Source organism: Salvelinus fontinalis, chromosome 32 (assembly GCF_029448725.1).
Source record: "Salvelinus fontinalis isolate EN_2023a chromosome 32, ASM2944872v1, whole genome shotgun sequence".
NCBI classification, from domain to species: domain Eukaryota; kingdom Metazoa; phylum Chordata; class Actinopteri; order Salmoniformes; family Salmonidae; genus Salvelinus; species Salvelinus fontinalis.
Genome location: NC_074696.1, coordinates 39248798 through 39311266, shown reverse-complemented (window position 1 = coordinate 39311266; position 62469 = coordinate 39248798). Strand labels below are relative to the sequence as shown.

The 62469-nt window shown below is 44.1% G+C and overlaps 4 protein-coding genes and 1 non-coding gene across 8 annotated transcripts; 3 read left to right on the top strand and 2 right to left on the bottom strand.

Moving 5' to 3' along the window:
* Positions 1-1736: 1736 nt before the first annotated feature.
* LOC129831307 (zinc finger MYM-type protein 4-like) lies at positions 1737-29808 on the top strand. 4 transcript variants are annotated; one of them, XM_055894597.1, is made up of 28 exons: positions 1737-2379; positions 2704-4810; positions 5065-5211; positions 5427-5488; positions 5738-5890; positions 6058-6109; positions 8895-9165; positions 9435-9612; positions 9857-10060; positions 10306-10456; positions 10565-10680; positions 10907-11083; positions 11264-11414; positions 11529-11701; positions 15237-15387; positions 18657-18788; positions 19081-19118; positions 19879-20014; positions 21251-21363; positions 21595-21793; positions 23091-23300; positions 24466-24590; positions 24807-24984; positions 25169-25320; positions 25418-25532; positions 25794-26051; positions 28262-28391; positions 28575-29808. In XM_055894597.1, the coding sequence occupies exons 1-28, from the start codon at positions 2347-2349 to the stop codon at positions 28807-28809; spliced, it is 6147 nt and encodes a 2048-aa protein (XP_055750572.1). In that variant the 5' UTR covers positions 1737-2346; the 3' UTR covers positions 28810-29808. The 4 variants fall into 4 exon arrangements, with proteins under 4 accessions (XP_055750572.1, XP_055750573.1, XP_055750574.1 ...); XM_055894598.1 differs by having other exon boundaries at positions 1738-2379; positions 2707-4810; positions 28259-28391; XM_055894596.1 differs by having other exon boundaries at positions 1739-2379; positions 28259-28391.
* An 8078-nt stretch (positions 29809-37886) lies between these two features.
* trnav-uac (transfer RNA valine (anticodon UAC)) lies at positions 37887-37963 on the bottom strand. Its single transcript has one exon. It is a non-coding gene; the product is annotated as a tRNA-Val (tRNA).
* Positions 37964-40593: 2630 nt separating this feature from the next.
* Positions 40594-47565, top strand: LOC129830605 (uncharacterized). Its single transcript, XM_055893160.1, has 15 exons — positions 40594-41149; positions 41361-41467; positions 41551-41622; positions 41714-41797; positions 41922-42068; positions 42158-42238; positions 42364-42513; positions 42639-42688; positions 42809-42878; positions 42982-43068; positions 43167-43265; positions 43375-43455; positions 43544-43648; positions 44075-44134; positions 47545-47565. Exons 1-15 carry the CDS (start codon positions 40984-40986, stop codon positions 47563-47565), a joined length of 1380 nt encoding a protein of 459 aa, XP_055749135.1. The 5' UTR covers positions 40594-40983.
* A 598-nt stretch (positions 47566-48163) lies between these two features.
* On the bottom strand, positions 48164-61390 carry LOC129831311 (bone morphogenetic protein 8B-like). The gene is made up of 7 exons (XM_055894604.1): positions 59833-61390; positions 56425-56617; positions 55872-56020; positions 55438-55617; positions 55160-55239; positions 54860-54970; positions 48164-50245 (listed from the first exon to the last, which is right to left on the bottom strand). The coding sequence occupies exons 1-7, from the start codon at positions 60401-60403 to the stop codon at positions 50096-50098; spliced, it is 1434 nt and encodes a 477-aa protein (XP_055750579.1). The 5' UTR covers positions 60404-61390; the 3' UTR covers positions 48164-50095.
* LOC129831310 (uncharacterized) lies at positions 50508-54140 on the top strand. Its single transcript, XM_055894603.1, has 14 exons — positions 50508-51058; positions 51270-51376; positions 51460-51531; positions 51625-51708; positions 51833-51979; positions 52069-52149; positions 52275-52424; positions 52550-52599; positions 52720-52789; positions 52893-52979; positions 53078-53176; positions 53286-53366; positions 53455-53559; positions 53994-54140. The coding sequence occupies exons 1-14, from the start codon at positions 50893-50895 to the stop codon at positions 54126-54128; spliced, it is 1434 nt and encodes a 477-aa protein (XP_055750578.1). The 5' UTR covers positions 50508-50892; the 3' UTR covers positions 54129-54140.
* Positions 61391-62469: the final 1079 nt, after the last annotated feature.

Below are 62469 nucleotides of genomic sequence, written 5' to 3'. Positions count from 1 at the left end.
GACACCAATAAAAAGAAGAGACTTGGTTGGGCCATGAAACACGAGCAATGGACATTAGACCGATGGAAATCTGTCCTTTAGTTGAATGAGTCCAAATTTGAGATGTTTGGTTCCAACCTCCATGTCTTTGTGAGACGCAGTGCAGGGTAGTACAGAGCTCAAGTTGGTCTCTACGTGCCTCTGGAGGCTCTGCAATTGCGTCACACCATCCATATGGCGCCTCCGACCACATTTTCAGATTAAGCATAAATTGGCTTTAAGCCTTATGTTCACCAGATGTATCAAACTCTTTACGTTCTGGTGGAAGTCATTCATTGTCAATGGAGCAGTACGCAACGCTAGTTGGGGATGCCGCAGTCACGCCATATGTCCACCAGGTGCACGTGCGTTTTGCCATATGTTGTTTTTCAAGTTTCAAGTTTTAATGTCACATGCACAAGTACAATGAAATGCCTTTCTTGCAAACTCAAAACCCAACAATGCAATAATCAATAACAATGTAATACTAGAAAAAAAATAACAAGAAATAAGAAGAAATGTGAAGAACACCATAAGTAAGTAAGCATACTATAAACAGGGTCAGTTCCAATACCATATTTATAATGTGCAGGGATACTGGAGGTATTTATGTATAGGGGTAAGTGACTAGGCATCAGGATATAAGATAAACAGAGTAGCAGCAGCTTGTATGTGAGTGGGTGTGTAAAGTAAATATAAATGTATGCATGTTATGTATGAGTGAGCAGATAATGGTGTGTGTGTGTGTAGTGACATAAATAAACATTAACAGGTAAATGAGGATACAAGGTTAACTCACTGTTTGCCGGATATCTAGCCCGCATTTTCCAAACTTGATGCACATCTGCATCACAAGGCTGCAGAACGGTTTGCAGCCTGGTTCGACCAAAGCTAATAATTAGACTAGATTCAAGTTATTATCCTATGACCTACTCGTTTCATAGGCTGTACACAAGGGCGCATTACAACAATTAATCTAGTTTGATTATATTCTTCTGTCACATTCATCTCGAGCAACATGTTCTCATTTAGCAGGGATCACAACTAGATTCAGCCGCTGTATGGCCAATATGAAATGACTACTGGATTTTAAGTTTATGTGCCACTCTATAAGGGCAGCCAAATGAGCAGTGACGCTCATCTGGGTGTTAACTCTGTGGATTTGGAAACTACAAGTGCTCATGAGTACCCCTTTTACTGCGACACAATGTACAGATAATGTTGTTAAATGATAGGAGTACACACACAAAAAAAGCATTGTTGACCATTTAGGCTTTTAAAAAAAATACAATATCTTATAGAAATACTTTTAATTATTCTTTGTATGATAATTAGTATAGAATATCGATCATTGTGCCAAAAATTAACAAAGTGTACAGGATTGGACTTTTATTCTGAAGAATTTCAAAAATCCGTGACCCAGAAGTAGTTATTTATTCTTGACCGCTTAGCACATCTGTGAAGCAGGCAATAATAACTAAGTACTTCTGGGTCACGGATTTTGGAATCTTTCAGAATAAAAGTCACGTTCAGACATTGGATTGACCATGTACAGTCTTTTAAAGGTTACAAATTGTTAATCCGATAAATACAGCATTTACTGTGATATGACCTCTGCAGAAGTCAGGTATTTCATACTTCTTGAGCTTCACATAGCGAAGCTGTTGTCAAGGAAGTAAGTTTGTGTTTATACGACCTCCCGTCCCCACCTAGCATCATGCCATTGCGGAGCTTTACAGGCATGTACAGAGCCCTTTACATTGTTACAACATTTAGGAGGCGCACAGAGATGTGGTGTGGAGCTTGATTTTGAAGCCTCCCGAGGCTTCGCAATTATGCCACACCCTCCGGAATCGCATTGCCAGATCAAGCATAAATTTGCTTTCATTATTCTTGTTGGCGGAACTGAGGTGTAGCAATGTGGATGTGAATCAGGAAATGACATAGCCAGGTCTTCCATGTTTACGCAGATGTATGTTTCGCTAGTTTCTTCGAGGAGCTGTGCAGAGTGAAAATGCAAAGGACTTGACTTCTGTAAAGTTATAACTCACCGGCATTGATAAATCCGAAGTTAACGTCATATGCACGGCAAAGCTTAAGAACCTTATTCGATAATTCAAATTAAGACTCGTTTTAGCTGGCTACATATCGTTGCTACTAGCTGGCTAACGTTACCTAGCTAGCTTTCCCCACAACAAGGAGGCGGCAGAAGTAGTTAATGCATGTTGGCTAGCAAGCCTCTGTTCCTTTTTTAGTATATTTTGGTGGACCTATATTGTGAGTGAGTGACAATAAGAGCTAGTCGTCTTTTGCCGTTGGAAGCAAGTCATGGCTGCATCCCAGAAAGCGGACCAGTCAGAGGTAATTGACGTTTTTGAATTCATGCTAGCTAGTTAGTTATGTCTTCTGCAAGCGAGGTAGTTAATTATATCGACCCTCCCCTTCATTTCCCGCGCAAGAAAATCAACAAACTTAAACACTGCACTCTCAAACTTGGTTCTATTTGGTTCTCACTGCGTTGGTATTTGATTGTAAGCATGAGTTCGAGATTAGCCTTAGTAGCCATGACACTTGATCTGTCTGTTAACTGTGTTCTTGACTTTGTCCTGGTCAGGTCACGTGGTAATGAAAAACTCAGGACCCTACTTATAGGACCATTATTAATAGAATATTGTCTTAACTCAGCAGACAGGTGAGCCAAACAAGGAGATGGAGCAGCCATCTCAGGCTGGAACATCAGTGGATTCTGTGGACCCAGGAGCATCACGCAGCAATGCACCAACAGCCTCGGCAGATGGAAACAGTGGGGATGATGCTACCAATGCAGTCAGTGCAAGTACCTCAACTATAGACGGGGCAGGGGATGCTGGTAATTCAGAAACTGTGAAGGAATCCTATGCAGAGAATTCAAAGACAGTGGAAGAAATGATAACAGATGCCTTGCTGACTGTGGGAGAAATGGCCAGTGAAGAGGATTCACAGATGGAAAGAGAAACAGCCAGTGTCGATGCTTCACAGACGGAAGGAGAAACAGACAGTGTGGAAGCTTCACAGATGGAAGGAGAAACGGCCAATGTGTATGCTTCACAGACGGAAGGAGAAACGGCCAGTGTGGATGCTTCACAGACGGAAAGAGAAGCTGCCAGCGTGGAGGCTTCACAGACGGAAGGAGAAGCGGCCAGCGTGGATGCTTCACAGACGGAAAGAGAAGCGGCCAGTGTGGATGCTTCACCGACGGAAAGAGAAGCGGCTAGCGTGGATGCTTCACCGACGGAAAGAGAAGCGGCCAGCGTGGATGCTTCACCGACGGAAAGAGAAGCGGCCAGCGTGGATGCTTCACCGACGGAAAGAGGAGAGGCCAGCGTGGATGCTTCACCGACGGAAAGAGGAGAGGCCAGCGTGGATGCTTCACCGACGGAAAGAGGAGAGGCCAGCGTGGATGCTTCACCGACGGAAAGAGGAGAGGCCAGCGTGGATGCTTCACCGACGGAAAGAGAAGCGGCCAGCGTGGATGCTTCACCGACGGAAAGAGAAGCGGCCAGCGTGGATGCTTCACCGACGGAAAGAGAAGCGGCCAGCGTGGATGCTTCACCGACGAAAAGAGAAGCGGCCAGCGTGGATGCTTCACCGACGGAAAGAGAAGCGGCCAGCGTGGATGCTTCACCGACGGAAAGAGAAGCGGCCAGCGTGGATGCTTCACAGACGGAAAGAGAAGCGGCCAGCGTGGATGCTTCACAGACGGAAAGAGAAGCGGCCAGCGTGGATGCTTCACAGACGGAAAGAGAAGCGGCCAGCGAGGATGCTTCACAGACGGAAAGAGAAGCGGCCAGCGTGGATGCTTCACAGACGGAAAGAGAAGCGGCCAGCGTGGATGCTTCACAGACGGAAAGAGAAGCGGCCAGCGTGGATGCTTCACAGACGGAAAGAGAAGCGGCCAGCGTGGATGCTTCACAGACGGAAAGAGAAGCGGCCAGCGTGGATGCTTCACAGACGGAAAGAGAAGCGGCCAGCGTGGATGCTTCACAGACGGAAAGAGAAGCGGCCAGCGTGGATGCTTCACCGACGGAAAGAGAAGCGGCCAGCGTGGATGCTTCACAGACGGAAAGAGAAGCGGCCAGCGTGGATGCTTCACAGACGGAAAGAGAAGCGGCCAGCGTGGATGCTTCACAGACGGAAAGAGAAGCGGCCAGCGTGGATGCTTCACAGACGGAAAGAGAAGCGGCCAGCGTGGATGCTTCACAGACGGAAAGAGAAGCGGCCAGCGTGGATGCTTCACAGACGGAAAGAGAAGCGGCCAGCGTGGATGCTTCACCGACGGAAAGAGAAGCGGCCAGCGTGGATGCTTCAGACACAGCCAGTGCAGATGGTTCCCAGACGGAAAGAGAAACGGCCAGTGCAGACGCTTCACAGACGGAAAGAGAAACAGTTGGTACAGATGCACCCCAGACTGTGGAAGAAACAGGCAATACAAATGCTTCACAGACTAATGGTGAAACAGACAGCACAGACATACCTCTGGACATGGGAGTAGTGGATGCTGATGATGAGATGGAGGTCAATGCTATCAAAGTGGAGGATGAACAGATGCAGGAGGAACACAACTTGGAGGGGATGCCCGTGATAACTGCTGTGGAAGAGGGAAGCAACATGGACGCTTTTAGCAGTAACTCCCTGGATCATGGGGATGAAGTGGAGAAGATGGACACCGGGAGAGATGGACTGACAGAGAAGCAAATAGAGAAGACCGGGCAAGTGGACAACACTGATTCCATGCCTTCTATTGTGGATACAGGTAATAAGACTCCTGTCTGCAGCTTTTTGTTGGCTTTTCAAGTTTAGGATCAGGATTATCAATTGTTTCCGTAGTTTGCTTAATTCATTTCTTCAGGTTGTTTGTTTTTACGGGTGGGATGCTACCCTAAACCCTTTGCTATCTTGCTTGACACTCAATTGCTGCTGGAATGCCCAAGTGTCGAAAGTCCTCAGACATCAATCATATCACCTTACTCACACTATCCTATCTCTCAAACATTGTCTCCACGACAGAGGACACAGAGCAACCTGCTGAGCAGACCAGCTTTGAGGAGGCTAGCGGCTCGTCTCCACCTATGGAGGAGGACAATTCTGAAGATGTCAAACCATTTCACCCCAGTCCCACCTCTAGCGAAGCTATTCTCCCACAGAACAGTAAAGGTGAGAGGCCACAAGAGTCCGTCTTTGGAATATACAGTCTTTGGCTGCATGGTGTTCAGACATGACCCGAATACTTGAATGTTAGTGTGGTCCCTCACAATATTCAGATGCTAATGAGTTCACTTCTGTTTCTCAGTAATGGTTTTACTGTTACATTTTTTAAATAATAATAATTCATTCTCAAGCCGAATGACCGGTTGCTTGTTTTTCTGCAGGCTCTGACAGTCCTGCAGGGCTGGAGAATGGAGTGACAGGACAGCCAGTCAAAGTTGTGGATGTGAGTATCCTCTCTCCGTCACAACCGATAGAATAGAGTGAATTAATTTCCGCCCAAGTGACTACACAAGCTTAAGTTTGGCAGAAATGTGGCCACTGCTTATGTGTGTTAAAGATTTCGAGGTGTGTTGCGAAGGCTTTGTCAGAATACCCGTGTAATAGATGGCCTGTAACCATTCACATTAACTTGCATGATTCCATCTACAATTCTTGCTGAATGTTGCATGCTGCTGTTGAATGTTCTCTGCAGTCTGCCCAGCCGACAACAGAGCCTGTGTCCACCAGCGTTGACACCCTCTCCATGGTGAATGTGAAGGATGAGCCAGTAGATGAGGAGTATGATCAGGCCCTGGCTCCAGTAGTCCTCACAGAGGGCGTCAAGGATGAACCAGACGCAGCGGAGGTACGACATCTCTAAACTCGCTGGCCTAGTTTTAACTGGGCATTTCTGTTGTCTGTTACTTGAAGGTTTGTCTATTGACATCAATGCATATAGTTCAAGCTGTGTGTGTGTTTTATCCCAAGTTCTGTGTGCGTGTTAAATGTATATCACCTTTTTGTTATTTACAGGAGTTGAAAATCAGTAACGTCTTCTCTGTGGGCGGCGCCCCTACCCCAATCGGTGAGCAGGGCACTTTGATATTTGTACACATCAGGACACGTTAGTGGTCGCTCAACGGTCAAAGCCCTGAGGCAGTGTTTCACAATCATGGTCCTGGGGACCCAAATGAATGCATATTTTTGTGGTTGTTGCCCTAGCACTACACGCCTAATTCCACTAATCAAATCATCAGCAAACCTGATTGGTGGAATTGGTGTAGTGCTCGGGCAAAAAGAAAAATGTGTCCCCAGGATTAAGAAAAACTGCCTTAATGTCTAAACCTGGTTGCAGGTTTTTTTCTGGATCAAATAGGGCCTTAGTGGGTGGCAGGGGGCATGCCGTCGAATTTTACAGAGAACTTTAACGGCCCTTATTTTGCCGGGGTTAGAGATGGTGTTACATTTTTAAGCCATTTTCCTGCAATTCTAAAATGTTCTAGATAGAGCTGAGATGCATTTGTGCAGTTTTAATGCAAGTTTCCTTTGATTATACATATTCTGCCATGGAGCTGATTGAAACTTTTGCGGTTTTAAAGCTAATTTCCTGTAATTCTATGCATTTTTCCATGGCTTATGCTGGGTTCTTTTGCTCAAACATACTAACAAAATGAATACTGCTAAATTAATTGTTTTGAGAATTTTCAAATCTCACTGAATGTCTAGCTTTTTTTTGGTGATTTGATAGTTCTCAAAGATTGTGTTATTAAAAAAATATACAGTGCCTTCGGAAGTATTCAGACCCCTTGCCTTTTTCCACATTTTGTTATGTTACAGCCTTATTCTAAAATGTATCAAATTGTTTTTTTTCCGTCAACAATCTACACACAATACCCCATAATGCCCAAAAACTGTTTTTTAGACTTTTTACTTTTTTTTTTTAAAGAAATCACGTTTATATAAGTTTTCAGACCCTTTACTCAATACTTTGAAGCACCTTTGGCAGCAATTACAGCCTCGGGTCTTCTTGGGTATGATGCTTCAAGCTTGGCACACCTGTGTTTGGGGAGTTTCTCCCATTCTTCTATGCAGATCCTCTCAAACTCTGTCAGGAGGGATGGGGAGTGTTGCTGCTCAGCTATTTTCAGGTCTCTCCAGAGATGTTCGATCGGGTTCTAATCTGGGCTCTGGCTGGGCCACTCAGGGACATTCAGAGACTTGTCCCAAAGCCACTCCTGCGTTGTCTTAGCTGTGTGCTTAGGGTCGTTGTCCTGTTGGAAGGTGAACCTTCGTGCCCATCTGAGGTCTTGAGCGCTCTGGAGCAGGTTTTCATCAAGGATCTCCCTGTACTTTGCTCCGTTCATCTTTGCCTCGATTCTGACTAGTCTCCAAGTCCCTGCCGCTGGAAAAACATCCCAACAGTATGATGCTGCCACCACCATGCTTCACTGTAGGGATAGTGCCAGTTTTCCTCCAGACGTGAAGCTTAATATACAGGCCAACGAGTTCAATCTTGGTTTCATCAGATCAGAGAATCTTGTTTCTCGTGGTCAGAGTCCTTTAGGTGCTTTTTGTCAAACTCCAAGCAGGCTGCCATGTGCCTTTTACTGAGTGGTTTCCGTCTGGCCACTCTACCATAAAGGCCTGATTGGTGGAGTGCTGCAGAGATGATTGTCCGTCTGGAAAGTTTGCCTATCTCCACAGAGGAGCTCTGGAGCTCTGTCAGAGTGACCATCGGGTTCTTGGTCACCTCCCTGACCAAGGCCCTTCTCCCCCGATTGCTCAGTTTGGCCGGGCGGCCAGCTCTAGCAAGAGTCTTGGTAGTTCCAAACTTCTTCCATTTAAGAATGATGGAGGCCACTGTGTTCTTGGGGACCTTCAATGCGGCAGATGTTTTTTGGTACCCTTCCTCAGATCGGTGCCTTTTTGCTCTGACATGCACTGTCAACTGTGGGACCTTATATAGATAGGTGTGCCTTTCCAAATCATGTCCAATCAGTTGAATGTACCACAGGTCGACTCCAATCAAGTTGAAGAAACATCTCCAGGATTATCAATGGAAACAGGATGGGGGTCTGAATACTTATGTAAATTAGGTATTTTCTGTTAAGTATTTTTAATAAATTTGCAAAAATTTCAAAGCACCTGTTTTCACTTTGTCATTATGGGGTATTGTGTGTAAGTTGCTGAGGATTTTGAGTATTTTTTAAATCAATTTTTGAATAAGGCTGTAACGTAACAAAACGTGGGAAAGGTCAAGGGGTCTGAATGCTTTCCGAAGGCGCTGTAGGTACATTATCTTTTCTACCTACTTTATATCTGGTTTTAGGTGTTAAAGTTTACACGGAAAGCCTTTTAATTAAAAAAAAAAGTGTGCTTTTTCTCCCCAATTTCATATTGGTAGTTAGTTTTGTCCCATCGCTGCTACTCCCGTACGGACTCGGGAGAGTCGAAGGTCGAGAACCATGCATCCTCCGAAACACGACCCTGCCAGGAGTCGCTAGATCGCGATGGGACAAGGACTTCCCGGCTGGCCAAACCCTCCCCTAACACAGATGACTTTGGGCAATTTGTGCGCTGCCTCATGGGTCTCCCGGTTGCGGCCGCCCGGGATCGAACATGGATCTGTAGTGACGCCTCTAGCACTGCAATGTGCTTTAGACCGCAGCGCCACTCGGGAGGCCATAACGTTTTTTTTTACATCCCAAAAAGATATATATTTTCATGGCAGAAACATCCCTGGGCTGTGGAGTGGATCTTTATAGTCTACCGCAGGCTCTGTAGGAGCAAAAAGTGACTGCTTACCACCTTACAGATGATATATTTCTCTCTTCCCTCAACCTCCATCCCTCTCTCTCTATTATTCACAGCCGCATCCACGCCGGTGACCGCCCTCTCCAAGACTGTGATGCCTCCCTTGACCCCGGCCGCCTCCTCCATCCCTCCGCTGATGCCCATGGCTATGCGGGTGGCCTGCTCGGCCTGTAACAAGGTGTTGCTGAAGGGCCAAACGGCCTACCAGAGGAAGGGCTCCTCGGACCTCTTCTGCTCCACGTCCTGCCTCACCACCTACAGCCCCCCGTCCGCCGTCAAGACGACTGCCCCCTGCCCGGCCAAGAAACCCTGCCACTACTGCCTCAAGTGAGTCCTGCTGTTGTCATGCCAATGGAGTAGCTATGTAGATAATTATTTATGGAAGATAAAGGAATGGACCAAACTCCCAAGGTGACGACCATTAAAAATAATTTGATTTACCTTTTGTACTTATGAGCCTTACACTATGATTCACATTTGACTTCCACTGTGCTACATTTTTCCACGTGCATTTTAATGTAAAGCACTGTGAGCTAACTGAATGTAAGCGAAAATACGTTCATAGATCAATTATGAACTTATCACCCCCCCCTCAGGGAGATTGCGAACCCCAAGGACGTGATCACAGCTCCTGTGGACACCATGGGCACGGTGAAGGACTTCTGCAGCCAGACCTGCCTCTCCTCCTTCAACTTCAAGAGGAACTCTGCCGTCTCCACCCTCTCCACCATGACCGGGGCCGTCAAGTGCAGCATGTGCAAAAAGGCCTGCATTGTAAGGGACTTATCGTCTCTGAGCGTGTCAGTGTGGTCGTTGCTAGGAGTAACAAAATTGCCAATATAAAAGTGGTAATGTCAGAGTTGACAGGGAAGTGAACAATTTTGGATTGACAGACTTTTTCTATAGTAGGTTTTTAGTGGGTTAAAGTATAAAACTGGACTCCTTTTGCCTTAAATATTTATTCCTGCCCTGCCATTGTCTCGTCTCAACATCAGCTCCTTGTTCTCTTCCCCCACAGAGTAAACATGAGGTGATCTTCCAGGGCAGCATGCACAGACTGTGCAGCGAGGTGTGCTTTACGCGCTTCCGCTCCACCAACAAGCTGTCCATGAACAGCTGCCAGAGCTGCAACAACTACTGCTACGGCAAGGTCACCGTGCTGGTCGTGCAGGGGGTCAACAAGACCTTCTGCAGCGCCGGCTGTGTCACCACCTTCAAACAGGTAAGAATCTCATCCCTGAGATGCAGGTCACGCAGTCAGAAGAAGCTGGTGGACTGTAAACTAAGGCTGTTTCTAAAAATGTTACGATTTGTCAAATCCTTGCTTCCGCCACCCTTGTTTTCTCAGTTCCTCTCAAAGCTCTTCGGAGGTGGATCGCCTCCAGTACATAAAAACCATCTACCTGTAAGTTAAATCAAGCAAAAGCACTCACTCGCTCTTCCTTTGTGGTCGGTCTGGTTTTTCAGAAAGCTAAGAAGACTGTGGCATGTACTATGTGCCGCAAATTCCGCGCACCGGTGGAGATGGTCGACAGCGCCGACTCTGACGGCAAGCTGGAGATGTTCTGCTCTACTGGCTGTGTTACAGCCCACAAAGTACAGACCGTCAGCTCCTCAGGTATAGCTAGGCTAACCACCTCAGCAACATATACACCTTCCTCTCGCTCACTCGCTCATATGCATATACATTCATAACACTCCCTCTCCTCCTTTCGTGTCAACCTAGGTGCTCAGGTAGAGTGCAACACCTGTGGTCAGAAGACGGTGCCCTCCTTCCACCTGGCCATGTCGGACGGCTCCATCCGGAACTTCTGCACCATGAACTGTGTCGTCACCTTTCAGGTAGCGCCTCCTCTGGGTTAATGAAGTAGCTCAGTTGAAACGTTAATTCGAGTAGAACTATTTAAAGGGCGGCAACTTAATGACCTTCAATGATATTAATCGAGGCTCTAATAATGCTTGCTTTTGATATTTTACGCTTTGTTTATTAAAACATGTACGCTGTACAAAGTTCTGTTTGCTGTCCTGCACTGACACTACAATGTTATAATATTTCTGTGGCCTGTAGGATCAGTTCAATAAGAGCAACTCCCAGAGCCAGATGAACGTGACCCTGAGCACAGGGACCACAGCTTCCCCCCCGGCCCCGGGCCAGACCATGGACAGGGGATCCCAAGGGACCAGACTGCCCTGCTTCCAGTGCCACCGCCTCTTCTCCTCCAAGCCCGAGCTCATTCAGTTCAAGGTACCTATACTGTTTTTAAATTCTCTCTCTACCCCCCTCATTTCTCTTCTCTTTGCGTTTCCATCTTCCTCCATTTTGTTGAACTCTCTCGCCCTCTCACAAACACACCTCCCCTCTATGTTGACAGCCTCTGTTTATGCTGCTCTAGAGTTGATTGAATGTATGTCTGCAACCCTACAGGATAAGGTGGTATTCCTGTGTTCAGTAAATTGCTCAGAGGAGTACAGAAAGATCAACTACGAGATGGCGCGCTGCGAGTACTGCAAGATTGAGAAGCCGGCCAAGGAGGTCAAGAGAATCAACAATAGGGACTACACCTTCTGCAGTGAAGGTGCGGATGGAGATCGTACATGTTTTAATAGGCCTGCTACTTCCAGGAGTTCGCACCTTGGTGTATAAAGACACATTTCCCTGTCTCTCGCCCTCTTCTCTCCTCCATATCCAGGCTGTAAGCTGCTCTACAAGCACGACCTGACCAAGCGCTGGGGGAAACACTGCAGAACCTGTGCCTACTGCGCCTCTACCGCGCAGGAGGCCGTCACAGGCCAGTACGGAGGCAAGATGGAGGAGTTCTGCTCGGATGAGTGCAAGTCCCACTACACCCTGCTCTTCTGTCAGGTAAAGGAAGGAACCACACTAAAGAACTGAACAAAACACCTGGGGTTCAATGAGGCTCAATACTTAGAAGCCGTCTTCTGTTGGTGTGTATCTCTTTTTTCTTTCAGTTTAAATGAATCTCAAATGACTCGAATACAAACTTTTGTAGACTTGTCCGAAAACTTGAAGACTTGTTCTCTCATATTAGTGCAGGTGGAAGGAAGAAGTTGGGGATAAGAAACCACATGAGTGAATTAATTGAACTTTCCAAATGGTGTATCCAATATGGCAGTTGGAATAGCTGTTGGCAGGGCAATTCGTGTTAGTGCTTCAGTCTCCCCTGTTTTCTCAGCGGCAGCTGTAAACGGCATCCATGTCAGCAGCGGTCTCGTCGCAAAACTAAGACTGCCGCCGAAACAAAGACGGTTCTTTGTTCTGTCGAGTTATTCGAGGATGGAAAGAGAGGAAGGCTCCACACCACTCTCTCACTTAAATATCTTACCTAGTTATTTTCAGATCTCATTTTGCTCTTTGGCATCTGTGTGTGTGTGTTTTCTGTACCCATTTGCTCCTCTCGCTTTACAGACGCTCCCCACCCCTTGGCTGCCACCCTTCTGATTTAGTTTACAGTGCGCGCACAACCTATGTGGAATTCCTGGTGTCTGGCAGTGTTTACACCAATGCAGAGTTCATCTCATCCTATGCTACCCTTAAGTCCTTTGACTTTTTGGCCCTGATGGAGACATGGATCCCCCCCAGAGAACACTGCTACTCCAGCTGCTCTCTCTTCATCTGACTACATTTCCCCTCACAGCCCGAGAGCATCTGTTCGTTGCGGTGGTGGCACAGGGCTGCTAATGTCTCCTGAGGGGAGATTTTCCTCTCTTCTCCCTCACCTTTCTTCCCGGCCGGCACGGGCCTCCGTGGCTGAGTGACTCATTGCGATCTTACAGAGCAGGGCTGTGGGCAGCTGAGCGAAAATGGAGGAAAACTACACTTTTGGACGGCCTATCATCCTTTCACTCCCTCTTTACCTTCTCTTCCTCTGTATCAACTGCTAAAGCCACTTTCTGTCTCTAACCCTTAGGGAACTTTTCTCCACTTTCTCCTCCCTCCTTAATTCTCCACCTTCTCCCTTGTCCCTCTCTGCGGACGACTTTGTCAACATGTTTGAAACGAAAGCTGAAGACATCTGCTCTTCATACACTCAGCCTATAAATCCTGCAACTATTGAGGTCCGGCTGCCCGACAGCCTGCCTGCTCGACCACATACCCTTCTCCAGACCATCTCTGGAGACCTCCCATTGCTCACTTCCCTTATGAACTCATTCCTGATCATTGGCTGCGTCTCATCAGACATCAGAATGGCCCGATTCGCTCCCCTCCTCAAAAAGCAAACGCTCGTCGAATCTGACGTCAAGAACTGCAGACCGGTATCCCTCTTTTTCTTTCCAAAACACTTGAGCGTGCTCTCTCTGACCAACTATCTCATTATCTCTCTCAGAATGACCTTCTTGACCCAAACCAGTCAGGCTTCAAGACTGGTCACTCAACCGAGATTGCTCTTCCCTGTGTCACGGAGGCTCTCTGCACTGCCAAAGCTGTCTCTCTCTCCTCTGTTCTCATCCTCCTAGATCTATCCAATACCTTCAACACCATGAACAATCAGATCCTCCTCTCCACCCTCTCAGGGCTGGGCGTCTCAGGCTCCATCAAATCCTCCTCTCCACCCTCTCAGGGCTGGGTGTCTCAGGCTCCATCAGATCCTCCTCTTCACCTTCTCAGGGCTTGGTGTTTCATGCTCCATGAGATCCTCCTCTCCACCCTCTCAGGGCTGGGCCTCTCAGGCTCCATCAGATCCTCTTCACCCTCTCAGGGCTGGGTGTCTCAGGCTCCATCAGATCCTCCTCTCCACCCTCAGGGCTGGGTGTCTCAGGCTCCATCAGATCCTCCTCTCCACCCTCTCAGGGCTGGGTGTCTCAGGCTCTATCAGATCCTCCTCTCCACCCTCTCAGGGCTGGGTGTCTCAGGCTCCATCAGATCCTCCTCTCCACCCTCTCTGGGCTGGGTGACTCAGGCTCCATCAGATCCTCCTCTCCACCCTCTCAGGGCTGGGCGTCTCAGGCTCCATCAGATCCTCTTCACCCTCTCAGGGCTGAGTGTCTCAGGCTCTATCAGATCCTCTTCACCCTCTCAGGGCTGGGCGTCTCAGGCTCTGCACACTCTTGGACTGCATCCTACCTGGCAGACTGCTCCTACCAGGTGACATGGAGAGGATCTGTGTTTGCACCACGTACTCTCACTACTGGTGTGCATTATTACGATTCACATATAGCTAGCAGATAATTAGGACGTAAAACAGTTGCTTTGTGTTTCTTGTTTAGTTTCTACTGCCATTGTTGTCCTGGCTGAGAGATGGTTCAGTGAATTGGTAAGTCAATAGGGCTAGCCAGCCATGAAGAATTGGTAGCTACCCACAAAAGATACATCTACCTTGGATTAACATTCGTTTTAGGTCATTTTTGCCTGTTTAATTAGCTGGCTAGCTTGATTATTATGATTCACATATCTAGCTGAAAATTAAGTAAAATGTTTGTTTTGTGTATATCTTGGAAGAAGGTTCAGTGAATGGGGAGGTGAAGAGTGAGGTAATACAGTAGGGGGAGTGCGATTGCTTCTCAAATGTATTGTTTTATGCATTCTCCACACTCTCGTCCTCACGAACGTACTCAAGAGAATTCACTCAGAGCACGAGTGTGGATCACAGCAGTATGCATATTGAGGAAAAACACCTGGTCTTTATCTGCAAACATCAAAGCAGTGACTCGTTCATGCTCTACAACATCCGTAGAGTACGACCCTACCTCGCATAGGAAGTAGCGCAGGTCCTAGTCCATCTCCCGTCTGGACTACTGTAACTCGCTGTTGGCTGGGCTCCCCGCTTGTGCCATCAAACCCCTGCAACTTATCCAGAACGCTGCTGCCCACCTGGTGTTCAACCTTCCCATGTTCTTCCATGACACCTTGCTCCTCTGCACACCATACTGTTTGAAGCTTGCATCCATTACAAGACCATAGTTCTTGTTTACAGAGCAGCAAGAGGAACTGCCCCTCCCTACCTTCAGGCTATGCTCAAACCCTTCACCCCAACCCGAGCACTGCGCTCTGCCACCTCTGGTATCTTGGCCCTCCCCCACCCTACAGGAGGGCAGCTCCCACTCAGCCCAGTCCAAGCACTCCTCTGTCCTGGCATCCCAATGGTGGAACCAGCTTCCCCCTGAAGCTAGGACAGCAGAGTCCCTTACCCATCTTCAGAAAACATCTGAAACCCTACTTCTTCAGATTATCTTAAATAATCCCAAACCCCCCCCCCCCCCCTCCAATGACTAGCTCTGACTTTGCTGATAGCCACTTTATTGAGGAAACATTTACTTTCTGTGATATGTGGATGTCCCACCTGGCTATCTTAAATGATTGAACTAACTCGTAAGACATTCTTACCCTGAGGTGCTCTCTAACTGCTATTTCTACATTACATCTTGATTTTTTGCCTCAGGTGGCCAAGTGTGACGCGTGCGAGCGCCAGGGGAAGCTGATTGAGACCCTGCCGATGCTGGGCGAGGTGAAGCACTTCTGCAACCTCCAGTGTCTGCTCGACTTCTGCAGCCTGCAGACCCAGAACCAGGGCAAGCCCCAGGGCCAAAAGGGTAGGACTTACATTATAGCACATTGTAATGTTTCATCATAGGGTATTACATGTCCTTGGGTTTTTCACACCACAGTTTCCCGCGTGTATCAAGAATGGTCCACCACCCAAAGGACATCCAGCCAACTTGACACAACTGTGGGAAGCATTGGAGTCAACATGGGCCAGAATCCCTGTGGAACACTTTCGATAACTTGAAGAATCTATGCCCTGATGAATTGAGGTTGTTCTGAGGACAATATTAGGAAGGTGTTATGAATGTTTGGTATATTCCTTGCCTATAGAAAGTCTACACTTCCTTGAATCTTTTTCACATTTTATTGCTTTACAAAGTGCGATTGAAATAGTACTAATTGTAATTTTTTGTCATTGATCTACACAAAATACTCCATAATGTCAAAGTGGATCTTAAAATTTGAGATTATTTTACAAATTAATAAAAATGTAATAACTAAAATTGTCATTGCATAAGTATTCACCCCCTTTGTTATTGCAAGTGTAAAATTAGAAGTAAAGTCAAATTTGGCCAAACAAATCACATAAGCTATATGGATTCACTCTGTGTGAAATAATAGGGGTTGACATGATTTTTGAATGTGACTACCACTTTCTCTGTCCCTCAGTGAAGTATTGAATTTCAAGCACAGCTACAAAGACCAGGGAGCTTTTTGAAAGCCTCAAAGTAGGGCAGTGATTGGTATATGGGCAACAATAACAAATCAGACATTGAATCTATCTTTAAGCATGGTCAAGTTAATAATTATGCTGTTTGATGATGTATTAAACCACCTAGACACATCAAAGATGCAGCTGTCCTTCTGAGCTGCTGGACAGGAAATAAAACTCCTTAGAGATGTCGCCATGAGGCCATTGGTGATTTTAAAACAGCTACAGAGTTCAATGGGAGTGAACTGAGGAATCAACAACATTGTAGTGGCTCCACAATAATGACCTAAATTACAGTGAAAAGAATAATTAAAATATCCCAAAACATACATACAGTGCATTCGGAAAGTATTCAGACCCCTTGACCTTTTCCATATTTTTTGTTTCGTTACAGCCTTATTCTAAAATTGATGAGGGAAAAATAATAATTTCATCAATCTACACAATACCCCATAATGACAAAGCATGGATAAAACAGGTTTTTAGAAATGTTACCAAAGTAATGAAGAAAAATGAAATATCACATTTACGTAATTATTCAGACCCTTTACTCAGTATTATGTTGAATCACCTTTGGCAGTGATTACAGCCTCGAGTCTTCTTAAGTATGACATTACAAGCTTTGCACACCTGTATTTGGGGAGTTTCTCCCATTCTCCTCTGCAGATCCTCAAGTTCTGTCAGGTTGGATGGGGAGTGTCGCTGCACAGCTATTTTCTGGTCTCTCCAGAGATGTTCAAGTCCGGGCTCTGGCTGGGCCACTCAAGGACATTCATAGACTTGTCCGTAAGCCACTCCTGCGTTGTCTTGGCTGTGTGCTTAGAGTCGTTGTCCTGTTGGAAGGTGAACCTTCGCCCCCGTCTGAGGTCTTGAGCGCTCTGGAACAGGTTTTCATCAAGGATCTCTACTTTTTGCTCCGTTCATCTTTCCCTCGATCCTGACTAGTCTCCCAGTCCCTGCCGCTGAAAACATCCCCACTGCATGTTGCTGCCACAACCATGCTTCACCTTAGGGATGGTGACAGGTTTCCTCCAGACATGACGCTTGGCATTCAGGCCAAAGAGATAAATCTTGGTTTCATCAGACCAGACAATCTTGTTTCTCATGGTCTGAGTCCTTTAGGTGCCTTTTGGCAAACTCCAAGTGGGCTGTCATGTGCCTTTTACTGAGGAATGGCTTCCATCTGGCCACTCTACCATAAAGGCCTCATTGGTGGAGTGCTGCAGAGATGGTTGTCCTTCTGGAAGGTTCTCCCATCTCCACAGAGGAACTCTGGAGCTTTGTCAGTGACCATCGGGTTCCTGGTCACCTCCCTGACCAAGGCCCTTCTACCCCGATTGGTCAGTTTGGCCGGGCAGCCAGCTCTAGGAAGAGTCTTGGTGGTTCCAGACTTCTTCCATTTAAGTATGATGGAGACCACTGTGTTCTTGGGGACATTTTTTTTGGTACCCTTCCCCAGATCTGTGCCTCGACACAATCCTGTCTCTGACCTCTACGGACAATTTCTTCAACCTCATGGCTTGGTTTTTACTCTGACATGCGCTGTCAACTGTGGGCCCTTACATAGACAGGTGTATGCCTTTTCTAAATCATGTCCAATCAATTGAATTTACCACAGGTGGACTGTAATCAAGTTATAGAAACATCTCAAGGATGATCAATGGAACAGGATGCACCTGAGCTCAATTTCGAGTCTCATAGCAAAGGGTCTGAATACTTATGTAAACAAGGTATTTCTGTTATTTTTAAATGTTCAAAAAATCTGATTTTGCTTTGTCATAATGGGGTATTGTGTGTAGATTGCTGAGGATTTTTTAATATCAATTTTAGAATAATGTGGAAAGTCACGGTCTGAATACTTTCCGAATGCACTGTATGTATGCAACAAGGCACTGAAGTAATACTGTAGAATAAAAAATAAGACTACAAAGGAATACACTTTTTGGCCTAAATGCAAAGCATCGTTTGGGGCAAATCCAACACATCACTGAGTAACTGCCTCCTTATTTTCAAGGATGGTGGTGGCTGCATCATGTTATGGGTATGCTTGACAGGATGAAAAGAAACGGGGTGGAGCTAAGCACAGGCAAAATCCTAGAGGATAATCTGCTTTAGACCAGACACTGGGAGAGGAATTAACCTTTCAGCAGGTCAACAACCTACAACACAAAGCCAAATATATATACTGGAGTTGCTTAAGAAGAAGACAGTGAATGTTCCTGAGTGGCCAAGTTAAAGTTTTGACTTAAATCTGCTTGAAAATGTATGGGAAGACTTGACAATTGCCGTATAGCCATGATCCCCAACACCTTGTTAGAGCTTGAAAAATAATGATAAAATATTGCACAATAAAAGTGTGCAAGGCTCTTTTGAGACTTACCCAAGGTGAATACTTTTCTATCAAGGTATATTAGTGTTACTTTTATTTTTCATTATTGAAAAATATATATTTTTCTTCCCATTTTTGAAATTAGTATTTTTGTATAGATCGTTGACACAAAAAAAAGACCAATCCATTTTAATCACACGTTCCATAAGCACTGTATAGTCACTGCAACATTTTATCTCACGCTCTCATTCTTTCTCTTCCGCTCATCCTTCCAGTGGCCATCTCAATCGCTCAATCCCCCTCCAATACTACCACTGCTACGAGCATGTCTGATCCAGTCATCGCCAACGTAGTCTCACTAGCCAGCTCCCCCATTGACCAGCCCAACTACACCACTGCCCTGCAAGGTATACACACACAGACTCGGTTACCAGTTAAATACAATTTACTGTATACACACGGGTATACACACAAGGTGTTGTACACTATTACGTGTAACTGGAGAGTGTTTAACCAGTGTTTTCATTCATCAGTAAATGTCTTTGAATGGGGTTGAGTTGTTGCTAATAGCGTAGTCTTTTGACACCCATTAAGGTGCAGGTTAATTACAAATGAAATTAGGTTGGAAAATGATCTCATTAGCAGGCCTGACTGACTGTGGTGTTTAATACTAACTCCTTTTCTGTTGCGTCATTACAGGGACTGTTCCAAGAAGACATGTGAAGTATGTTGGAAATGTAAGTAGTGCATAGGTGTCCTTTTTAGGTCAAGAATTGCAAAACTGCGGGGGTTTTCACACTCAACAGTTTCCTGTGTGTATCAATAATTTTTATTATAATTTTTATTTATTTAACCTTCATTTAACTTGGCAAGTCAGTTAAGAATAAATTCTTATTTTCAATGACGGCCTAGGAACAGTGGGTTAACTGCCTTGTTCAGGGACAGAACGACAGATTTTCTTTTTACCATGTCAGCTCGGGGATTCGATCTTGCAACTTTTCGGTTACTAGTCCAATGCTCTAACCACTAGGCTACCTGCCCGTCACCCAAAGGACATCCAGCAAACTTGACACAATCTTGGGAAGCATTGGACTCAACATGGGCCAGTATCCCTGTGGAAGGCTTTCGACACCTTGAGTCCATGCCCCGACGAATTGAGGCTGTTCAGAGGGCAAAAGTGGAGGGGTGCAACTCAATATTAGGAAGGCGTTCCTAATGTTCGGTATACCCAGTGTATGTTTGTGTTATGCACATGGGGGCGAATTGGAACTTGCACTTAAGTCGAATTGGAACTTAGGCTGCGTTTACACTGGCAGCCTAATTTGTATATTTTTTCACTAATTGGGCTTTCGACCAATCAGATATTTTTCAAATAATTGGGCAAAATATCAGAAACTCAGCCAAAGTCCTGCATTTATGTCAATTGGAAACTAAGTGAAATTCAAGTGGAATTAGGTTTGTCCCATGGTTACTAACAGTCTCTTCATTGTGTGGCAGGCCAGCACACAGACACAGGCCCCTCGGGCCCCTCCACCCAAGGTTCAGAAGAACAAGGCACTACTCTGTAAACCAATGGTCCAGAACAAGGGCATCATGTGTAAACCCAACCTCACCACCTCAGGGTGCCAGACAGGTACAACACCACACACACACACACAGCATATATACCACATGCACTATTTGTATTTCTTTGCACTCAAGAAAATACAAAACAATATGAAGGTTTAAAAGGTATCAAAAATAACATGTGCAGGAGAGGTAATAAATAAAAAAATTATGCTTTTAAGGCCCCTCCCCCTTTAAAATGAAAACATGGTGAATTAGGGGGTGGAACACATAATTCAAGTAAAATGCATAAACAGAAAATAAATGGCTGTGATAGGCCATTGAATACATACTTTTGTATGTGGACACCCCTTCAAATGAGCAATTTCAGCCAAACCCGTTTCTGACAAGTGTATAACATCTATGCAATCTCCATAAGGAAACGTTAGCAGTAGAATGACCTTACTGAAGAGCTCATTGACTTTCAACGTGGCACCTTTCCAACAAGTCTGTTCGTCAAGTTTCTGCCCTGCTAGAGCTGCCCCGGTCAACTGTAAGTGCTGTTGTGAAGTTGAAACATCTAAGAGCTTCAACGGCTCAGCCGCAAAGTGGTAGGCCACAAACTCACAGAACGGGACTGCTGAAGCGCCTAAAAATGGTCTGTCCTTGCTTGCAACACTGACTACCGAGTTCCAAACCGCCTCTGGATGCGACGTCAGCACAAGAACTGTTCGACAGGAGCTCCATCAAATGTGTTTCCTTGGACGAGCAGATGACCATGTGCAATGCCGAGCGTTGGCTGGAGTAGTGTAAAGCTCACCGCCAATGGACTCTGGAGCAGTGGAAGCGCGTTCTCTGGAGTGATGAATCACGCTTCACCATCTGGCAGTCCGGGAAAGAATCTAGGTTTGGGAGATGCCAGGAGAGAGCTACCTGCTTGAATGCATATTGCCCCAACTGTATGATATGGTGGAAGAGGAATAATGGTCTGGGGCTGTTTTTCATGGTTTCTGGCTAGGCCCTTTAGTTCCAGTGAAGGAACTAATGTGAGCCAGGACTAATCGCCCAACAGTACCCGACTTCCACTTCCACTAATGCAAGTCCCCGCAGCAATGTTACATCTAGTGGAAAGCCTTCCCAGAGGAGTGGAGGCTGTGTTATAGCAGCTAAAGGGGGACCAACTCCATGTTAATGCCCATGATTTAGGAATGAGATGTTCGACTAGTAGGTGTCCACATACGTTTTGGTAATGTAGTGTACATATTCAAAGGCGCACACAAGTACATTTTGTATTTCTATTTACCTTGACATTGTTGGTCCACAGATGATAATTTCCCCAAGGTGATCATCGTGCCTGTCCCAGTACCGGTGTATGTTCCAGTCCCCATGAACCTGTACACCCAGTACACCCCCCAGCCTGTTGGACTCCCCATACCGGTATGTTAACACCAAACACTACCTAGACTTCACCTGAGTCTGGCACACAGATTTCTCCTCGAATTCTCTCAAACAAGAGCTGTGTGCTCTGGACTAATTTTTAAACCAACTAACATTGAATAGCAGTTGTAGGTTGGCTGATACATGCTCTTGCAGAACAGAAGTGCTACAGGAACAAAGAATTGCATCCCTCATAGCCTCCATCTATCTCTTTATCCGCCCCATTTCCAGCTGCCCGTGCCCATGTTCCTGCCGGTGACTCTGGACAACGCTGAGCGCATCGTGCAGACCATCCAGGACATCAAGGAGAAGATCCCCTCTGACCCGTTCGAGGCAGACCTCATCCTCATGGCCGAGATGGTAGCGGAGGAGGGGATGGAGAAGTCCCCGCAACGACCACCTGAAAGGCCAGCCCCAGCAGTACAAGATGGTAACCAGGGGCGGGAGTCAGGGATTGGGGATGAGACCTGGGTCATGTTCATTATGCACCAAATGGAAGAAAACGGACTGCGACATGGAGAGATTTCATGGACTTGCACAACATTTTCTGTTGCGTGGCCTAATGAACATGAGCCAGTTGGAACTTGTGAGACCCTCTCTATGGCTTCATAGGCCAAGCTACAGCGGTGAATGCGTGTTATAACTGGGCTTTCTTGGCGCTTCCACCAAGTCTCTCTTTAAAAAGCAATTCACAGTTGAATGAGAGTCTAAAAAGCTATTGGTAATTTGAATTCTGAATTCAGGTAACGTATTGGTTCATTGAGCTTATTTTGCCCCTTTTCAGATATGAGAAGTTTGCCTAGCCTCTCTACTATAGATTCCTCTTTTTTTAACCCTTATTGTAGGTAAGTTTCAAACACAAAGACCAGGGAGGTTTTCCAATGCCTAGCAAAGAATGGCACCTATTGGTAGCCACCTATTGGTACAAAAAAAAACATTGATATCCCTTTGAGCATGGTGAAGTTATTAATTACACTTTGGATGGTGTATCAATACACCCAGTCACTACAAAGATACAGGCGTCCTTCCTAACTCAGTTGCCGGAGAGGAAGGAAACCACTCAGGGATTTCACCATCAGGCCAATGGTGACTTTATAACAGAGTTTAATGTCTTTGATAGGAGAAACCTGAGGATTGATCAACAACATTGTAGTTCTCAGTACAACCAATTTGACTGAGCTTGAACATTTTTGAAAGTAACAATGGGCATTGAATTACCCAGAAAGACTCAGCTGTAATCTCTGTCAATGGTGTTTCTAACATGCATTGACTCAAGGGGTTGAATACTTACAGTATCTAATCAAGATATAGTGTTGAATTTTTTCATGTTTATTTTTTCTAATGTTAATTTGTCTTCCACTTTGACAATTAGAGTATTTGTGTAGATCATTTTAAAAAACAACAATTAAATCCATTTGAATCACACTTTGTAACAACAATGTGGAAAAAGTCAAGGGGTGTGAATACTTTCTGAAGGCACTGTACATAGTATTAACAAAAACGATGTAGTAACAATAGTTTCTGTTACTTACCTCAAATAATTCAACACTAGTAACTGCCTGGTACATGGTGATATCAATGAATGTTAAAGAAACTGTGTATTTGAGATTACCATTTTAACAAGAAGTTCCTACTTAACTGTCAAGTAAATAACAGGGGTTACCGATGAACATGTTGAGAGCTGTCTCATAACTTGAATACTTTTGTGTTTTCTCTTCGGGGACCAGACCAGGGAAGCACCTACAGTGGAGACCTGGACACAGAAGAATTGAGTAACTTCCTCACCTCTTGGCATGACGAGCCACCTCCCACCCCCGGCGTCTCCTCGCGCCACAGTCGACCCTATGCCCACGAGACGCTCCGACCCATCCTGGACATCAACACCCCCACCACACCCCCACCCCCCATCATGGACATAGAGGCTGACTTCCCTGTCCGTGAGTGATGCTGGACTTTTCCACCTTCTCAGAGTTCTCAGGGATTCCTGATTTTGAGCATTGTTTACATGGACTCAGTCTGAGGCTTTTTGTTTCTGAAGTTTCCCCATGTAACTTGTATAGTACTTCAAATCAAAACTTTATTTGTCACATGCACCGAATACAACAGGTGTAGTAGACCTTACCGTGAAATGCTTACTTACAAGCCCTTAACCAACAGTCCAGGTCAAGAAGAGTTAAGAAAATATTTACCTAATAAACTAAAGTAACACAATAAAATAACAATAACGAGGCTATATACAGGGGGTGCTGGTACAGAGTCAATGTGGAGGCTATATACAGGGGGTACCGGTACCAAGTCAGTGTGCGGGGGTATAGGTTAGTCGAGTTAATTTGTACATGTTGGGGTTAAGTGACTGCATAGATAATTAGCAGCAGTGTACAAAACAAATGGAGGGGGGTGTCAATGTAAATAGTCTTGTGGCCATTTGATTAATTGTTCAGAAGTCTTATGGCTTGGGGGTAGAAGCTGTTAAGGAGCCTTTTGGTCCTAGACTTGGTGCTCCGGTACCGCTTGCTGTGCGGTAGCAGAGAAAACATTCTGTGACTGGAGTCTGACAATTGTATGGGCTTTCCTTTGACACCGCCTATTATATAGGTCCTGGATAGCAGGAAGCTTGGCCCCAGTGATGTACTAGGCCGTACGCACTACCCTCTGTAGCGCCTTGCGGTCAGATGCCGAGCAGTTGCCATACCAGGCGGGGATGCCACCGGTCAGAATGCTCTTAATGGTGCAACAGTAAGACTTTTTGAGGATCTGGGGACCCATGCCAAATCAAATGTTTTGTTGTGCCCTCTTCACGACTGTCTTGGTGTGTTTGGACCATGATAGTTTGTTGGTCATGTGAACACCAAGGAACTTGAAACTACTTATACCTTGGTTGAAGACTGTCAATCTTTGATGAGGGTAATTATATGGTCAAAACATATTGACTATATAGTGAATGGCTTCTAGCTCTATATATCTCTATCTTTTAACTGCCCTGTTATATTTTAACCATGTAACAAGCCTCAGTAAGTCAAACCCTTTGATACTACACACTGCAATTCTTCTGGCCTCATTCTCATTGTAGTCTGTAGTCAAATATCTCTATCGTTTTGTCAGAAACCCTGGAGCTGATGGCCCATTGGAGGGATCAGGAGAGGGATAGAAGTCCCAGTCCTCCACCTTCTCCTCCACGACGAAGAGCCAGAAGGAAAGCTCGGGATGGCTTGCCACAGAAGAAAAAGGTACGAGCCCCAAAAATATGTCTAAATGAGACCCCTTTCAAAGAGCGCCTTGTGCGATTTTTATTTCCAGATTTCGACTCCCAGCAGTGCGCCTTTTATTTTTTTATTTTTTTATTGTTCTTTGTAATTCTGGATAACACTTTACTTGACACTGGGCTGCAAGTTAAGTGTTACCTAATTTGGTGTGTGTGTGTGACAACCCTGTTGACCCCACAGAGGCGAAAGTCGAAAGCAGCAGAGACTGCGTCAGTGGTGGCGTCACTGGGTGAGGCGCATAGTGACGTGGTGCCCGGCGAGCCCCCTAAACTGCAGCACATGTACGGGGTGGACGCCTGGAAGAGATGGGTCCAGTGGAGCAAGACCCAGCCTGACCTGGAGAAGCCTCGATTTGGCTGTGGGTCTGCTCACTGATACACTTGACTATTATGAAAATCCTGATATCACACATTTTGTTGCTTTGCTTCTTCCTCATTTACCGCCTCCTTATAGAATTCAACCTACCTCTTGATTGCCTATGGGAATCATTTAACTTAGTAGACCGAATAAGTTAACCTTGACGTTCTGTTTCCCCGTTACAGCGCGACCAATGGAGATAAAGGAGGATGTTTTAAAGTGCACTACAGCAGAGCTGAGCTACGGTCTCTGTCGGTTTATCTGTGAAGTCCAACGACCCAACGGAGAGTCCTACAGCCAGGACAGTCTGTTCTATCTCTGCCTCGGCATCCAGCAGGTAGAACACACACGTTAACCCAGATATACACACAAAAACTCACTCCGGGTGATATCGTTCTGTTAAATGTCATGTATAATGGACCCTCTTTCTGCAGTACTTATTTCAGAATGGGCGCATGGAGAACATATTCACTGACCTCTTCTATGGCAAGTTCACCCTGGAGATCACCAAGCTGCTGAAAGGCTTCAAACCTACCATAACGGCCAGTGGTAAGACATACACACGCTCGTACGCCCAGTGGGGGAAATAAAGTTCATAACAAAAAAAAATGGTATTAAGGCCTTTGCTTTGACCTCTTATTCCATATCTCGCTCCTCCATCTTAACTCCCGCTCTCTCTCCCCCTCTCTTCCTTTCCGTTCAGGTATAGTAGGTAGGTTGATGGCGTTGGGGTTGTGTTATTAGTATGCTTCTTGAACGGTCTTTAATGTTTGAATCTCTCCCCTCCCTCCCTCCCTCCCTCCCTCCCAGGCTACCTGCACTCGCGGGTGGAGGAGGAGTACCTGTGGGACTGTAAACAGCTGGGGGCCTACTCTCCCATCGTGCTGCTCAACACGCTGCTCTTCTTCTGTACTAAGTTCTTCCAGTTCAAGACGGTGGCCCAGCACCGCCAGCTCTCCTTCGCCCACGTCATGCGCTGTACCAAGTCCATCCACGACAACACCAAGTCCAACTTCCTGCGCTTCTACCCGCCCATCCCCAAGAAGGACGTGCCTACCGAGACAGCAGGTGCTTTTAGTCTTTTTGTGGTCTCCTTCACTCACCTCTCTACCCTTCGCTCTTGTCTTGTTCATGTGTCTTTTGTGCTTTTTGATACTGTGTTTTGCATATGTTTCTGCTCTGGTAAAACATTGCAGGTTTTACTTATTTTTTCATGAGACTGGAAAATAATGGACTAGCTTCTTCGGCAAAGTAGGAAGCAAAGACGGAGTGGCAGACGTGACGTGGTGAGATTAAGATGCTGGGCGACCAGTCCTCCATTACTACTCATCAATGTTCAATCATTAATGAACAAACTTGGCAAACTCAGAGCGAGGATCTCCTTCCAGAGGGACATCAGATTCTGCAACATACTTTTGAGACTTGGCTTTCCTCCGACAACCAAATGGATTATATGCAACCAGCGGGTTTTACAGTTTTTTGAGTGTATAGGAAGCAGCCTCTGGCAAGCGCAAAGGTGGTGGGCTCTGCTTTATGACTAACACCCTATGGTGCGACGGAGGAAATGTACAGGAACTTGCAAGCTTCTGATGTCCACTATCCTCCCTGTGCCCAAGAAAGGGAACATAACTGAACTGAATGACTACCGGCCAGTAGCACTCACTTCCGTCATCATGAAATGCTTTGAGAGGCTAGTCAAAGACCATATAACCTCCTCCCTCCCCAACACACTCGACTGTCTCCAATTTGCCTACCGTCCTGACAGATCCACGGGCGACGCCATTACACTGCCCTTACCCACCTGGACAAAAGGAATGCATATGTGAGGATGCTCTTCATCGACTACAGCTTGGCCTTCAATAACACAGTGCCCTATAAGCTCATTACAAAGCTCACGGCCCTGGATCTGAACTCCTCCCTATGCAACTGGGTCCTGGACTTCTTGACAGGCTAACCCCAGGTGCTGAAGGTAGGAAACATTACCTCCTCCACACTGATTCTCAATACAGGGGGCTCACAAGGGTGTGTCCTTAGTCTCCTCCTGTATTCCTGGTATACCCACGACTGCGTGGCCTCGCACAGTTCCGACTCGATCATCAAGTTCGCTGACGACACAACAGTAGTAGGCCTGATTACCAACAACGACGAGACAGCCTACAGGGAGGAGGTAGGCACTGACGGTGTGGTGCCAGGTAAACAATCTCTCTCTCAACGTCAGCGAAACAAAGGAGCTGATTGTGGACTTCACTAGGCTGGACACGTCCCCATTCTCAACGGTGTCACCATGAGACGGTTGGCCAAAAGGCACCTAAATGACTCTTAAGACCATGAGAAACAAGATTATCTTGTGAAACCAAGATTCAGCTCTTTTGAATGCCAAGCGTCAAATATGGAGGAAACCTGGCACCATCCATGTTTTTCAGCGCCAGGGACTTGGAGACTAGTCAGGATCGAGTTCCTTGATGAAAACCTGCTCAGGACCTCAGACTGGGGCGAATGTTCACCTTCCAACAGGATAACAACTCCAAACACATAGCCAAGACAACGCAGGAGTGACTTCGGGACAAGTCTGAAGCCAGAGCCCGGACTTGAACCCGATCGAACTTCTCTGGAGACACCTGAAAATAGCTGTGCAGCGACGCTCCCCATCCAACCTGACAGAGCTTGAGAGGATCTGCATAGAAGAATGGGGAAAAACTCCACGATGATGGGGGAAACTATATAATACATTTTAGAATACGGCTGTAACGTCACAATGTGGAAATGATCAAGGGGTCTGAATACTTTCTGAATGCAGTTTAAAAATATATATATATATATATATATATTATAATTTTTATTATTATTTCACTTGGTCCCCATGCCCCCTCAATGGTCATGGTGCTCCCCCTATGGTAATTCCCTCCCCACCCCCTAAAGTCTTTACTCTGCCTCCACCCCAATGGACATTTATATATTCATTAGTGCTACAGTTTATGTATATAGTGCCATTTCTATTGTTTAAAAAATATATTTTCATTTTTTCACTTGGTCCTATGTTGGCGCTTAAGATTTTCACTGTTCCCTGCAATCATACACTCAACCCTGTACATGACTATTAAACACTGTATCTCTGTGTTGCCTTCAAGGTTTCTTCCTAATTAGGGAGTTCTTCCCCTGCCACTGCTGCCTTGGCTAACTCTTTAGGGGATTTGTGTGTGGTTTGCTTTTTAAAAAAAAAGTATGACACAGATCATATTTGATTCGTATGTAATCGTGGACCTGTGTGTGTGTAGCAGATGTAGATGGTGTGGCAGCGAAGAGGAAGAGGGATGACGAGGAGAAAGAGGAGGTGCTGGAGATGATGGAGAACAGTGAGAATCCCCTCCGCTGTCCTGTCCGATTGTACGAGTTCTACCTTTCCAAGTGGTGAGTGACACACACCATCTCCCCATGCTGCAGGCCATGCTGTAGGCCAATCTAACATTTAGTAGTGTAACCTGAAATTATTCTTCTTGACATTGCTTTTCAAAACTCAGCTTTTCTGAGCTCTTTCCTCATATCATTGAAAACGAGCCCTCTCTAACACAGAGCTCTCCTCCTCTCCTCCAGCTCGGACTCGGTAAAGCAGCGCACCAACGTGTTCTTCCTGCTCCCGGAGCGCTCGTGCATCCCCAACAGCCCCATGTGGTTCTCCTCCCAGGGCCTGGACGACCACACTCTGGACACCATGCTGACGCGCATCCTCACCGTCAGGGAGATCCATCTGGGAGACCCCCAGAGGAACAAGCCCCAGTCCAAGGACCCTGAGTGGGTCCCCGACCAACACGACGACAACTCGGATTGACCATGAGGACTCGTACACACACACACACACACACACACACACACGTACAGTTATAAGCTTTTGTTTAAATACAAACACTACGTGTTGATCCATAAGGACTTCTAGGATCCACCTTCAGCTGTGTGTGAAGAGGAGTGGGTTCACACAGTTCTAGACTGAGACGGTGTCATGTACACACATTGTGTAGGAGATGCGTGTACATGCAAATTATAAACAGATGCTCAACTGCTCATTCTGTCCGGTCACTACAAGGCAAATGGAGGGAGAAAGTAGGAGGAATCACTTTAAGAACTGCCATACTGCCTTTGTCAGCATTATTGTGGTCGTAGAGAAAAACAAGTCCAGTTAACAAGATATTTTCAAGTTCTTTAACGTCACCATAGGAGAGAGACGATGCTCTCCAGCCCTATTCAACATGGACTCCCATTGGGAAAATGGTCAAAAGCTTTTAAGAATTTGGGATCCCGTATCTGACCAGGTCCTTTCTACTGCTGAATTCAATATTCCCTGTCTTTCTTTCTTTATTGGGTCACTGCAGAAGTTACAATGGATTGAATGCCAGTGATTGCAATGTTGTTTGAGAATTTTGTGTTTTGAAGGGATTAGCCTCGTTGTTTTGGGAATGAGATAATATTGAATGAACAACGAGTGATATAACTTGATATCAGAGGTGTTGTCCATTGCCTACTAAAACTGATGGCTGGCAGACATTCCTTGAATTGACTACGAGTTATATCGAGTCATTTCAACTTGTCAAAATGCTTGATGTCACGTCAGTGCTCCTACATGCATGTATAATGTTGAAGGAAAAAAATGTAATTCTGTGTTTCCTTATGTAGAACACTTGCGATGTCAGGAAAGAGGACGTAGAATCGTTTGTTCATTTGGAAAGACAAGCATTTACCTTGCAAGTGCTCCTCATACTAGTTCAAAATTGCATAGATTTTTTTCTGAGAAACTTTTTAATCAAATATTTTTAAATAAATGCTGATAAACAAATGTTTAACTTTGGAAGCTTTATTAATGCAGAGAATTACAGACATATGATTTTTTTATTATTATTTTTTTTACAGTTATTATTATTTAGGCCTGAACTCAATCTAAGAAGCATGCTCAAAGTGAAGATCTCTGATACATTTTGTCAGTCAGTTTTAGAAAACAATTAGAATTACAACATAGCAAAACAGTATTACAGTAGAACTTCAGTCATCAGCTCACAAACCCCTTTACTATTCATTCATCAATGCTAGCAAATGTGATACTTGAAATAGATTTAAACTAATATTCAGACTTTTTATTTGGACCTAGAGGTGTTGTCCACCCATAATTCTATACTATTAGTTAAACACAGTAAAATACCCTTAAATTATTAAAGAAAATGTATAATTTTGCTGACAACTTAGGAATGGAATTGCTCTAGATGCAATTCATTACATTGTCAGTTAAGCGTCAAAGCCACCTGCTCCTCTGGGCTGTCTATAATGATCAGGTGTCGCCGCCCCCCCCCCCCCCCCCCCCCCCCCATGGAGACAACAGTCATCCCGACTCTCTGTCCAGGTCAGTGTATTACTAGATAAACAATACTTTCCCTCATAATACACTGCCTTCAGAAGCTATTCACACCCCTTTACTTTTTCCACATTTTGTTGTGTTAGTCTGAATTTCAAATGGATTAAATGTAGATTGTGCCACTGATCTACACGCAATACCCCATAATGTCAAAGTGGCATTTTGTTTGTAGAACAATACAACATGTCAAGCTGAAATGTCTTTAGTCAAGTAATCAACCCCTTTGTTATGGCAGGCCTAAAAATGTGCTTAACAAATCGCATTACGTTGCATGGACTCATCCCGTGTTCAATAATAGTGTTTAACATGATTTTGGAATAATTACCTCCTCTCTGTACCCCACACCCAATTATCTGTAAGGTCTTTCAATTGAGTAGTGAATTTCAAGCACATATTCAACCACAAAGACCAGGGAGGTTTTTCAATGCCTCGCAAAGAAGGGCACTGATTGGTAGTGTAAAAAGCAGATGCTGAATATCCCTTTTGAGCATGGCTTGGCTTTGTATCACCCGGTCAAGACAAAGATGCAGGCGTCAGTCCTAACAGTAGCCGCTCAGGGATGCTCAGGGATTTCACCATGAGGCCAATGGGGATTTTTAAAAACTGTTACAAAGTTGAATGTTTGTTAAGAGAACTGAGAATGGATCAACATCAGTTACTCCACAATACTAACCTAAATGACAGCAGTAGGAAAACAAGGATAAAACATCTATAGAAAAGACAGGAATGTCTCCGGGGAAGGTGTTGCTGTATATATTCAGTCATATTCCTGTAAAGCTCAGAAAGGATCTCATGACCAATGAAGTGCTGTGGTTGCAGGTTCCCCTGCCTCATCTGAAGCCTCTTATATGTGCTGCTATTGGCCACAAAGTGCAAACTCACTATCTGGAGAATGTGTGATTTTTAGATAAGGCCTCTGATACTTACAGAAATGTATTTTCTTGGTGACCTGAACATTGACTGGTTATCTAGTTGTTCTCTCAAGAGGAAGCTTCTTACTGTGACGAATGCCTGTAACATGACCCAGGTTATCGCTCAACCAATTAGTTAATGCAAAGTGTTGTATCTGTGACATTCACTTGTATTGGACATAACCTTGCCTAATGATGCAGAGCTTTTCTCCAAAGCAATGTCAGTTCTCATTGGCTGTAGTGACCATAACATTGTGGCAATAACAAGTAAAGTCAAAGTACCAAATGTAGGGCCTAAAGTGATGAGATCATAAATGTTGTTTAAAGATGTAAAAAATGTGTTTGGTCTGATGTGTATGAGGAGGAGAATCCAGATGCAGCGCTTGGCGCATTTGTAAAATGATTCTTGCCAGTTGTCGACAAGCATGCACCTCTGTGCCCCTCGGATCGATGGTGAATTAAAACAACATTTTATGGTGCAAAAATAAGGTGGCGAACAAGTCAGGCAGATTGGGTGACCTAAATGGAGAAATTTAGTCACCCAATCATAACTTAAGTTATGTAACCAAAAGAAGATAAATGACAAACAATGAAAAAAGACTTTGGAGCACCTTAAATTATATTATGGGCAGAACCCAATTAATCTCCATTGTTCATTGAAGTTGATGGGTCATTTATAACAAACCTTTTGATATAGCTAATCATTTCAATAACTATTTCACTGGTAAAGTGGACCAACAGAAGGGAATTTAAAACATTCAACAGTGAACCATTTATTTGTGCATTGAAGATCTAATAATGAAAGTATTGCTGTTTTGATTTTGGTCAAGTTTGTGTGGAAGAGGTGGGAAAACTATTGTTATCAATAATGATAACCCACCAGGTATAGACAACCTAGATGGAACACTATTGAGAATGGTAGCAGACTGTATTAACCACCCCTATTTGGATGTCTTTACCCAAAGCCTAAAGGAGCTGAAGTAATTCAACTACCTAAAAATGGTAAAGCACCTGTTACAGGTCCCAGGTTTGGGGCTGGTGTAGCATATAATAGTTCCTGTAACACAGGATAAATGATGAAACGGGAGAACGTGGCTTCTCTTTCAAGGTTCTCTCATTTATGAGAACACACAGGTGCAGGATCGCATATAGTGACCAGTGCGAAGCGAACGTCTTACTGCCCCCTACTGGCCAACAGTAGTATAAATGCATCGCAATGGCTAACCCTTGGAGGACTGACATTTCAGTAAAAGCGTTCTTCCCCAATACAAAGAAACAATACATGAACACGTGACCACACATTGTGTGTGCATCACACACCCTTTCCTGGCTCAAACAGCCGACCAATCTGTTTGCTGCCTGTTCTTAGTAAACTGATGAGAAAATTGTGTTAGAACAAATACAATGCAATTTTTCAATTGTCTCATCGTGATCCAGCGACTCCTGTGGCGGGCTGGGCGCAGTGCACGCTAACCAAGGGGGCCAGGTGCACGGTGTTTCCTCCGACACATTGGTGCGGCTGGCTTCCGGGTTGGAGGCGTGCTGTGTTAAAGAAGCAGTGCGGCTTGGTTGGGTTGTGCTTCGGAGGACGCATGGCTTTCGACCTTCGTCTCTCCCGAGCCCGTACGGCAGTTGTAGCGATGAGACAAGATAGTAATTACTAGCGATTGGATACCACGAAAATTGGGGAGAAAAGGGGATAAAAAAAAGAAAAAAAGAATGGGTCATTAACAAAGCGGTTTTTAAATACATCTAAAACACTTAAGTCATTGTATTTGGTTCAAAGCATTCTCTTAGACCTAAACCTCAACTTCATAAAGGGTGTGACTATTGAAGAAGTTGAACTCCTAGGAGTAACATTGGATAGTCAGATCATGGTCAAGTCATATTGACAAAGTTATGAAGATGGGGAACGGTACACATTACCAAAAGTATGTGGACACCTGCTCATTTCAAAATCATGGGCATTAATATGGAGTTGGTCCCCCCCCTTTGCTGCTATAACAGCCTCCATCCACTCTTCTGGGAAGGCGTTCCACTAGATGTTGGAACATTGCTGCGGGGACTTGCTTACATTCAGCCACAAGAGCATTAGTGAGGTCAGGCACGGATGTTGGGCGATTATCCAATTCATCCCCAAGGTGTTCAATGGGGTTGAGGTCAGGGTTCTGTACAGGCCAGTCAAGCTCTTCCACACCGACAAACCATTTCTGCATGGACCTTGCTTTGTGCATGGAGGTATTGTCATGCTGAAACAGGAGAAGGCCTACCCCAAACTGTTGCCACAAAGTTGGAAGCACAGAATCGTCTAGAATGTCATTGTATGCTGTAGCGTTGATTTCCCTTCACTGGAACTAAGGGGCCCGAACCATGAAAAACACTTCATATTTTCAAGCACGGTGATGGCTTTCATGTCATGAGAATTCTTGTTATAAGCAAGGACTGCTTGTCAAACACAAAGCCAAATCTACGCTGGAGTTGCTGACCAAGATGACATTGAATGTGCCTGAATGGCCTAGTTACGATTTTGACTTTAAGCCAATTTATCTATGACAAGACTTGAAAATGGCTGTCTAGCAATGATCAGCAAACAAAACAAAAAGGCAAATATTGTACAATCCAGGTGTGCAATGCTCTTAGCAACTTACCCCAAAAGACTCGCAGCTGTAATCACCTTCAAAATATTATTGTACATAGTATTGACTCAGGGGTGTGAATACTTAGTTCCAGTCAAAAGTTTGGACACAGTTACTCATTCAAGGGTTTTTCTTTATTTTTATTGTTTTCTACATTGTAGAATAATAGCGAAGACCTCAAAACTATGAAATAACACATGGAATCATGTAGTAACCAAAAAAGTGTTAAACAATATATATTTTAGATACTTCAAAGCAGCCACCCTCCTGTATTTAGAGGTCAAGTTGGTTAAGATGATATCTATGAGGGTGCCTGTGTTTACGGCTTTGGGGTGGTACCTGGTAGGTTCATTGATAATTTGAATCACGCTTCATGAGGTAGTCACCTGGAATGCTCTTCCAACAGTCTTGAAGGAGTTCCCATATATGCTGAGCACTTGTTGGCTGCTTTTCCATCACTCTGGTCCAACTCATCTCAATTGGGTTGAGGTTGGGTGATTGTGGAGACCAGGTCATCTGATGCAGCGCTCCATCACTCTCCTTGATCAAATAGCCCTTACACAGTCTGGAGGTGTTTGGGGTCATTGTCAAGTGGAAAAACAAATGATAGTCCCACTAAGTGCAAACCAGATGGGATGGTGTATCGCTGCAGAATGCTGTTGTAGCCATGCTGGTTAAGTGAGTTCTAAATAAATCACTGACGGTGTCACCAGCAAAGCACCACCACACCTCCATGCTTCACGGTGGGAACCAAACATGCGGAGATCATCCGTTGTCTAGCAATGATCAACTTGACAGAGTTAAAAGAATGTGCAAATATTGTGCAATCCAGGTGTGCAAGTATCTTAGACTTACCCAGAAAGACTCACAGCTGTAATCGATGCCACAGGTGATTGTATGTATAGACTCAGGATTGTGAATACTTATGTAAATTAGATATTTCTGTATTGAATTTTCTATAAATATGCTAAGGTTTCTAAAAACATGTTTTCACTTTGTCATTATGGGGTATTGGGTGGGGAAAAAATTGTTTAATCAATTTTGAATTCAGGCTGTAGTACAAAATGTGGTACAAGTCAAGGGGTAAGAATAGCTTCTGAAGGCACCATAGGTGTAGAAAAGAGTGGTTCTTGAAGATGTTAGGAGTAACTGTGAATGAGGCTCCATTTTACCAATCTAACAATGAATAGTGTGACCACTCAGTCTACTGCAAAGCTGCATGTATTACACATGTAGTGGGTAAGGTTACACTAATCAAACTTTAATACATTAACTTTGAAGATGTGAGTCAACTCTCAACATAAGAATTTCCTACCTTTTCAATATTCTTGATACATCACCAGAAGTGTACTTTATAGATATTCAGTCATCTCTAGTTTGCCGTCCCTGAACTAAATGTAGGTAATATAAAAAAATAAAAGCTGAACAAACTTTATTAATAAAATGGGTTCCAGATGTTTAGATATTGTATGCACACAACATTCTTGTTTTCAAACCTTAGGTCTAGAAACACTGAAAAGCAGAAATTCAAGTGTACAAAACACAATCAACATGGTGTGCTATAAAGAGACATTGCGTGAACGGAAGATATCCGACATGTTTTTTTTTGCCAGGCTGAGTTATAGATTTGGTTTGTGTTACACCATAATATTTCAAATATCTATGAAAGTTGTGATGTATGTAGAAAATGAGCAGGAATCTCCTGTACTCCACTCACCAATACAGTTTCTACTCAACGCTAGCTAAAAATATTTTTAAATACTTGTATTCAGAGCAAAATTGATGATACTGTTTCATGCACGTAAGATTGTCTCATATTATTCTCTGAGGCGTATCACAGTTGACAACAAAACAAAACTTGGTCTTTACTACCCCATTCTAGCAGTCTTAAGCATTGAGATTTTCTACATTTTCTCCTGGCCAGTTATCAGGCTCATTGCCATACCAGAAGCTAGGGTAGAAAGATGGTAACACATAAATAAATAAATACAAATTTGGGGTAACAAACCCTCACGATTTCCCCAGTATTTGTGTGTCGTGTCAGTCATGGAAAACACATCACAATATACACTACCGTTCAAAAGTTTGCTGTCACTTAGAAAAGTCTATTTTTTTTGTCCATTTAAAATAACATCAAATTGATCAGAAATCCAGTGTAGACATTAATGTTGTAAATTACTATTGTAGCTGGAAACGGTTGATTTTTAATGGAATATCTACATAGGTGTACAGAGGCCCATTAACAGCAACCATCACTCCACATTGTGTTAGCTAATCCAAGTTTATCATTTTAAAAGGCTAATTGATCATTAGAAAACCCTTTTGCAATTATGTTAGCACAGCTGAAAACTGTTGTCCTGATTAACGAAGCAATAAAACTGGCCTTCTTTAGACTAGTTGAGTATCTGGAGCATCAGCATTTGTAGGTTCGATTACAGGCTCAGAATGGCCAGAAACAAATAACTTTCTTGTTGGACAGAGAAAGATTGGAAACAAGTGTTATGGACAGACAAATCTAAGTTTGAGGTGTTCGGATCACAAAGGACAATGAAAAGATGAAAAGATGCTGGAGGAGTGCTTTACGCCATCTGTCAAGCATGATGGCGACAATGTGATGGTCTGGATGTGCTTTGGTGGTGGTAAAGTGGGAGATTTGTACAGGGTAAAAGGGATCTTGAATAAGGAAGGCTATCACTCCATTTTGCAACGCCGTGCCATACCCTGTGGACGGCACTTAACTGGAGCCAATTTCCTCCTACAACAGGACAATGACCCAAAGCACAGCTCCGAAACTATGCAATAACTATTTAGGGAAGAAGCAGTCAGCTGATATTCTGTCTACAATGGAGTGGCCATCAGTCACCGGATCTCAACCCTATTGAGCTGTTGTGGGAGCAGCTTGACCGTATGGTACGTAAGAAGTGCCCATCAAGCCAATCCAACAATCCAATGGGAGGTGCTTCAGGAAGCATGGGGTGAAATCTCTTCAGATTACCTCAACATATTGACAACTATGCCAAAGGTCTGCAAGGCTGTAATTGCTGCAAATGGAAGATTCTTTGACAAAAGCAAAGTTTGAAGGACATTATTTCAATTAAACATAATTATTTATAACCTTGTCAACATCTTGACTATATCTCCTGTTCAGTTTGCAACTCATTTCATGTATGTTTAAGGAAAACGGACATTTCTAAGTGACCCCAAACTTTTGAACGGTAGTGTACATGGCAGCAATATTTAACTTAATTATCATGCTTTACGTACAGTGAGTTGTGCTTAGAAGCAAATGCATTACTATTTGAATACAAAATATCTGACCTTTTCATCTAGAGGTGGGTTGTCCCCCAACAACCATGTTTTCTCATGTTGTGCATCCGTTAGCCCGATCCAGAACTTGATGTCATTGTTAAGGATCTTTTTAAGAACTTTCTCATCTACAAAAGGTCTTAACCAGAAACTATAACTGAAGATGAATATTAGCGTACTGCTCTGGGTTAACACAGATATCTAAGGCTTTAGTAGAAGGTGATTTAGGTGTACTTTATCATAATGTCATTGAATAGTAATACTGGCTCCTGTTGGCTGTCTATGATGACCAGGAGTCCCCCCATGGAAATACACATATCACGACTGATTCCAGGTCAGTTAAGCAGTGGAGAAGTAATAGCACCCCCCCTCCCCATGTTGCTCCCAGCCTTTGGCACAGACTGGTATTTACTGTGGAGGAAGGGTACAGAAATAACCCTAATGCCATTCAGTGTCCCACATCAATCATATGTCTACAGTCCCATTCCAAAAACAGTATTTATGTAATAATATACCATACTATATGAACAGGTAAAAGGCATTCATCTTTCATGTTACTGACAGCATAGATTCATATACATTTACATTTAAGTCATTTAGCAGACGCTCTTATCCAGAGCGACTTACAAATTGGAAAGTTCATACATATTCATTCTGGTCCCCCCGTGGGAATTGAACCCACAACCCTGGCGTTGTAAGCGCCATGCTCTACCAACTGAGCCACACGGGACCATATATTGAACTGAGACAACATTTTCACAATTGCCATTATGAATATAAACATGTTGATTTACTATCCATATATATTTCAGTGACTAAAGCTTAAACCTAACATTTTACCTATAAAATTATTGATTTCTGTGTATTTCTTATTCCATTTTGTATTCTGGAAATGTACATTTGTTATATTAATTCCAATTTAGTAAATTCTATAAATGTAAAACATGCCTATTTAACATTTAAAGCTTTTAAGTAATACTTTTAGGTATTACTGAATAGTGTGCCACCATTTGGGACATTTCTGCATAGTAGAATCTACTCACCTGTGGTTGTGGGGCAAGTGGGTGGAATTCTCTGCTCAATCAATTCTTGATTTAGATGTTTTTTTTAACTAAGAATGAATAAACAACCTAGTCACATCACTACCACTTCTCTCTTCTTGTTGAATCATGATTAAACATGTTGCGTCATGAAATCCATAATTTACTCAAATGTAATAGTAAAGCCCATAGCATAATCAGTACAAAACCAAAGATATTGATCTGTTTTAAGCAATCAATCACGTCATCTTATATAATAATTTACTATGGAAAAATTATTTAACATCTCAATTTAAGATGATAGTATACACTATATATACAAAAGTATGTGGACACCCCGTCAAATTAGTGGATTCGGGTATTTCAGCCACACCCGTTGCTGACAGGTGTATAAAATTGAGCACGGAGCCATGTAATCTCCATAGACAGACATTGGCTGTAGAATGGCCTTACTGAAGAGCTCAGTTAGTCAAATTTCTGTCCTGCTATAGCTGCCCCGGTCAACTACAGTGGGGAGAACAAGTATTAGATACACTGCCGATTTTGCGGGTTTTCCTACTTACAAAGCATGTAGAGGTCTGTCATTTTTATCATAGGTACACTTCAACTGTGAGAGACGGAATCTAAAACAAAAATCCAGAAAATCACATTGTATGATTATTACGGAGCCTCTTACGGAGCCACTCCTTAGTTGCCCTGGCTGTGTGTTTCGGGTCGTTGTCATGCTGGAAGACCCAGCCACGACCCATCTTCAATGCTCTTACTGAGGGAAGGAGGTTGTTGGCCAAGATCTCGCGATACATGGCCCCATCCATCCTCCCCTCAATACGGTGCAGTCGTCCTGTCCCCTTTGCAGAAAAGCATCCCCAAAGAATGATGTTTCCACCTCCATGCTTCACGGTTGGGATGGTGTTCTTGGGGTTGTACTCATCCTTCTTCTTCCTCCAAACACGGCGAGTAAAGTTTAGACCAAAAAGCTCTATTTTTTTAGACCACATGACCTTCTCCCATTTCTCCTCTGGATCATCCAGATGGTCATTGGCAAACTTCAGACGGGCCTGGACATGCGCTGGCTTGAGCAGGGGGACCTTGCGTGCGCTGCAGTATTTTAATCCATGACGGCGTAGTGTGTTACTAATGGTTTTCTTTGAGACTGTGGTCCCAGCTCTCTTCAGGTGACCAGGTCCTGCCATGTAGTTCTGGGCTGATCCCTCACCTTCCTCATGATCATTGATGCCACACGAGGTGAGATCTTGCATGGAGCCCCAGACCGAGGGTGATTGATTGTCATCTTGAACTTCTTCCATTTTCTAATAATTGCGCCAACAGTTGTTGCCTTCTCACCAAGCTGCTTGCCTATTGTCCTGTAGCCCATCCCAGCATTGTGCAGGTCTACAATTTAACCCTGATGTCCTTACACAGCTCTCTGATCTTGGCCATTGTGGAGAGGTTGGAGTCTGTTTGACTGAGTGTGTGGAAAGGTGTCTTTTATACAGGTAACAGGTTCCAACAGGTGCAGTTAATACAGGTAATGAGTGGAGAACAGGAGGGCTTCTTAAAGAAAAACTAACAGGTCTGTGAGAGCCGGAATTCTTACTGGTTGGTAGGTTTTCAAATACTTGTGTCATGCAATAAAATGCAAATTAATTACTTAAAAATCATACAATGTGATTTTCTGGATTTTTGTTTTAGATTCCGTCCCTCACAGTTGAAGTGTACCTATGATAAAAATTACAGACCTCTACATGCTTTGTAAGTAGGAAAACCTGCAAAATTGGCAGTGTATCAAATACTTGTTCTCCCCACTGTATACATACATTTAGAATGTAACGTAACAAAATGTGGAAAAAGTCAAGGGGTCTGAATAGTGAAGTTTATTAAAATGATGTAGAATAGATGGGCCACCACAGATGTCACAGGCATCCACAGGTCTTGACCACCATGTTGCGATGCTTCTTTAGGATCACATTGTTGTTGTCATCGTAGAAGAGTACAGAGATGGGACTGAGCTTGGTGGGTGCGCAGCACGCTTTGGGAACCTCATCTGGCTTCAAAAGGTGAACCTACCATGAAAAAAGGTCAGACTGACTTATTCGTACATGCACTTTGATATAATCAATGATAATATCCTGTTTATAAAAGAGATATGGATTATTATTATTATGCAGATGCTTCAGTGCTCTCCTACCTCAGTGCGCTGTGGCTTCGCCAACCTTGTCTGAATGTGGTCAATATGTTTTAACCCGGGTTGTCTGTGCTCCACAAGACTTTATAGCCCACTGAGGCAAAGCCTAGACTTTCAGAGGTTCAACAACTTCCATGAAACAAGCTAAAACATTTAAATGGGCCATTGACCTAGCTAGTGACTTAAAAAAACAACATTTGGTCTTTTTATTTTATATTATACACACAACATAGGAAAGCCTCTGGTGACAAAATAGGGTCAATAGAATTAGAATGATGACCAGGAATTGTATAGGATTCTAATGGTAACCATAGAGTTCCAAACTCATTTCTATTGCAACAGAGCTGTCAATTTTGTAAACAACAATTTTCAAATACATGTGTTGCCATGAGACATCTAACCGTTAGAACATATCAGCGTTCTATTGAACGTTTTCTGTGCGAAAACAAGAACAACTTCAATTTGCTGTTCAACAACAACAAACTTGACTGATTTGTGAGACCTGAGATTGAAACATCGACTGGAAAATGCCTGGGTGCTTTTCAAGATTGACGGAGAGAGCGCGAGGACGTCGGCAACCTACTGCGTCGACAGGTTGTTTAAATTCATTTGTGGGTTGTTTTTGTTGTCTTTTTCTGTTTTGCAGGGTTCGCGATCGTCGGGAGGTGGACAGCGACAGCGACTTGGAAGAGGGTATGTGGAGTTTTAAACTTCTTATTTTACCACATTCAACATTGACAATGTAATTTGTGAAATGTTGTGTATTTCTGTAATCCTGACTTCCAAGCTAACGTTAACTTTAGTAATTGTTGCTAAGCGATGTACTTTTGCTAGTAGTACTAGCTAGCGTGCTACGTTTTACGTCCTAATAATTGTTTGTTTGTATTCCTTTTCCTCATTTTAGAATCAACTGTACTGGATGAGGTCCAGTTGGATGTGCCACTGCTGCCAGTTATCCTTCATGTCCAGGATGCTGCCATCATCCTTGAGGATGTGCCGACTATCCTTGAGGTACACTTTTCAGAAAGTTTTTGTTTTTTTGTTTGAAAAGTATCCCACATATTCATTCTTAAAATCTTTGTTGTCTGCTTTAGGAGGCCACTGGTAATTGGCAGCTGATACCAATTAGGTTCAGCCCTCTGTACTGTGGGCCTGTTGTGATCAGGGTAAGAGAACCACACAGAGTCACATCACCCCGTTACAATGTTTGCTGTTTCTAACCTGAATGTATTGTAATGTCACCCCCCTCTTGTGCAGAACAATGCCGGTCCGGTGGCTAAAGCTTGGAGAACTTTCCAGTTCATCAGCCCCATTATCACCTACATGCGTGGGGGATCCCAAGTATGTGTCTTTGTAACTACCTAGTCCTAATCTACATTGTCAGAGTCATGTGATCTTGATGGAAATATGTTACATCGATGGCTGATGTTGTTTTGTTGATGTTACTTGTTGTTTCTCTCCACAGCAGGTGGTGGTGAGGATGCACCATGTGAGTAGGGTTCGAGGCCTGGAGACTCAACTGGTGTGGGCCATCTCCAAGGAGACAGCCAGGCTCAGTCCAGAGGGCATCCCCTACTGTGCCACCAAGGTGCAGTCCGTCACTTGGATCCAGGTAAGATGTAAATACTACTGAAATAGTATTAGATTAGGCTTTTCTTCACTTATTCCATTTGGCCTTAACATGTCGTCTCTCTCTGTCAGTATGTGGCTGGCAGGGTGACCCAGTATGCGTCTCACCTCCGCCACGAAACGTCTGTGGACGTGACGCTTGGCTGCTACCAGGTAAATAAAGGTTTTCCTATGTATATAGAATACCAATTACTGGGCATTTTTCCATTAGATATGCTCTGTTTTCTAATAAGGTGTGTGTGTGGTAAACAGGTGTGTTGTGTGTGTTTTTGGAGCAGCAGACTGATGTCTCGGTGGTGTACGACACTCTCCACATGGGGCTGGACGGGCTGCTCTCCTCCTCGGCGTGGTCGGAGGCTGCCTCCATCTCTACGCCCACCAATCAGCAGTACACTGAGCCAGAGCCTGAGGGCCACAACTGCTATGAGGTCAGATGTTAGACACACAGCTACACATTCTATTGACTAGTAGCATTAAGATCCTTCCATTGACCCATTGTTTGTCATGTCATTGCATTGGTCACTGATGTTGAATGTTTGTTCTGTTGTTGTAGGGCTGGGAGGAGGACCTGCTGCCTGAGGAGAGGGAGGTTCCTCTGCTAAAGTGAGTTCCTCTAAATGTCTGTGTAGTCTGGGCTTGTCAGATGCTGAAGGATAGTGGTCACCATGCTGTTATCCCCATTGACTCTAATGGTTGACATGCTCCATTCCCTCCCTCCCACAGCCTCTACCTTACCACCAAGAGAGTGGAGGACATCGCCCTGAGGCTCGTCTCCCTGCGCCAGGCCTTCACTGTGAGTGGACCCACTTTTTTATTTTTTCTCTCTGTATCTTATTGTTCTCTCTGTCTCTTAGGGTGAGACACCCATCTTCCTCTAACTATTCCCTCTTCTCTAGACACTGCTTGGTTCCACCTTGAGCAGGAACTATCTGTTTGTGGCGGGAAAGGTCCTAATGGGCGCACTGGTTCAGGCCCACCACATGGTAGCTCACTAACTCATTATTCATTCAAGGGAAAGAGAGCGTCCTCAGTGGGAAATGTGTTCTGTTCACTAACATCAATGCTCTTTGCTTTGTGATAGGACGAGGCCGAATTCATCCGTGCCTATAACGACTTTGTGGACTACCTGAGTGACCCCTCCAAGCAGATTGACATTGAGAGGGAGCTGGCTGAGGCAAAGGTGAGTTCATTAACTCTTTCATGTCTCACTTTGAGTTCTTCCACATGGATGTCTTTTATACATCACAGTATCTGATCTATTTGAAATCATTCCTGTTTTCTTGTCCTAGATCCATCATGTTAACCTGATAGATGTCCTCTTTGAACTGGTGATGTTTGGGATGATGACAGCTCAGAAGACCCTGATGGTGGTAAGTAGCATCTCACTGGTACATGTTTCGATGTCTCTCTCTTGGCAATTTCACTTCAATTTCTCTTCTCCTCCTCTGTTTCCTTTAGCACCCTGGTGGGTTCATGGAGCGTCTGTACGCTCTCCTGTACTCCTTCCTGCCCGCTGCTGCCAGCATTGAGCCAAAGGCTGAGAGATACCTGCTGCTGCTCAATGTAAGAGTCAAGAGTTTACTTCCTTATTCCTAGTTTACTTTTTCCTGATTAACAGGGTTTCAATGACGTTTTACAGCGAGTAACTCTCATTGTCTCTTTCCTCTTGGTAAGCTAGTAACTCAGAGCCATTATCTATGTGTTGTGTGGTGTTCTCTTCAGGGCGGGCTGATGGCTCTGCTAGATGACATGTTTGGGCAGCAGCTGGCCTGGTACTTTAACCCAGTGTCTCTGGTCACTGAGCTCTCCAGACTCCTGGAGTACCACCTGGAGAACCTCATGGCCAGCATGTAGTCCTACTGCAGAGATCTGAAACGCCACTCTCTCTCTCTCTCTCTCTCAGGATTTGAGGACTTGAAGTGCTTCGTTGAACCGTGATTAGTTAACACCCATTAAATTAATGTATTCTCTTGTTTTCTCTCCCCACAGGATTCTTGTGACGCTTTGCCACGTACCAGGGATCTAGACACTAATGCACTACATTACTTTGCACTGAATTTTACATTTTTAAATAAAATAACTAGTAGTTCAAAAGGATTTGTCTCTGTCTTTTCATTTACTTGATTGTTTCATCACTATTTCCTCTTCCTGGAGTTATGAGGCTAATATTACATGAACAATTATGCTTTATTCTTTGCATAAGGAAATAAACAACACAGTTTAGTTGATTTACAGGTACTACAGGCCCACACTTTATGGCATTGTGATGTGTGATACTGTACTGACTCTACAAGCTGTTGAAAGTGTTCCACAGGGATGCTGGCCCATGTTGACTCAAAATGCTCCCCCCAGTTGTGTCAAATTTGTTCAATGTCCTTTGGGTGGTGGTTAAGAGTCTGCCTTTGTAGACTCAGTTAACATGGGTTTTTTACTTTAAATTTTCCATATTTCCCATTAATGTCTGAGCCAATTACCGTCTTTCCCACTGAGACCAATGTTATCGTTCATGTGAGAGAGGGTGTAGTAGTGCATACTGACCACTAGTTGGATCATAGCGTGGTTGGTGGCGTTCATGCAGGACCCCAGAGGGTATAATAATGTTTACCTCACTGTTTAGAGGACAATTTGTAAGAGACAGCTAGCTAGGCCTACGTTTTGAATTGTTGCATTTTGTTTTAAGTGGGTCCCCACGCGGTAAGTGTAATGCAATACTTTTTTGTTAAAAACTTCAATCAATCAAATGTATTAATAAAGACCTCCTTTTACATCAGCCGACTTCATCAATAGAATGGGGGTTTTAAATGTTTGTGGTGTAGCGCTGTTTGAAGTAACACTATTCACACTTGGAATAACCTATACACGGTTGGTTAGATGAATTTGTAGCGGAATTACATTTTTATCTTGGAATATCAGGTGTTGATTTCGGTAGGAAACACCACTTTTTTGTTAGTTAACTTTAAACGAATCACGTAGGATATCAACAGTGATAACGGTTGGCTGCTATTTAAGTGACAGTTTGACTGTCATATCCATGTATTGGTGTGTGGCCATCGACTTTTATAGAGAGACAGCGTTTAATTTTCTGTGCCATTTCATTAATTTATGTGGCATTTCTAAGTCCTGCATTACCCAGCGCGTGTGACAAAATCATCAGTAACAAACCAAAGATATTGATCTGTTTTAAGCAATCCATCATATGTCATCTTGAAAATTATACACTTTTATACTAGCAGCAACAATCTGAGGTAAAATGGATGTGTAATTCCACAAGATTTTATGGGGTGAAAATGCAAGTTTGTGGGAAATCAGTGTAATATACACTGCTCAAAAAAATAAAGGGAACACTTAAACAACACAATGTAACTCCAAGTCAATCACACTTCTGTGAAATCAAACTGTCCACTTAGGAAGCAACACTGATTGACAATAAATTTCACATGCTGTTGTGCAAATGGAATAATCTGGTGGAAATTATAGGCAATTAGCAAGACACCCCCAATAAAGGAGTGGTTCTGCAGGTGGTGACCACAGACCACTTCTCAGTTCCTATGCTTCCTGGCTGATGTTTTGGTCACTTTTGAATGCTGGCGGTGCTTTCACTCTAGTGGTAGCATGAGACGGAGTCTACAACCCACACAAGTGGCTCAGGTAGTGCAGCTCATCCAGGATGGCACATCAATGCGAGCTGTGGCAAGAAGGTTTGCTGTGTCTGTCAGCGTAGTGTCCAGAGCATGGAGGCGCTACCAGGAGACAGGCCAGTACATCAGGAGATGTGGAGGAGGCCGTAGGAGGGCAATAACCCAGCAGCAGGACCGCTACCTCTGCCTTTGTGCAAGGAGGAGCACTGCCAGAGCCCTGCAAAATGACCTCCAGCAGGCCACAAATGTGCATGCGTCTGCTCAAACGGTCAGAAACAGACTCCATGAGGGTGGTATGAGGGCCCGACGTCCACAGGTGGGGGTTGTGCTTACAGCCCAACACCGTGCAGGACGTATGGCATTTGCCAGAGAACACCAAGATTGGCAAATTCGGCACTGGCGCCCTGTGCTCTTCACAGATGAAAGCAGGTTCACACTGAGCACATGTGAAAGACGTGACGGAGTCTGGAGACGCCGTGGAGAACGTTCTGCTGCCTGCAACATCTTCCAGCATGACTGGTTTGGCGGTGAGTCAGTCATGGTGTGGGGTGGCATTTCTTTGGGGGACCGCACAGCCCTCCATGTGCTCGCCAGAGGTAGCCTGACTGCCATTAGGTACCGAGATGAGATCCTCAGACCCCTTGTGAGACCATATGCTGGTGCGGTTGGCCCTGGGTTCCTCCTAATGCAAGACAATGCTAGACCTCATGTGGTTGGAGTGTGTCAGCAGTTCCTGCAAGAGGAAGGCATTGATGCTATGGACTGGCCCGCCCGTTCCCCAGACCTGAATCCAATTGATCACATCTGGGACATCATGTCTTGCTCCATCCACCAACGCCACGTTGCACCACAGACTGTCCAGGAGTTGGCGGATGCTTTAGTCCAGGTCTGGGAGGAGATCCCTCAGGAGACCATCCGCCACCTCATCAGGAGCATGCCCAGGCGTTGTAGGGAAGTCATACAGGCACGTTGAGGCCACACACACTACTGAGCCTCATTTTGACTTGTTTTAAGGACATTACATCAAAGTTGGATCAGCCTGTAGTGTGGTTTTCCACTTTAATCTTGAGTGTGACTCCAAATCCAGACCTCCATGGGTTGATAAATTTGATTTCCATTGATAATTTTGTGTGATTTTGTTGTCAGCACATTCAACTATGTAAAGAAAAAAGTATTTAATAAGAATATTTCATTCATTCAGATCTAGGATGTGTTATTTTAGTGTTCCCTTTATTTTTTTGAGCAGTGTATAATTTACTATGGCAAAATAATTTAACATGTAAATTTAAGATGATAGTATGTTGCCTACTCACAAACTATTGCAACAATGACATCTCTTTCTCACTCATTTTACCATTTAGAGAGTATGCTCTCAAACCCAATTTAACTGGGTGCTCTAGACTAGAGCCTCCATAGTCTGTACAGCAGCCTGAACGTTTGACATCCCTACCTTTTAGATTTCTCTTCGTGTCTAGACCATTGTACTGGCCTGTTATGTGGAGTAGTTTGATGCATCTTATTGCTTTGTTATCGTTTATCACCAGTCAGTCTCAGCCAACAATTATTGATATCCTCCATTCCTTAGTCATTCATGCAGCACTTTGAGAGCAAGCATCCCCAATGCCCCCAGAGCTGGAGGATGTTGAGGCTTAAAAGACCAACACACACAATGGACCTACAGCTGGGTTAAGATGCTCTCATCATTCAGACTCCCAGTATACATGTTAGAAGCAAACTCTTGCCCTATGCTAAAGTTGTATTTTGTATGACTCAATATGTGGATCTGTTGTCACTCATCGCCTTTCATGTTGTGATTCACAGACACAGGATGACCACGATTAGAGCGCTGCAACTGGAACTAAATGGTGTCAAGAGACTAAATACTGAGACTCCTGGACACGTCACAATTGTATTTTGCATTTGACCATTTCCAAGAAATATAGCAATATATATGAAAGCATTCCTCTGCCTATTTGATCCATTCTGAAGGAAAGCAGTGAATACCTTTTATGTGTGTGAGAGAATATGTATGCCTTGTAATTCTAGCAGAAAATGTGTTACTTCCAAATGCAAGTTAAACGCCATTCCGTCTATACTGTTACCAGACTAATGCATACTTATAAGTATTTTCAAATGCATTTCCAACATACTGCAATGCTATGTAGCTCTGAAGAGTGGTGACACTGTCTACGATAGGAGTGTCAATCAGTTTCTGGAGGTCTGTGTTCACTGGCATTTACTCTCACTTCTGCAATAAATATTCTAGTTTATTTTATTACAAATATAGCAGTACACAGTCCTCCAGAAATATGTTGACAAAGACATTCCTGTGTATAGGATCCTCTGTACATAGAAAAATGGCAAAAATGTTTTGAATTTGACATTTTCCATTGCTACTAAGGTGTACTGGTTACAGGTAGAACTAAAGAAATGCGCAAACTTATAGTCCATATATTTAGTGTTTTAATTAAACCATGTGTAGTACATCTAAAAGAGACAATGAGAAATTCATGGTTCAACAAGACAACATAGCCATCAAAAGGGTAGAAATGTAGCATTGTACTTATGTCACAGTACTTTACAGCTTTGATTGGATACATATAATATATGACAAAGGGTGATGTAATTATCTGAATTACTGTAGATTTGAATAGTTTAAGAGTGAAGTATGGTTATCCTTCTTTATGAAAGAGGCAATGGGTGTTATTCATATACCATTCTAATACTCAAAATCAATATATTATACTGAACAAATATATAAACGCCACATATTAAGTGTTGGTCTCATGTTTCATGAGCTGAAATAAAAGATCCCAGAAATGTTCCATATGTACAAAAAGTGTATTTCTTTCAAATGTTGTGCACCAATTTGTTTACATCCCTGTTAGTGAGCATTTCTCCTTTGCCAAGATAATCCATCCACCTGCTGACTGCAGGAATGGCCACCAGAGCTGTTGCAAGAGAATTTAATATTCCTTTCTCTACCATGTCGTTTTAGAGAATTTGGCTGTATATCCAACCGGCCTCACAACCGCAGACCACGTGTAACCACGCCAGCCCAGGCCCTCCACATCCGGCTTCTTCACCTGCGGGATCGTCTGAGATCAGACACCCGGATAGCTGATGCAACTGTGGGATTGCACAACTGAAGAATTTCTGCACAAACTGTAAGAAACCGTCACAGGGAAGGCCATCTGCGTGCTTGTCATACTCTCCAGGGTCTTGATCTTACTGCAGTTCGGCATCATAACTGACTTCAGTGGGCAAATGCACACCTTCGATGGTCACTGGCATGCTGAAGAAGTGTGCTCTTCAAGGATGAATCCTGCATCGCATGGGCGAGTGGTTTGCTGATGTCAATGTTGTGAACAGAGTGCCCCATGGTGGCAGTGGGGTTAAGGTATTGGCAGGCATAAGCTACGGACAACGAACACAATTACATTTTATCGATGGCAATTTGAATGCACAGAGATACCGCTATGAGATCCTTAGGCCCATTGCTGTGCCAGTAATCCTCTGCCATCAACTCATGTTAATGCGCGGTCCCATTTCGCAAGGATCTGTACACAATTCCTGGGAGCTGAAAATGTCCCAATTCTTCCATGTCCTGCATACTCACAAGCATGTTTGGGATGCTCTGGATCGACGTGCACGACAGCATGTTCCACTTCCCGCAACTTTAAAAATACATTGAAGACGAGTGGGACAACATTCCACAGGCCTCAATCAACAGCCTGATCAACTATGCTAAGGGGATGTGGGCTCCCGAATGGCACAGCGGTCTAAGTTACTGCATCTCAGTGCAAGAGGTTGGAATCCAGGCTGCATGATATCCGGTCACGATTGGGAGTCCCATAGGGCGGCGCACAATTGTTCCAGCGTTCGTCGGGTTTGGCCGGGGTAGGCCGACATTGTAAATAAGAATTTGTTCTTAACTGACTTGCCTAGTTAAATAAAAAAATAACAAAAACGTATTAAATTAAATGTGTCCCACTGCATGAAGCAAATGGTGGTCACACCAGATACTTACTGGTTTTCTGATCCACGCTCCTATCTTCATTTTAAAAGGTATCTGTTACCAACAGATGCACATCTGGATTCCCAGTCATGTGAAATCCATAGATTAGAGCCTAAAGAACATATTTTAATTGACTGATTTCCTTATATGAACTATAACTCAGTAAAATCGTTGAAATTGTTGCATGTTGCATTCATATTTTTGTTCAGTGTAAATAAATGCTATTTCTCCGCATATTGCCAGATTATTGCTATCAACTGCTGACTGCAAGGTATATTACCCTGTTTGTATCTTTTGGAACAATGGTAGTGAAGTTTATTAAAATTATGTAGAATAGATGGGCCACCACAGATGTCACAGGCATCCACAGGTCTTGACCACCATGTTGCGATGCTTCTTTAGGATCACATTGTTGTTGTCGTCGTAGAAGAGTACAGAGATGGGACTGAGCTTGGTGGGTGCGCAGCACGCTTTGGGAACCTCATCTGGCTTCAAAAGGTGAACCTGCCATGAAAAAGGTCAGACTGACTTATTCGTACATACACTTTGATATAATCAATGATAATATCCTGTTTATAAAAGAGATATGGATTATTATTATGCAGATGCTTCAGTGCTCTCCTACCTCAGTGGGCTGTGGCTTCACCCCCCTTGTCTGAATGTGGTCAATATGTTTTAACCCGGGTTGTCTGTGCTCCACAAGACTTTATAGCCCACTGAGGCATAGCCTAGACTTTCAGAAGTTCAACAACTTCCATGAAACAAGCTAAAACATTTAAATGGGCCATTGACCTAGCTAGTGATTTAAAAAAACAACATTTGGTCTTTTTATTTTATATTATACACACACAACATAGGAAAGCCTCTGGTGACAAAATAGGGTCAATAGAATTAGAATGATGACCAGGAATTGTATAGGATTCTAATAGTAACCATAGAGTTCCAAACTCATTTCTATGGCAACACAGCTGTCAATTTTGTAAACAACAATTTTCAAATATATGTGTTGCCATGAGACATCTAACCGTTAGAACATATCGGCGTTCAATTGAACGTTTTCTGTGCGAAAACAAGAACAACTTCAATTTTCTGTTCAACAACAACAAACTTGACTGATTTTTGAGACCTGAGATTGAAACATCGACTGGAAAATGCCTGGGTGCTTTTCAAGATTGACGGAGAGAGTGCGAGGACGTCGGCAACCTACTGCGTCGACAGGTTGTTCAAATTCATTTGTGGGTTGTTTTTGTTGTCTTTTTCTGTTTTGCAGGGTTCGCAATCGTCGGGAGGTGGACAGCGACAGCGACTTGGAAGAGGGTATGTGGAGTTTTAAACTTCTTATTTTACCACATTCAACATTGACAATGTAATTTGTGAAATGTTGTGTATTTCTGTAATTCTGACTTCCAAGCTAACGTTAACTTTAGCAATTGTTGCTAAGCGATGCACTTTTGCTAGTAGTACTAGCTAGCGTGCTACGTTTTACGTCCTAATAATTGTTTGTTTGTATTCCTTTTCCTCATTTTAGAATCAACTGTACTGGATGAGGTCCAGTTGGATGTGCCACCGCTGCCAGTTATCCTTCATGTCCAGGATGCTGCTATCATCCTTGAGGATGTGCCGACTATCCTTGAGGTACACTTTTCAGAAAGTTTTTGGTTTTATGTTTGAAAAGTATCCCACATATTCATTCTTAAAATCTTTGTTGTCTGCTTTAGGAGGCCACTGGTAATTGGCAGCTGATACCAATTAGGTTCAGCCCTCTGTACTGTGGGCCTGTTGTGATCAGGGTAAGAGAACCACACAGTCACAGTCACATCACCGTTACAATGTTTGCTGTTTCTAACCTGAATGTATTGTAATGTCACCCCCCTCTTGTGCAGAACAATGCCGGTCCGGTGGCTAAAGCTTGGAGAACTTTCCAGTTCATCAGCCCCATTATCACCTACATGCGTGGGGGATCCCAAGTATGTGTCTTTGTAACTACCTAGTCCTAATCTACATTGTCAGAGTCATGTGATCTTGATGGAAATATGTTACATCGATGGCTGATGTTGTTTTGTTGATGTTACTTGTTGTTTCTCTCCACAGCAGGTGGTGGTGAGGATGCACCATGTGAGTAGGGTTCGAGGCCTGGAGACTCAACTGGTGTGGGCCATCTCCAAGGAGACAGCCAGGCTCAGTCCAGAGGGCATCCCCTACTGTGCCACCAAGGTGCAGTCCGTCACTTGGATCCAGGTAAGATGTAAATACTACTGAAATAGTATTAGATTAGGCTTTTCTTCACTTATTCCATTTGGCCTTAACATGTCGTCTCTCTCTGTCAGTATGTGGCTGGCAGGGTGACCCAGTATGCGTCTCACCTCCGCCACGAAACGTCTGTGGACGTGACGCTTGGCTGCTACCAGGTAAATAAAGGTTTTCCTATGTAGATAGAATACCAATTACTGGGCATTTTTACATTAGATATGCTCTGTTTTCTAACAAGGTGTGTGTGTGGTAAACAGGTGTGTTGTGTGTGTTTTTGGAGCAGCAGACTGATGTTTCGGTGGTGTACGCCACTCTCCACATGGGGCTGGACGGGCTGCTCTCCTCCTCGGCGTGGTCGGAGGCTGCCTCCATCTCTACGCCCACCAATCAGCAGTACACTGAGCCAGAGCCTGAGGGCCACAACTGCTATGAGGTCAGATGTTAGACACACAGTTACACATTCTATTGACTAGTAGCATCAAGATCCTTCCATTGACCCATTGTGTGTAATGTCATTGCATTGGTCACTGATGTTGAATGTTTGTTCTGTTGTTGTAGGGCTGGGAGGAGGACCTGCTGCCTGAGGAGAGGGAGGTTCCTCTGCTAAAGTGAGTTCCTCTAAATGTCTGTGTAGTCTGGGCTTGTCAGATGCTGAAGGATAGTGGTCACCATGCTGTTATCCCCATTGACTCTAATGGTTGACATGCTCCATTCCCTCCCTCCCACAGCCTCTACCTTACCACCAAGAGAGTGGAGGACATCGCCCTGAGGCTCGTCTCCCTGCGCCAGGCCTTCACTGTGAGTGGACCCACTTTTTTATTTTTTCTCTCTGTATCTTCTTGTTCTCTCTGTCTCTTAGAGAAAGATGGGTGTCTCACCCTAACTATTCCCTCTTCTCTAGACACTGCTTGGTTCCACCTTGAGCAGGAACTATCTGTTTGTGGCGGGAAAGGTCCTAATGGGCGCACTGGTTCAGGCCCACCACATGGTAACTCACTAACTCATTATTCATTCAAGGGAAAGAGAGCGTCCTCAGTGGGAAATGTGTTCTGTTCACTAACATCAATGCTCTTTGCTTTGTGATAGGACGAGGCCGAATTCATCCGTGCCTATAACGACTTTGTGGATTACCTGAGTGACCCGTCCAAGCAGATTGACATTGAGAGGGAGCTGGCTGAGGCAAAGGTGAGTTCATTAACTCTTTCATGTCTCACTTTGAGTTCTTCCACATGCATGTCTTTTATACATCACAGTATCTGATCTATTTGAAATCATTCCTGTTTTCTTGTCCTAGATCCATCATGTTAACCTGCTAGATGTCCTCTTTGAACTGGTGATGTTTGGGATGATGACAGCTCAGAAGTCCCTGATGGTAGTAAGTAGCATCTCACTGGTACATGTTTCGATGTCTCTCTCTTGGCAATTTCACTTCAATTTCTCTTCTCCTCCTCTGTTTCTTTTAGCACCCTGGTGGGTTCATGGAGCGTCTGTACGCTCTCCTGTACTCCTTCCTGCCCGCTGCTGCCAGCATTGAGCCAAAGGCTGAGCGATACCTGCTGCTGCTCAATGTAAGAGTCAAGAGTTTACTTCCTTATTCCTAGTTTACTTTTTCCTGATTACCAGGGTTTCAATGACGTTTTACAGGGAGTAACTTTCATTGTCTCTTTCCTCTTGGTAAGCTAGTAACTCAGAGCCATTATCTATATGTTGTGTGGTGTTCTCTTCAGGGCGGGCTGATGGCTCTGCTAGATGACATGTTTGGGCAGCAGCTGGCCTGGTACTTTAACCCAGTGTCTCTGGTCACTGAGCTCTCCAGACTCCTGGAGTACCACCTGGAGAACCTCATGGCCAGCATGTAGTCCTACTGCAGAGATCTGAAACGCCACTCTCTCTCTCTCTCTCTCTCTCTCTCTCAGGATTTGAGGACTTGAAGTGCTTCGTTGAACCGTGATTAGTTAACACCCATTAAATTAATATATTCTCTTGTTTTCTCTCCCCACAGGATTCTTGTGACGCTTTGCCACCTAACAGCGATCTAGACACTAATGCACCACATTACTTTGCACTGAATTTTACATTTTTAAATAAAATAACTAGTAGTTCAAAAGCATTTGTCTCTGTCTTTTCATTTACTTGATTATTTCATCACTATTTCCTCTTCCTGGAGTTATGAGGCTAATATTACATGAACAATTATGCTTTATTCTTTGCATATGGAAATAAACAACACAGTTTAGTTGATTTACAGGTACTACAGGCCCACACTTTATGGCATTGTATTGTGATGTGTGATACTGTACTGACTCTACAAGCTGTTGAAAGTGTTCCACAGGGATGCTGGCCCATGTTGACTCCCAATGCTTCCCACAGTTGTGTCAAATTCGTTCAATGTCCTTTGGGTGGTGGACCATTCTTGATACACCTACTACCATACCCTGTTCCAAGGCACTTAAATACCCTGCTCAAAGTCACTTCAATCTTTTGTCTTATCCATTTACCCTCTGAATGGCACACATCCATAATCCATGTCTCAATTTTCTCAATGCTGAAACATCATTCTTTAACCTGTCTCCTCCCCTTCATCTACACTAGTTGAAATGGGTTTAATAAGTGACATCAATAAAGTATCATAGTTTTACCTGGTCAGTCTGTCATTTAAAGAGCAGGCATATAGTATAAAGTCAACCATTTCAGTCTTGAATGTAACTTCTCACTATCTGTACTCTACTTTAAGAGTGTGCCATTTTAGACTCAGTTAACATGGGTAATTTGCCATATTTCCCATTAATGTCTGAGCCAATTACCGTCTTTCCCACTGAAACCAATGTTATCGTTCATGTGAGAGAGGGTGTAGTAGTGCATACTGACCACTAGTTGGATCATAGCGTGGTTGGTGGCGTTCATGCAGGAACCCAGAGGGTATAGGCATTCTCCATCACAGTAGAAGGCAGAGTAACCCGCAGGAGCCAGGACCCAGTCCTAATGGAGAGAATACCATAGAAATAGAATGACTAGAACAGACTATATTTCTATCAGAAATACATACACTACATTGCACGTACTACACAAATGCCTTGCTTCCCGAAAAACACTAATTGTGTGATAGAATGTTAGCTCATGATATTATCTATTCAGTAGAATGAGTAGTTCAGGGAGACAGAAGCTTACCTTCCAGCCTAGGTCACTAAAGCTCACATATAATTCATGTCTCTTACAAGCCTGACGCCCACTGTTGACGTGGCTGTGATCTGAAAGGGACCAAACAATATGTTTTGAGACAGAACAGACTGTAAAGCACACTTTGGATGCATTGGATTTACAATAAAGACACAATTAAATGTAAACACAACTTAATTAATTTAGTCATTTGGATGAACTATGCCTTTAAACAAGCTTCACAACAAGACCTAAAACCAGTGTTGTCCCCTGACCTTGTAGGACCTCACCATGTATACTGGGCAGGGGCAGGTCATATTTGGGCTTCCTCTTGCGGGGGTTGGGTTTCAGGGCGCGTGGAGGGCGACAGGGGACCTGGCTGGCTCTGAAGAAGGTCACCATGAAGGGCTGTTTGGAGCGGGGGCCCCTTCGACCCACCAAGCCTACCCACCCAGCTGACAAGGACCGGTCTGATGGAGAGAAAACAATGTGTGTGTGAGATATAATCGTGAGGTAAACCAAAACAGCATATCTCCATTTCTATGTATTTACTAAACAATAACACATACTATGTTACTTCACAGGTACTGCTGTCGTATTCTGAGTTAACTTGCCTCTTTATTCAAAGTCATAATAATCAAGACATCCATTTTGTGGGACATAACCTCCCCATCTGCAGAGCATTTCCTGACCCTGACCATAGTATTAACTCTATGAGGCTCACCCTCCTCTGTTTCCACATAGAGACGAATGCCCAGGTTGCTGCGGGGGTGCAGGAGCCAACGGTTGCTGGCAGAGGTCACGTCAAAAGCCAGCCAGCCCTCCTGCCCCGCGGGCACTGACTGAATGTCCAGCAGCACCAGCTCTGGCTCTCTGAGGAAAGTAGAGGAGTGGCATGAGATAACCTCTGGAGAGATACACAAAGCATGTTGTATGGCCATGCAGTAGAGACAAACAAACAGAGAGACAGCCACTGAGCTTCAGCTCTTGTACAAGACGTCCTCGCAAGCCACAACGTGGCCAAATGAGTTCTATTGCCAGGATCTGTTTGAGGTCAAGTTGAATTGCAATTCTTTTTAAACATTGCATTTTGCCGCAGCAACAAACCATGGTGTATAGAGAGAACACAGAGTATTCAACGAGAGCGAGGGGAATATAAAAGGGATTCTTTGATATCCTTGATCCTTTTTGTTCATGCAAAAACCAAACCCGATCCTATAAACATGTCAGGGAGAGAGCGTTAAATAGACATATTATGTCGATCTAGTGGCAGGAACCTGTGTTTGTTCTCCCGTTGGATCTCGTAGACAGAGATGTGCAGGGTGCGGTTGGCCCTCTGGCCCATGGTCAGGGTCTTGTAAATGCGGAACTCTGCAGCCGTGACTGTCTCCCCCTGGGGGAGGGGCGTCAGGTCAAAACGGAACTCCTTCCAGTACGGCCGTGGCTGCAGCAGGTCCCGCTCCTGCTCCACTGAGGGAGAGGAGGAGAGAGGAAGGTCGATGTAAGGCCACTGACATTTTCACATGTAAACAGCACAACACCTCATATTCACATTTACACTACTTCCACTCCAGTCAACAAGCCCTCAAAAGACTAATACAAACACAGAGATATTCTCATTGTATGATGCAGACATTCCCACATGACACAAGAAGGACAGAAGAGGACAAGGGCAGGGGGGAGGCGAAAGAGCAATACATCTAATATGTAAGTGTGTGAATGAGAAGACCGAGGGAAAGAGAAAAGCACCAGAAGTGGGAAGGTGTGGAGGGAGATGGGAGGATTGGAAGGTGAGTGACTGAGTCATTGGAAATAGGGGGAACGAGAGGAGCGGAGCAGACGTGTGGCGCGAGGTGAGCAGGCGAGCCCAAGGGAAGGAAGACTGGATAGCGATAATGTAGAGAGGGGAGAGAAAGAGGCAATAGGGAAAGACTGAGAAATATAGGGATGGACACGCAAACGCTGGTCACTCACCACAGCCGCAGTGTCTCAAGCGAGACTACGTACATGAACACACACATACTTGAAGACACGCTATGCTCTCACACGCACTCTCTATCTCTCTCTCTCACACACACACACACACACACATCCTCCACAGGGAGCCCTGCAAAGCAGAGTAACAACCCTGGTCGGTCTCTGTAGTATACAGTAATTAGAGACACTAAGGGCCTTCAACAGCAGCTGCTCAACACACACACCACTAACTACAGGTTGGGCTGTATTTTTAGAGCGGCCTTCTGCAGTATTCTGAGGCCGTTTCTCCGTTTGTGTGTGTGTGTCAGTGGGGCCTGTAATTCCTTACAGCTGTGTCCCCTACGCACGGTCTTGAGCGGGTTACATGGCCTTGACTGGTTCGGATTGATAGGGTGTGTGTGTGATGGGTGATTCCAATTGACAGGGGCTATAATTGAGAAACTGTCTAGATTAGTTAAATGGCCTTAAAATGGTGGTTCAAGGCATCACACCAGACATTGTCAAAATAAGATCAAATGAAACATTAACTGAACGGCATGTACAGTGCCTTGCAAAAGTATTCATCTCCCTTGGCATTTTCCTATTTTGTTGCATTACAACCTGTAATTGAAATAGATTTTTATTTGGATTTCAGGTAATGGACATACACAGAATAGTCCAAATTGGTGAAGTGAAATGAAAAAAATTACTTGTTTCAAAAAATAATTATATATATATATTTTTTTAAAAGGGAAAAGTGGTGCGTGCTTATGTATTCACCCTCTTCGCTATGAAGCTCCTAAATAAGATCTGGTGCAACCAATTACCTTCAGAAGTCACATAATAAAGTCCACCTGTGTACAATCTAAGTGTCACGTGGTCTGTCACATGATCTCAGTATATATACGCTTGTTCTGAAAGGCCCCAGATTCTGCAACACCACCAAGCAAGCGGCAGGATCTCTCCAAACAGGTCAGGGACAAAGTTGTGGAGAAGTACAGATCATGGTTGGGTTATAATTTTTTTTTAAACTTTGCACATCCCACGGAGCAATATTAAATCCATTATTAAAAATGTAAAAAATATGGCACCACAACAAACCTGCCAAGAGAGGGCCGCCCACCAAAACTCACGGACCAGGCAAGGAGGGCATTAATCAGAGAGGCAAAGATAACCCTGAAGGAGTTGCAAAGCTCCACAGCAGAGATTGGAGCATCTGTCCATAGTACCACTTTAAGCCGTACACTCCACAAAGCTGGGCTATACGGAAGAGTGGCCAGAAAAAGCCATTGCTTAAAGAAACTCTGGTCAGATGAGACTAAAATTGAGCTTTTTGGTCATCAAGGAAAACGCTATGTCTGGTGCAAACCCAGCACTTCTCATCACCCCGAGAACACCATCCCCACAATGAAGTGTGGTAGTGGCAGCATCATGCTGTAGGGATGTTTATCATTGGCAGGGACTGGGAAACTGGTCAGAATTGAAGGAATGATGGATGGCGCTAAATACAGGGAAATTCTTGAGCGAAACCTGTTTCAGTCTTCCAGAGTTTTGAGACTGGGACAGAGGTTCACCTTCCAGCAGGACAATGACCCTAAGCCTACTGCTAAAGCAACACTCGAGTGGTTAAAGGGGAAACATTTAAATGTCTTGGAATGGCCTAGTCAAAGCCCAGACCTCAATCCAATTGAGAATCTGTGGTTTGACTTAACGATTACTATACCAGTGGAACCCATCCAATTTGAAGGAGCTGGAGTAGTTTTCCCTTGAAGAATGGGCAAAAAGCCCAGTGTCTAGATGTGCCAAGCTTATAGAGACAAACCCCAAGAGACTTGCAGCTGTAATTGCTGCAAAAGGTGTCTCTACAAAGTATTGACTTTGGGGGAGTGAATAGTTCTGCACGCTTAAGTTTTTCATTTATTTTGTCATATTTCTTGTTTGTTTCACAAGAAAAAATATTTTTGCATCTTCAAAGTGGTAGGCATGTTGTGTAAATCAAATGATACAAACCCCCCAAAAATCAATTTTAATTCTAGGTTGTAAGGCAACAAAATAGGAAAAATGCCAAAGGGGTGAATACTTTCACAAGCCACTGTAATTACACAAATATATAACAAAAACAGTCATATATGGTGCAGTAATAAACATTAATATGTACGTCCAAATACTGTAGAAATACGAAGAGAAACTAGCATATTAAGTGTTCAAGCAATACGAAAAATGTCTATAAAAGTAGTGAAGAGAAATAACATGAAATCACGTTTCCCCACGGTAACAAGGTTTCTGATCTCATTCCAGGAGAGATAGCAGAAGGAAACAATTGGGAAAAGGATGTTTAATTTTTATGCCATTTCAGATAAGCATCAGTTGGTCTACTGTCTGGGCTGGTGCAGCACAGGAAAAGTATCTCATGTGATAACAAGTCTGTCCCTGAGAGGTGAACTGGTTCAACACTGCATAAGGTTGCCAGGTTGGCGTAGTTTCTCATTGACAATTCGAGCTAGATGACCTTTTTCAGTTACATTGGCTCTTTGCAAGACATGTAAAAGATCACAGGGAAAGTTTTGGGCCAGATCAGGCCCTGGGGCCTCTATTTTGAAATAACTACTGGGAGACCATTGGCTGAACAAAAAAAAACTCCCAACTAATTGGATAACGAGACAGAAAGTAATAACCAATTAAAACACAGAAATGTAAAATTACAGGTGTATCAACGGTCAGTAGCTCACCCAGATTAACGAAGCTCATGACCGTATCGGCCTCGCTGACCACCGTCCCCAGCGGCGGCGTGTGTGTGCTGAGAGTGGGCAGTGCGGCATGGCTGACGTGGCCCGTCAACCCGTCCAGACTGCCGAACCCCAGTCCCCCTACCTCATTCCCTATTCCATTTCCCTCATCCCCCTCGGCCGACACAGCATGGTACAGGTCCAGCATGAAGAGGGGGGCTGAGGAGGGCGGTCGGAGGGGAGGATGGGGTCTGGGCCGACCCGGTAGACCCAGGATGGACAGGATCTCCCTCTGCATCTCTTTCTTCTCTCGGCTGCTGAGGCGGCGGAAGCTGGAGTGGACGACTCCTTGGGCCTGGTGGCCCCAGAGACAGAGCAGCAAGGGGACGAGGATGAGAGCCACAGGGAAGAGCGGGAGTTGGAGAGGGTGTCTGTAGGTGCTGTTGTTGTTGTCACGGATGCGTCTTTTTCCTGTGCATGGGCAGGCGTGGGTGTAGATGTACGTTCTGGAGGCGTCTGGTCTGTCCAAGCGCTCTGTGGTTTGAGAGAGATCTTTCAAGGTGTCCGCTGACATAGTGGAAGAAGCTCTACCCGGGCGCTTATATATTTTCTTTATTTCTAACTTACAAGTCTTCGGTTGGTCTATGTTCTCTTGACCTTCAATCCACAAAAGAGCAGATAGTACTCTGCAACGCACACCAAAGTGCACATACACACACCACAGGGACTGTTACTGTATGTCTCAGAAAATTTGCATGTCCCGTCTGTCTGTGTATGCCAAACTGTCTTACAAGTATCCGTCACTAACAAAATGCACCTCTGATTTGTGACGGGAGCTGTTTAGATCAACGGTAGACACAGAGATGTTTACTTTCTTTAATTCCTTCTGTTTATCTCCCCTCTTCTCCCTTCCTCCGCCCTTTCTACTACTTTAATGTCCCAACCACTGCTCGTCTTTTGTCTTCGACCACACAGAAAACAAAAATGAAAGCAAGGGTATAATTACAACTTTTTTAATGTTCTGATGAAAAACAAACGACGTTGGTCTTAGAAATGTACATTTGAAGGAGGTTGAACGTGGTTAAGTTAAAGGGCAGGATTGGTAGTCATTGGAATTTGAGAAGAGAACCAAACAATCAGACCTGTTTTCAGTCTAATCTGTCGTCAGAAGGATGAGGAAAAAAACACCACACCTGCCGTGCTTCAAAGTCGGCTGGCAAACAACAACCTGATCCCACGCAAGGAACCAGATCCTCAGTGGAAAAATGATCTGCAGTCCACCTCTCAATCTTTCATTCTTTAATCCACAATTCCGGGGTACTTTTTATCCATCAAACATTCTTTGTTTGTTTGTTTAGCCCACTTGTGTCAAACTCCAGATGTTTCCAGATGTCTTCCTCAAACTTTGTGCAGCTCCTACTTAAAATCCTTGGCACGTTGAGCAATTAGTCTTCTATTCCTTGCCTTTGTATTATCCTTTCGTATTCCCCCCCAAAAATCCCCTAAACCACCTGTTTCAAGTGGAGAACAATGCCAGTATGCCTGTCAGCGTACTGTAATGTGCCCTTTGAGAGTTTACCTCATGTAAGGGCGCTTCAATAGTGCTTGAGTTGTCCATCACCAAGAGGGAGTGTCCCATACAGCCTCCTCCCTTCTCTCTCCCCCCACATCCTCTCCCAACTCTCTTCCTCCCTTTTTGGTTTTCTAAAATCTCCCTCCCCTTTATCTTCTCATGTTCACTTACTTTCATGGGAAAATATCATGGAATCCCTTCAGTGTGATGAAAAATACACACACTGAATATATTTGATGAGATTTAAGAAGAAAAAATATATCTCTCTAAACTTGGTTTACTGGACACGCTATCCCAACACTAACATTCAAGCATCGGGCGAACCTCTGACATGGCAGCTGAGTGTTTTAGCTGTGGTTTGGAATCCTGGGGAACCACAAGGAGTGAATGACCTGCCAAAACCTGCCAGAAGAACACATTGATTGGCAATTGTACCGTATCTTTAAACCGAATACTAAAAACATAAAAAGGTGGACTGCTGTAGCTTAAGGTGTACTGTCAAAACATGTACCCCATGAAATGTTGTTTAAGGTATTTTATACGTTTTCATTTCCTGTTCAACAGATTGCGAGTTGGTTTTACCACATTCCAGTTTGACTGCAATACTGTGTGTGGTGTGCTAGCAAGGCATTTGAGGGAAGAAATGACAACAAATTCAAATATAGTAGTGAGGGTCAGCTCCATGCCAGCTTGTGTATGTTGGACTTCAAAGCACCCTGGGACTTGCGGCCACTTTGAACGGCACGAATCCTAACTGACCAAACCAAACCGACCAACATTTTTTCTTAAGCCAGGGAGTCAAAAGTGCCATGAATGAGTATTTTCTGTGGTATTTTTGTTTTTCTTTCTCCAGTGTTGAGGGATTTTAGGGCCGGAGAGAGGGATGAAGGGATGGCAAGGATGAGAGAATGATAAGAGGGAGTCCGTCAGTTTGTCGTCGGAGTGAGGATAGGTAGTGAGGACAGACGGGAGGATAGATGAGGATGTGGGAAGGGTTTGGAAAGGGCCATGTAAACACAGAAATACCGCTGCCCACCATAACAAAACCAAGGTGATTCTCCCACTCA

Bases quoted from the DNA above. Each gene is read 5' to 3' on its own strand.
- LOC129831310 (XM_055894603.1), top strand. From the start codon at position 50,893: ATGCCTGGGTGCTTTTCAAGATTGACGGAGAGAGTGCGAGGACGTCGG. The intron at 52,790-52,892 runs GTGAGTGGACCC...CCTCTTCTCTAG, and splicing joins CCCTGCGCCAGGCCTTCACT to ACACTGCTTGGTTCCACCTT. The intron at 53,177-53,285 runs GTGAGTTCATTA...TTCTTGTCCTAG, and splicing joins GGGAGCTGGCTGAGGCAAAG to ATCCATCATGTTAACCTGCT.
- LOC129831311 (XM_055894604.1), bottom strand. From the start codon at position 60,403: ATGTCAGCGGACACCTTGAAAGATCTCTCTCAAACCACAGAGCGCTTG. The intron at 55,618-55,871 runs GTGAGCCTCATA...TCTCTCCATCAG, and splicing joins CTATGTGGAAACAGAGGAGG to ACCGGTCCTTGTCAGCTGGG. The intron at 54,971-55,159 runs GTAAGCTTCTGT...TCTCTCCATTAG, and splicing joins TTAGTGACCTAGGCTGGAAG to GACTGGGTCCTGGCTCCTGC.
- LOC129830605 (XM_055893160.1), top strand. From the start codon at position 40,984: ATGCCTGGGTGCTTTTCAAGATTGACGGAGAGAGCGCGAGGACGTCGG. The intron at 42,239-42,363 runs GTAAATAAAGGT...TTTTTGGAGCAG, and splicing joins TGACGCTTGGCTGCTACCAG to CAGACTGATGTCTCGGTGGT. The intron at 42,689-42,808 runs GTGAGTTCCTCT...TCCCTCCCACAG, and splicing joins AGGGAGGTTCCTCTGCTAAA to CCTCTACCTTACCACCAAGA.
- LOC129831307 (XM_055894596.1), top strand. From the start codon at position 2,347: ATGGCTGCATCCCAGAAAGCGGACCAGTCAGAG. The intron at 24,591-24,806 runs GTACGAGCCCCA...TTGACCCCACAG, and splicing joins GCTTGCCACAGAAGAAAAAG to AGGCGAAAGTCGAAAGCAGC. The intron at 25,321-25,417 runs GTAGAACACACA...CTCTTTCTGCAG, and splicing joins TCTGCCTCGGCATCCAGCAG to TACTTATTTCAGAATGGGCG.